This window comes from Dryobates pubescens, chromosome 15 (assembly GCF_014839835.1).
Source record: "Dryobates pubescens isolate bDryPub1 chromosome 15, bDryPub1.pri, whole genome shotgun sequence".
NCBI classification, from domain to species: domain Eukaryota; kingdom Metazoa; phylum Chordata; class Aves; order Piciformes; family Picidae; genus Dryobates; species Dryobates pubescens.
In genome coordinates, this window is record NC_071626.1 from 8,857,181 (window position 1) to 8,919,993 (window position 62,813).

Consider the following 62,813-nt stretch of genomic DNA (forward strand, 5'->3'; position numbering starts at 1 on the left):
ATGTTGTGCTAAAACAGGACACTGAGGAATATTCTGGTGAGACCCCACCTGGAGTACTGCATCCAATTCTGAAGCTCCTGTGACAGGAAGGGTCTGGAGGTGCTGGAACGTGTCCAGAGAAGGTCCATGAGGATGAGCAGAGGGCTGGAGCTCCTCTCCTGTGAGGGCAGGCTGTGGGAGTTGGGGCTATTCAGTCTGGAGAAGGCTCTGAGGAGACCTTCTTGTGGCCTTCCAGTATCTACAAGAAAGCTGGGGAGGGACTTTTCAGGGTGTCAGGGAGTGATAGGACTAGGGGGAATGGAGCAAAATTCGAAATGGGTAGATTCAGATTGGATGTTGGGAAGAAATTCTTCACTGTCAGGGTGGTGAGACCCTGGCACAGGTTGCCCAGGGAGGTGGTGGAAGCCTCATCCCTGGAGGTTTTTAAGGCCAGGCTGGATGTGGCTCTGAGCAACCTGATCTAGTGTGGGGTGTCCCTGCCCATGGCAGGGGGGGTTGGAACTAGATGATCCTTGAGGTGCCTTCCAACCCTAACAATTCTATGATTCTATGATTCCTGAGCTGCTGGTCAGTGCTGGGAGCTCAGGGCCAAGGAAGCACAGCCCCATGCCGGGGGCTCAGATGTTTTGGCGCTGGTGTGCCGGAGAGGAGAGCCGCAGGCTACGGCCTGATTGTGGCCATCGGCTCTGCGCTGCTGTAATACCTACACTGGTGCCCCTGTGGTGCCTTAGAAACCTCTCATTTCTCGAGTCTATTTCAATCCTACACACGACCTGCTGAGGCATATTCCCTGTCTGGGGTTGTTGTCTGTTAAAAGCGACTTCTGAGATGCTCTTGGCAGAGGCTCTTGGCAGAGGCTTGGCAGAGGTTTATTGGATGTACTTAATATGCAGGCTGTAAGTGGATGCCATGTTTAAACACGTTGCAGCAAACCAGATGTTGGTTTCAGCTCTTCCAAGAAACAGTGCTCAGGAGAAGTATGTTTGTGGAATACAGGCACGTTCTCCTGCAACACCCTTGAGACCGAAACTCAGCCTCGTGCCACTCGTCAGCAGCTGTAACAAAGCAGCCTGCAACGAAAATCCTGAGGAAAGAGGTTGCCTGGAATGGGCTTTGCCGGCAGGAATGGCAAAGCAGCTTGAAAACACCTTTCTCTTTGTGTGCAAAGTGGTACCTAGGATGTGGGATGTGATCTCAGTCCCTACACATGGCAGAAAGAGCCCCAGAACTGCTCAGGAGGCAAGGCTGGCAGGGAGCCTGGAGCACATCAGGCTCTCCTCACTGAGAGGTATCCTGCGTGGGCCACTGCTTCTGCTCTGGCAAATGCAATTGTCTGTAGCCAGCCCTCAAGACAATGTTGCAGGAACATCTCGTGTTTGGAGAGCCTCCAAAGCACATGGGACCACAAGGCATCAGCACAGCCAAGCTGAAGCCAAGGCAAGAGACCAATTTGGTGTTTCCTAGGGGCAGTGGGGCCCCACCAGGGGCTGGAGAAATGCAGATTGCCTTGGGCAGACAGGCTCCTGCCCTCCCTTGGGATCCTGTGGGTAGCAGAGATCATCACTCCCCAACAGGGACACATCCTCCTGGCCCCAAAGGCCATGCAGCCCGGGACTCCCCTCCACTTCTTGACTGGGGATGCCCTAAAACTCCCTCGGGGGTTTCAGCTTTGTGTGCCATCCCTCACTTGGTGCCCCTAACAGTTAGGGCATACTGAACCCTGTTAGGCAGCTGCTGCCTGCCACCCTACAGCCAGCTGGAACACCTCCCCTCTTTCCAGCAAGCTGTCTGTTATCCTCTGGGATCTTGGCTGTACTGTGAGTGTGTTTCAGCAGGGCCTGGCACCCTCCCTGCCCCGAGGCTTGTCCTATTTGGGGAGGGAAAGCTCAGGGTGCTCCTCTCCAATGCTATCGTGGTTTGCAGGCAGTGGGAAAGGCTGGGATGTGTCATCCCCCGCAAAGCTGTTGGTTCCCACCCCCTTGCAGAGGGGGCCTAGGCACTCTCTGAGGTCTGGGGACATGTGCACATCACTGCTGTGGTAAGACTGGGTCTCTCTTTTGGGAGCTTTTGGAAGTGGCCCTCTCCAAGGAAGCCCTTTGCAGAGCCATCTCCAGCAAGCACATTCCTCCATCAGCATGTTCCACACAAGAACTTGCTCTTCCTCTCCTCTGGCTTCTCTGACTTCCCCTGCTCCCCAGGATGCAGGACCCCACTGATGCCAAAGTTGGGCTTTTCCTGCCTGCAGTGCTGGGGCAGAGTTAGCTTTGGGTACTCAGCCCAGTAGAGGTGCCAACTGTCCACATGTCTTTGCAAAAGAAAGGGTCCACACTTGGGAGCAGGATCAGGCCCACAACAGCAGCTGATGTGGTACTGCAGTCCATTTTGTCAGGAGCACAGGCCCACACTCTCCCAGCACTGTCAGCACAGATCTACTCACTCTCTCTTCTGTCCTCTTCTCCAGGGTTGGATTCCTCAGCCTTTCCCAAACAAAGGAGCACCTCATTTTCCTGGATGAAAGCCAAAGACCAGCTCGCATCTCAGCAGAGCTGGGTGGCATGGGAGAAGGGAGGGAATGGTGGGGATGCCCTTAACACCCAAGTGAACAGCATGGCTCTGTCCTATGGGATTGTAGTGTTGCTCTTGTTATGATGGACATCAGGGCTGAGCACTGACAAGCTCCTGCCTGGCTGGTGGTGTAGATCTTGACATGCCACTGGCTGCTTGGCTTCATGCAAGGGCAGGAGGCTTTTCTGTGGGACACCTCTCAGGGTTTTCTGAAGCATTGCTGGCCCATGGGCTACTGGCTGAGAGACATTTCAGTAGGGAGTAGGGTTACAGATGGGCCAAGGGGTGGCTTATCCATAGTGTGAGCTTCTGTCTAGCCTCTTTGCAGCAGGAGCCAGGGGGAAGAGGGATGGATGTTCACTTGCAGCATCTGTGCGCCAGTGATTTGGTGACATGAAGCTTGCTCCTCTCTCCCAGCATAGAAGGTCCAGCCAGCCAGGTGTTTTTGGATGCATTCTGTACACCTTATAGATAGCCAGCATAGGGGGATGTTCATCACAGTGCAGGGCTGTGCTGTCTGTTCAGCCCACAGCAGGTTCACCAGCTACACTGCCCTAGCAAGAGGCTCAGCCCTTACACCCCAGGATGCTGATCCCTGAGGCTTCCCCAGAGCTGGGAAAGGCATTGATGCATTTCACTACTCTCTTGGCAAAGGCAAAGTGAATGATTGCAAAGGAGGGCAGCTCAGAAGGGGAGTCCAGAAGGTGCAAGGCACATCTCCATGGACATGATGAGACAGAAGCATCAAGAAGCAGAAGTGAGACCCCTGCAAAGCTGTGTTCTAAACAGAGGGTCATTTATCACTTCCCTTTGGCTTCAGCTCCCAATGACAGTTACTCAACAGAGTTATTCCATCTGCCTGGCTTCCTTTCCTGCTCCAAACCCTGGGCTGGTGATAAAGTTTTGAAGATCACACTGAAATCATTCATGTGGTGTCCCCTGGTCCCCTGGCCCTGGGCTGGTTGTTCACACCTCTTCATCCTCACTCTGGAGGTCCATGGCCTTAAGTAAGTTCTTCAGCCTAAGAATTCTGTTATGCAGGGTGGATTAGCTTCAAAAATCCTGGAAAATCTGAGAGGCACAGGACTCCAGGCCCATGGGCATTTGTTCCAGAAGCAGGTGACAGCTGGGATGTGTCATTTCCACTCCCATCAAAGCAAACAGGGAATACTCAGTAGGTTCTGCTGGCCTCTGCACTGGCTAAATTAGGCAGGTTCAAGCTGTAATAGCATGCATCTCCTCTCATCCAAAGGGAAGAGTAGTCCCTAGGTCAAGCCCATGGTAAGGAGGTAACCTTAGAAGGAAAGCAATGTCCCCACAGTGTCTGCTGCCATGTAAACTTGCCCTGATCAGGACAGCCCCTGTGCAGGACCAGCCCTAAGCCAAGCTCTGGGTGATGTGTGCCCCAGTCTGGCCAGGGTGAGCATCCTGGTCTTGTTTCACACACTGCTGCCCAAGAGCTCCTGGAAGGAGCAACTCAAGGGCCACTGCTGGGTGCAGATGTTGGGTTCAAGTGGCTTGAGCTTGGTGCTGGGCAGCCTCAAGAGAAGGCCACTTCTTTAGAGCTCAGTTTTGGCACCCTATGGGATGCCTGCAAGCCCAGGGACACATGGAGAGGTCCAGGAGGGGCTACTGCCAAGCTGCTGTATGTTCAGGATAAGAGCCACTGGGGACTGAATTTTCCCTGGGGAAGCAGGCATCAGCTGTAACTTTCCTGGAGAGAAACAAGCAGGGGGCAAAAGCCCCAGCCCTCCCCAAATGCACCCTTCTTAACAATAGTGCTGTCAGCAAGGACTTGTGCTGTGGCAGAGCTCCCTATGGCCCTCGGGGACATAGCTAACCCCTGATGAGAGGCAGGCAGAGAGGCCATTCTGGCAGGCAGTCCTGCTTTGGAAACAAAAGAATTTGTCTCTTTGAATGGTGGTCTGTTTATGTGGGGGAAAGGGAAGGGAAAAAGCAGAAAGAACAGGGCCTTGCCATCAGAGGTGCTTTGTTCAGCTGCCCTGGGGGTGAGAGCTCAGCTTTCATAGGCAGGGAAGGTTTTACCTGCTGAGCAAGTTGAGGAGGACCTGTGCCTATGAAGAAGGATGTGTGGTGGAGGAGGCAAAGCAGTGGCTGGGAGAAGACTTATTGAGGCTGGGGGACAGTCCTACAAGTGGACAAGACCACTTCACCAGCCAGGAAGGTTTGAGTCCAAGGAGGGTGACCAAAACCACAAGCATCCTGCCAAGAACTCTGAAGACACTCAGCCTTCCCTCTCTGATTTCCCCCTGATGATAAGAGATTACCCTACTTGGCAAAGGTGCCCACTCCACCTTCCCTCAGGGCTGGTCCCCACTCAAAATAGCCCAGACAGTCTCCTGGCTGGGATGCCACAGAGGAAAGAGGGCTTCTCCTGCCCCTTTCCACTTTCTCCTCCTTTTGCTGTGGTGGGAGGACTGCCTACCTCATCTCCCCACCATGCTCAACACTCCCAGCTGGTGGGTGAAGGTATTTCTGAACTTGCTCAACAGGTAAAACCTTCCCACCATGGGAAGTCTTTCCCTGGGTTTATGACTGCCTGCCTCTGAGCCAAAGATGTCTTTTTGGCAGCTCCAGGAGTGGGCCTGGTAGGGTGTGGAGCACTGTTTTCCTCCAGGATTTTATTATTACTTGCTTCATTTCTTACAGTGTCTCAGTTGGCCTTCCTTCAAACTCTCCATCACTTCATTGCTATCAACTCTTTTCCTTGCCCCAGCCCTGCATGGACCCCACACACAGCAGGGAAACCACAGGCAGTACCTGGCACCTCCCAGAAATCTCTGCCCAAAACATCCACTACTGAGCTTCACTGCACCCTCGGTGTAGACTGAGCCATGCAGCACACTTGTGACATGGTTGATGGGCTGGGGAGAAGATGGGGGAGTGCTCATGCAGGACCTCTGCTCTTGCTCTGCTCCCATTTCTTCCCACTCTCTGGCTGTGCTGGGAGCCTGTCTCTCGCTGGGCAATGAGCCTAAGCTCCTCACCCTGGCACTAGGCTGCCTGCCCACATACCCTGGGGTACCTATTCCTTGTCCCCCCTTCCTCAGGATTACTGCTTGCCTGCAGGGACACCTCAGGGTAAACTCCAGGCTGACCTCCCTGGGTCCAGGCAGGACACTCCAACATGCACCACTGAGGCCAGGGTGTCCATCCTTGCTGCTCAGACTCTCCAAGCACAGGCTGGAGATGAATCAGATGGAAAAGAGCAGAGAACTTAGGACTGATGTTCATCTTCAGATGCCTGGGGCAGCCCTCTGACAGGGAAGGATGCCCTGTGCTAGAGGGTTCCAGTCTCACCAGACACCAGACTTCATCTCTTCTTGCACTACACAATGTCCATCAGGCTGAGACTTCCTGCAAAAGACCTTCTCAAGTTCCCCAAACCACACAGGAAAGCTCTGTGAGCTTCCAACTGGCAGGACTAAGAGGATCTTTAGGTACTGCAAGCTGCTAAAGGATTCACAAAGGTGAAAGGAGACAGAGGACAGAAACCAGCAGCAGCTGCTCTTGCTTTGGGGCAACTGTCCTTTGGGAACAGTTAACCTGTTGTTCCTGAGTGCTGCAGGTATTGTGGCCTAAGCAAGTTCAGGATCTGTGCTGGGACTGGTTCACTCCATATAATGGAGTTGGAAAGGCTGGCTTCAAGGCTGTCAAACCCTTGGCCAGGAGGAGAGGCAGGCTAGGTCACTGCAGTTACTTGGTTAGGCTGGATGCATCTGCGTGGGGCTGTGAAATGCTGGAGAAGCAGCTGTCAGGTGTCTTCAGCCTTCTGCTCCCAAAGCTCTCCTGACCTCTTGGGCACAAAAAGGGATTTTGGATGAAAGCTGGAAGGTGCCTGTAAGGATGCTAGCTGGCACATCAAGGATATGGTTTGCAGAATGACTTGATCCCTCCAAAGAGGGATAATGCTGAGAAGCCATCACTCCCCAAGTTCTGGGACACAAGAATGGAGGATAAAGGGAAAGGTCATTTAGCCCTAGAGAAAAAAGTCAGTGGCAAATGGGGAGGAAACCTTGTCCCCAGAACCAAGGCTTCCTCCTTCAAACCTAATAAGCCCCTAGTTGAGCAAGAGTAGTCCCAGACTGTGAGTGCACAGTGATACCTGTATGGTGAAGCCCTGGGCACTGCGACAGCTGCAGCAGACCTATTGGAGGAAACCCAACACACATATCCATCCTTGGGGATCACAGGGTTGCTGCAGTTTGGATCAAAACCAGCTCAAAACCAGGGGACTCAGCCTTCTTGAAAGCAAGCAATGTAATTGAAGAACATGACTGACCAAAGCTGCCTGGTGGATACTCTCAAGGACTGGCCCTGGATGCTGACCTGTTCCCTGCTGAGTCACCACCTCCCTGTTGGAAAATCAGCACTCTGCTGGTGCAGAAAGGCTGAGCTGTGCCTGGCATGTGCCTGGGTCTGAGCTAGGTTAGGGCACAGGTGAGTTTAACCCTCTGAGTGAAACTGAGGTGCTGGCTCTGCATCCCCAGAGGCTCTGCTGTTTCCCAGAGGCGGAAGTGGGTGAGGATGCTCAGCAGTGCCACAAACCATCCGACCCTCTTGCAGGCAGGAGGGTGGCTGCTGGCTCAGAGCACTGCTCCCTGCAGGGAAATGGACACTTTCCTAGGAAGGCAGGCTCCTGGCAAGCACCATGCCAGCAGCACTCTCTGGGCAGCAGTGAGAGGTGCTGGAGATGGGGTGCCCCAGTTTGCTGGGCGTGTGCCCATCCTTTTCAGGGGAGACTCACAAATGGCTCAGAAAGGTTTGCATCCTCACTTTTTCTGGCTCAGCACAAGATCTACCCGAGGCAGAACAATACCCCTGTGTGTCTGCTGGGCCTCTCTCTGTCCTGAGCACACAGGGAAGGGCAGCTCAGCCCAGCAGAGCTCCAGCACTGTGCCAGGGCATAGGTAGGGAAGAATGAATCCTGTAGGAAGGCAGAATGCAGGCCATGAGTTACAGTGCACAGCTGTCCTTAGCTCAGGTTGTTTAAACTGGCTGGGGAGTGTTTGCAAAGATACACTTTGGTCCCTCCAAGAGGCTGAAAGATGAAATGCACTGCTCTGCTTTCTGACTTTCTTCTCTCAGGCAGCATTGCTCAGGCTCCTGGGTTGTGTGAGCACACTTTTGGGAACGCCTTGATCTCTTTCAGAGAATCACTCAGCACTTGAATGCCACAGCCTCGGCAGCACCAGCGGGGCTGATGTCAACACAGGCTTAGCTGTGCTGCACAAGAGCCAGCCAGAGCTGACCTAGATAGACACAGAGAGGAGGATGGGTGGGCAAGCAGTGCCTGTGAGAACAGGGATTCTGGGACCTCCCAAGGCATCTCCTACCCTGGGCAATGCATTATACTGAACTGCCTCCACCCAGCTAAGGAAAGGGATGCTCAGGGCATGCCAATACCCACTACTCCTTTTCAGTAGCCACAGCACCCTCCCCAGCTCTGGGCCTCCCCTGTCACACCTCTGGAGCAATTTTGAGGGGATGTTTTGCAGAGTGCTGGCACACTGGCCAATATTGTTGCACTTAGTGCATAAAGGAAGGGCTGTGGATGCTGTCTCTCTGGCCTCTAGCAGGGCCCTTGACACCGTTTCCCCTGGTATTCTCCTGCAGGAACTGGCTGCACATGGCTTGGGTGGGTGTAGTCTTCTCTGGGTGACAAACTGGCTAGACCCAAAGAGACATGGTGAAAGAGTGAAGTCCAGCTGGTGGCCAGTCACAAGTGGTATTCCCCAGGGCTCAGTGCTGGGACAAGTCCTGTTTAGCATTGTTGTCAGTGTCCTGGACAAGGGAATTGTGTGCCCCCTTAGTGAGTTTGTGGGCGACACCAAGCTGGGTGGGAGTGTTGAGCTGCTTGAAGGTAGGGAGGCTCTGCAAAGGGATCTGGCCAGGCTGGATCAGTGGGCTAAGAGCAACTGTATGAGCTTCAATAAAGCCAAATGCTGGTTCTGCACTTTGGCTACAACAACCCTTGTCAATGCTACAGGCCTGGGGAGGAGTGGTTGGAAAGCTGCTCCGCAGAGAGGGATCTGGGGGTGTTGATTGACAGACAGCTGAACACGAGCCATTAGTGTGCCTGAGTGGCCAAGAAAGCCAGCAGCATCCTGCCCTGTATCAGGAATGGTGTTAACCAGCAGGACTAGGGATGTGATCTTACCTGGTGAGCTGCATCTCAAATACTGTGTTCAGTTTTGGGCCACTCACTACAAGGACATTGAGGTGCTGGAGCATGTCCAAAGGAGGGCATCACAGCTGAAGAAGGATCTAGAGAACAAGTTTCATGAGGAGCAGCTGAGGCAACTAGGGTTGTTTAGTTTGGAGAAAAACCCAAGGGAGACCTACAACTAGCTGAAAGGAGGTGAGGGTCAGCATGTTCAACCAAGTAACAAGTGATAGAACAAGAGGAAATAGCCTCAAGTTGTGCCAAGTGAAGTTTAGGTTGGATATTAGGAAGAATTTCTTCACTGAAAGGATTATCAGGTGTTGGAATGGCTTGCCTAGGAAGGTGGTGGATTCCCCATCCCTGGAGGCATGTCAGAGTTGTGCAGATACAGTGCTTAGGGGTATAGCTTAGTCAAAGTCTTGTCAGTGTTAGGGCAATGATTTGACTTGGTGATCTTAAAGGTCTTTTCCAATGTAGGCAGTTCTGTGAGTCTGTGATTATCACAGCAACATCAGGTGCCTGGAGGAAGCCCTGCCTCTCCCTGGCACCTTGCAAAGGTGGCTTCCCAGGCTCCCACTGCTTGTAGCATCTCGGTGCCACACTAGCGCAGGTGCACCGAGTCCCTGGCCGCCTGCAAGCAGGGCAAGCGCTGACAGGCCCCAGCTCCCCAGCCTGCCTGTGCCCAGCTGATGTGTTTCAGCTCTGCCTGCTCTCTGCATTGCACCGGGGTGCCAAGCCCAGCTCCGCTGCCGACCGTGCCCGCAGGCCATTGACCACAGCCCTGGCTCTCTCAGGCTGGCCTGGCTGGGCATGCCATGCTGGTAACCCTGCTGGCACGGTGGCTGCTCTGGCTAAGCGTCTGTGGCCTCCTGCTGAAACATCATCCCCCAGGGGCCAACCAGCCAGGCACCAGCGAGGGAGCTGGGATGGAGCCCAGGTTGCCATTACAACATCAAGGCTGCATACGTGCAGCTTCCCAGCGTCCTGCGAACACAGCCCCAGGCCCTCTCCTTCCCCCTGCCTGGCCAGCCCTGGGTACCTGCAGAGGGGAAAGGGCACTGCCCTGCTGGGCTGTGAAATCTGGCTGCTTACCTAGGCTGGATCAATAGCTGCTTTCCAAGTGGGTCTGGAGACAGGTACCACACGTGGAGACTGGACTGCTGCGCTCCTCAAAAGGTGTTGCAGATGGCTTGTTGAGGACAGTCCTTTTCCTCATCCCACTGCTCCAGACTTCAGGTCTGATTCATAGAGATTTAGGCAGCTGAAACTGCTAGTAAAGGCTGGACAGATTAAGTCCTCCTTAGCTTTGACTGGGATAGGCAAAAAAAAAAAGTGCTAGAGGCCTGGAAAGCAGAAAATGTGATTCCTGTGGTGGTGCAGCTAATGGAGCAGTGAGTAAAGCAGCAAGCAGGGCGTCTGGTGTTCATCAGGGAACAACAAAGAGCTGTGTAAGACAACTATTGAAGGGAGGATGATGTGCAGAGTGGAAAACATACAGCATTGACACTATAGGGCTTAAGTGGAGGGCACAGTCCTGCTGAGAGCAACTGGAAGGGCGACAGAAGATGCCAAGCAACAACACGGCACAGCCTGGCACAGGAGGAGCTGATTAAGTGCACACAAAAGGGAGCTGTGACTTGGATGCAGTCTGTGGGGCTGTCAGCCACACTGTGTGCCATTTGCAGCCCAGGACACAGCCTTTGCTTGCCAGCAGCCAGGCTCTCCTGAGCAGAAACGCTGCCATGACCAAGTCACTGCTGACCGGGGCTGTGAGGGGAAGCAAGAATGAGCTCTGACAAGAAACAGCTCCAGAGCAGAGCTGAAGCTGTGGGGTGGGTGGCTGCATCCAGGGTGCCAGCAGTAGTTAGGGGCCCTGTGGTGCTGACTATGGCCAGCAAAAGAAGCTGGCACCTGAAGAAGAGCCAAAACTGTCTGTGAGTATAAATGTGGCTTTTCAGCCCTCGGGAAGGGGGCTTGTTCAACAACTCAGAGGAATGCAAGCTCTGAATGCATGAAGGGACAAGACTTCACACTCCCTTCCCAGCCAGCTGCCATTTATCAATCTGTATTTCTGTGAATCATAGAATTGTTAGGGTTGGAAGGGACTTCAAGGATCATCTAGTTCCAACCCCTCTGCCATGGGCAGGGACACCTCACACTAGATCATGTTGCTCATATAGTGAGCTCAGGTAAGCCAGGATGGTACCTCAGACCATCCCACCTAGCTCTCCAGCCTTCAGCTTTTTGCATGGCCTTCTCTCTTGTGGTGAAAGCATTTCTATCACTGAGCAATGTGAAAATAACAGCTTACTTTGGGTTTGCAGAGCTATGGAGTTAACTCAGGTGGACCCCCCTGCTACTGACAGACAGACAAGAGGCTCAGGCAACAGCAAAAGTGATGTCTGCTGGAAAGCAGATTCAGCTGCATGTCTTTCTACACACTTGCATATTTTCCCTCCTACCAAGCCTAATAACAAGGCCTCGAGGTATCTATCACCCAACTGTGTTAAAGGACAGGCTAACAACTGGTCTGGGTGGGTGGTGGCAGGGATTCACAACTCACACTCCATTTTTACAGGGATCTGACAGGCAGTGGAGCCCATGGTCGTTGCAATAGCAAGCAAGAAAAGAAAGAGAAAATTTGACATGAATATTATGAAATGAAAGAAATCTGGTGCCAAATCACCCCAGCTGGCATAATGGGAACACAGGGCAGGAGCCTCTTTCTTAATTCTGGATTTAATTTCAGTCTAGAGAACAAGCCCAGAGAATGAGAGAAAGAGAGCCCTAGAGAGATGACTTAGAGATGTCTAATTTACTTATTGCAGCTGGCACAGCACCCAAGTTCAAGAGACAAGGAGTACTTAAGGATGATCCTTTGCAGGTGCCTTACTCCTCTGCATTGCAGAACATGGCCAGAGCAGGAGAAGGAAATATGGGTAGTGAACAGCATGACTCCATGAGGCTGAGCTTGGAGGTTTGCTGCCAGAATAAGTTCTAAGGTACCTCATAGACTCCGTTTCCATTGTATCTCTTCCTAAGTCACTACAAGGATCAGATGGATTTCCTGGCTGTTGTTTGTGTCCCAGAGCTGGAGACCCTGTTCTGGAAAGCTTATGTCACACCTCCAAGTAGTAACAGTGGAGTTTGGTATTGCAAGCAGCACCAGGGGGGGTCTGCCTCAGATCCTGACTCTTAGAAGATAAGGCAGCCAAGAACCATGTTGCTGCTTGCAATGACCAGCCACCTCCATCCCTGCACTGACCTGAGGAACAAGTGTGCTCCAGTAAGAATGATCCTGTGCTGCTGCCATCAGGTCATCAGCAAGTGACAAGTGACCCTTAGGATGAGGAAGACCACTTCTGTAGAGAGTTACAGTATCACAGTACATTGGAGGCTGGAAGGGACCTCAAGAGATCATCGAGTCTAACCCCCCTGCCAAAGCAGGGTCACTTAGGGTAGCCTGCACAGCAATGCATCCAGGTGGGTTTGGAGAGTCTCCAGAGAAGGAGACTCCACAGCCTCTCCAGTGCTCTGTCACTCTCACTGTAAAGAAGTTTCTCCTCATGTTCTCTTGAGTGTCCTTACTGTCAGGCTGCCTGATCAGCTCACTGAGAAGAAAGCAGCTCAAACACCTGCACCAAGAGGAAGATTCCCAGCCACACTGGCTTAGGGGCATTCAGAGCTGCCTGTAGCCATCCAATGGTGTGGGACTGCTCAGTGACACAGGTCCTTTCACTCCTAAAATTGATGAGGGGCTGCAACTACTGAGGGTGTGGGTCAATAAAAGGCAGTGAGTGCTGGGAAACTCACCCTGAACACACTCTCTGCTGGAGGAGTATGACCACCTGTGAGACACGTCAGTCTCCAGGTTACCAAGGCAGTCACACAGTCCCCTGGTTGTAGTGGAGTGCTGAAGGCCCTTCTTCTGTGCCCTAAGCTGTGTGAGGGCACAAACAGGCACCAGCACTGCTCCACCTTGTTCCTAGGCTCTCCTCAAAGCTAGCTGAATCAACAGCCTCTCTGCATTGGGCCAGAGAAGAGCACCAAGCCAGGAGCATCTGTTTCACGAGGAAAGGGCACCTTGCCAGGGCCACAATCACTGTTGCCCTGGCAAGTGGGAAATCTCTAATCTACAGCCCGTGGAGACTCCGTTTCCTCTGGCATCCATCCTCTGCTACCAAACTTGTACACAGGCAGCTGTAGTACAACAGTGGAGTGCACTTGGAGGAACCAAAAACATATCTGAGTTGTTTCAGGTTACTTGAAACAGGTCAAGCAAGGATGCAACTCCTGCCCCAAGATTTTAACCAGGTACCACTTTCTGTGCAGCTTCCACAGGAGCCAGGCTAGAGATTCGGCAAGGGCTGGTGAGCAGAAAGGCTGGCACGGGGCTTTGGGCAACCTGATGGACAACAGTGCCCATGTAAAGGACAAGTTTCTCTCACTCAAAACAAGCAGAGAGAACATCTCAGTGCTCAGCAATATTCTCTTTACAGGATGGAAGCTGCTAGTTGCTGGAGCAGCACATCTAGCAGGCTGCATCACAGGGCAGAACAACCTGGATCGTTGCAGGCAGCTGCCCTGTGATCTGGGAATGTTTCTGGCATTATGCCTCCCTTCTCTCCATGCAGAAGGCTTACAGAGCTGACAGTGCTTTGCTGGGGGTGGGGGGGTACACTGAAGCTACAAAGACCAGCAGAACTCTTGACATTGATGGAGCTCTTAATGGCTTTTCACTGCTCTCAGCAGGTTTGGCTGCCTGGTGTCTCCCGGGGAACATATGGAGCACCGAAACACCTTGTCTGCCAGGAGCACTTCCTGCACACAGCTCCTAGGCAGGTAGGACCTGCCAACACCACAGCAGCAGCTCCTGCATGTGCATAGCCATGCAGGTCTCCCAGGCTGCCTGGCAGGTTTGCTAGGGTCAGTGTCCGTGGAGCAAATGAGGCAGCAATAAGGAACCAAAAAACCCCAGCAGATAACGGCACAGGGATGGCAAAGGGGTGTCTGAAAGCCAGTCTTATGGGGGGAGGAAGCAATGGCCTGCATAAGGAGTGAGGAGAGGGAAGAGTGTGCTGCAGAGGAGAGACTTCAACCCACACCGCTGCCGGAGGAGGAGCAAACGCTCGGTGCCTCCCCAGGGCAGGCAGTAACAGGCTGCTGCTGCTGCTGCTCACCTCCTCCTCATCCCTGTTCCAGCTGCGAGACAGGGTGGCGCCAGAGCTGCCCGCCTTGGCACGGGGAGACTCTCACAGCAGGTTGGGCAAGTATCGAGCGAGTTCCTCGGATCATGATCCTTCCTTGGCTCTCGAGGCACTTTCCCATGCAAAAATTCCTTCTCTGTCTTGCCAGTCCCAACACCTTCCAGATCCTCCCAGTTCTCATACCTTGTCATGTGGCTCAACACTAACAGCTTCCCAGCCAGGATGATCATTAGTTCCTCATATTAAAGGCATCTACTCACCGATTAATATCTTTATGCCTATTTGTTGTCTTCCCTATGTGTCAGACTCTTGACCAACTTGATAAATGCCTGTGATGAAATAGCTTGCTTGGTAGAGGAGGGGAGAGCAATAAGGCTTCAGTAAGGGTTTTGACACTGTCTCCCATTAGATCCTCCTACAAAAGCTAGTGGAGGTATGGGTTAGGTGAGGACACAGTGAGATGGATTGGAAACTGGCTGAACAGCTGCCTTCAGAGAGTGTTGATCAGTGGTACAGAGTCTAGCTGGAGGCTAGTAACTAGTGGTGTACCCCAGGAGTCCATACTGCTTCTGAGCCTGTTTAGCATCTTCCTTAATGATCTGGATGACGAGGCAAAGTGTATCCTCAGCAAGTCTGCTGATGACAGAAGCCTGGAAGGAGTGGCTAATGCACCAGAGGGTCATGCTGCCATCCAGAGGGACCTTGACAGGCTGGAGAAACAGGCTGGAGAAACAGGCTGGCAGGAACATTGTGAAGTTCAGTGAGAAGTACAAAGACCTGCACTTGGGATAGAATAGCCCCAGGCACTAGTAAATGGTGAGGACCACCCAGCTGAGAAGCAGCTCAGAAGAAAAGGAGCTGGGGTCCTGTTGCACACCGAGCTGAACACGGAGCAGCAATGTGTCCTTGCAGAAAAGGATGCTAACAGTATCCTGGGCTGCCTTAGGGCAACTATTACCAGCAGGTCAAAGGAAGTGATTCTTCACCTCTCCTCAGCAGTGGTGAGGCCACACCTGAAGTGCTGTCTAGTTTTGGGCTCCCCAGAACAAGTAAGACAGGGATGTACTGGAGAGCCCAGGAAAAGGTCACAAAGATGATGAAGGGACTGAAGCTTCTCTTCTACGAGGAAAGGCTAAGAGGGTTACAACTATTCAACATGGATAAGGCTCAGGGGGAACCTTGCAGATGTGTATAAATACCTGAATAGAGGGTGAAAACCAGATGGAGCCAGGATCTTCTCAGTGGTGCCCAGCGAAAGGACTAAAGGCAATGAGCACAAACTGAAACACAGAGACACAGGAGGCTCCCTCTGAATATCAGGCAACATTGTTTTTACTGTGAGAGTGACTGAGCACTGACCCAGCTGCCCAGAGTGGTTGTGGAGTCTCCTTGGAGACAGTCAAAAGCCACCAGGACATAGTTCTGGGTTGCTGGTGCAGGCAGCTCTGCTTGAGCAGGCGAGCATGGATCAGACAATCCCCAGAGGTTCCATCCAACCTTAACCATTTTGTGATGCTGTGAAAGGAAAGGATCCCAGGAAAATAGGAGCGTGACGAAGAACATTTCAAACTAGGGCACAACAGGTTGGCAAATTTCCAGAGCCCTAGAAGGTGGGCCAGTGAGAGCAGCCTAGCCAGAGGTTACAAACCAGTAGAAGAAAGCATAAGATAGCCATGGAGTAGTACACACAGGCTGCTTCCAGATTACTAGCCATCAAATCATGAGTGCTGGACACAAATAGAAGCAGTCTAGGTTGGTCCACTCTGGCTAGAGGGACAGTTTCTTAGGAAGCAGGCTCTCATTCTCACATCTCTGACCCTTTTCCACATTGTCCCAGGAGTCCAGAAAGATTTCTCTTTCACCCATCTGTGCCTAAGGATGGCTGGAATCTGAGAGGTGAGATGAACTTGCCCCTCCTCCAGCCAGGGGAGCACAGGCATCTCTAGCCCCATCCTGGGCCTTGCCCAGAGCAGGCAGTGCTCAGCAGGTTGCTGCTTGCATCATCTAGCCAGCAGTTGCCACAGTAACCACATTTATGGATGAAGGATGTGAGGCTCCTGGGGTAATGGAATGCCTGCCAGCTGCCTAAGTGCTGTCTCTATTGCACAGCAGAAAAGGATGCTGCAGTTTTCCAAAGGTGAGTAGTTAAATACTACACCAAGCCAAGTGCCCATCCACTCCCCCCTCCCGTGTGCTGCAGCAGCTCTGCTCTCCACAGCCAAGTGCTCCCTGGCAACTGCACTGCCTCCTTAAACACTCAATCCAAGAAGAAAAGCTGCTTTAGACAAGATGAAATCAGCCTCCTACCCAGGCAGGAGCTATCACTTTCTTCAGTAGCAAGTATGCTCTGCAGCCCCACCAGCTCCATACCAGAGAGATCCAAGGCCTGACCCCTGTGAGGATCACAAGCTCCTCAGTGTCAGTGGGCTTGGATGGAGAAATCACTACCTCTCAAGGACCCTTCCAGTCTAGTTTTCTAATAAGATCTGCTGACACTCACCTTCATTATGTGCAGGTGCAACAGCAGCAGAGGGAAGCCACACAAGACAAAGACCTGGCAGACTTGATGGACCCCTGCAGTGCTGCTCTCAGCCCCATTCAAAGCAAGAGCAGACTCAAGGCTAGAGGCAAAACTTACCCTCTGCTTCCATTGCTGGCAAGTGGAAGCATTTACAGGACACAGGCCACCCTGGTGGTGTCCCTGGCCACACGAAGAACCAAGGGAAGGCCAGGTAAAGCTTATTCCCCTTCTGCTCTGAGTCCACCTCTGCATCATAGCAAAGCCCTTAGGGAGCGGTGTGAGAGATCAAAAGAGCTGCATGGCTGTAAGAGACAGGGATCAGCTATCACCTCTACTGAGCTCTGTTTCCAGAAGCAGCCACATGAAAAAGAAAACCTACTCTGCAGGCTCACCATTTAGGACTGAAAGGACAAACTCCAAAGTCTCTTTGGAAGGCCCCCAAACACAGGCTGTAACTCTCCAGCTAGCTACTGCATTCCCTTCTGTTTCCTGGTGTGCCAGCCTTGGAGACGACAACCTCCAACCTCCTGACTGCTGGCTGGGGGAGCTGGAAGGGTCCAAGGAAATGAGGTAGGGAGCATGTGAAGTATTCACCCTCAAGGCAGGCTTGAAAAAGGAGGCATCCACTGGACATGCTGGTGCTGTGCACAGTTGCTGTGCACACACACAGCCGACTCAGGCTATGCAATTTGCAGCCATACTGAGCATTCCCAGCCGTGACCCCAAGTCACAACAGCACTCAGAGTTTCTGCCTGACACAAGAACTGAGAGCCCTGAGGAATGAACTGGGTTCTGGCTGTCCCCAGTTAGGCAGCTGGAGTTCACAAACACACTCTTGCTCTGCTTGATGATGAAGCGTTGGCCAGGCACTCATTAAGCAAGTACTAAAAGTCCTCTGGTTGTCTAATTAGAGACAGGACAGAGAAAAGGGAGAGACAGATGCATACAAAGGGGACTAATTAAGATGGCAGGCAGTCTTCAGAGAGCTTTTCAGATCTCTTTCTATTTTGGAGGGCTGCTTCCTAACCTTTTATTTTTCTTTTGACGGAGGAAAAAACCAAACCCACCAGACATTCAGCACCTGGAATTATCCCCAGGGCCAGAGAGCTGCTTCTAGTTCTGCCATATGGGCTGACACAGCACTAACACTGAGATGGGTTGTTGAGCTGAACAGCTGATCTCTCAAGCAGGAGCTGTGATGCAGAGTTTCCATCAACAGCTGTCAAAGGGGTCTGAGAGAGGGAAGAATTTGGCTCCTGTGTGAGGGGAAGGGAGGCAAAGTACATTCAAGCAGTTTCAAACTCTTCTTACTCAATCTGCTTTCTCCCTCCTGGCTAGGACCACAGCCAAACCCAGGGAGAGGATGGTAAGCATGGAAAGATACAGTCTGGTGAAGGTGACCTGCAGGTCACTTGTACAGTGACACCCACCTTCCCTTCACTCAAAACTTAGCATAGTTGAGAAGGGACACAGCAAAACCTTACCTGGGCAGTTCTCAGCCCTCTTGCAAGCCACATGCATGTGACAGATGGGGCACCTCACTTACGCCCTAGCAGAGCTGGACACTGCTGCACAGGGCCACACAGATCATTGGGGTCCACCTGACTAGCAGCAGGCAGACTTCAGGCACAACACAGGAAGTCATCATTCCCCAACATGGAACCACTCATTCTGTGAACTGCAAAGGTAGCTGGCAAAGATCACGCCACTCACTGCTCCAGTTCATGTGGCTGGACCCTGGACCCTATGCTCCACCAGCCACTTTCACCCTGGACTCCAGTAACAAGACAGCAGCAAACAGCAGCTGGAGAACCGTCCACAAGACATCTTCCACCCCTCTTCTGTCTGCCCAGCAGCACCCCCTTGAGTTAGAAAAAGCCTGGTCATAGAATCACAGAATCCGTCAGGGTTGGAAGGGACCACAAGGATCATCTAGTCCCAGCCCCCCTGCCATGGGCAGGGGCACTTCACACTAGATCAGGCTGGCCAGAGCCTCATCCAGCCTGGTCTTAAACACCTCCAGGGATGGGGCCTCAACCACCTCCCTGGACAACCCATTCCAGGGCTTCACCACTCTCACGGTGAAGAACTTCCTCCTCACATCCAGCCTGAATCTCCTCACCTCCAGCTTCATTCCATTCCCCCTAGTCACATCCTCATCTTTGAGGACTCAAAGATCCCTAGGCCACTTTCATTTTGGTGGGAGCACAAGAGAAGAAAGGAGGCCATTTCCAGCCTACGCTCACACTTTATTATATACAGAGACACGGTGAGTGTAAGAACATCAACATGGGACACGGACAGCAAGGGAGGCCCAAAGCCACTGCCTCCTGTCCCCTTGGTGCAACCAGTCAGCATAGTTTATACAAAGAATACAATATTTGAACCATAAATAATTTTGATCAATAAATTAAAAAAAAACCCCAAACATAGAAAGACAAAGCAGCAAGGAATGATTCTGAGGGCTGTGACACACCCACAGCAGTGACAATACCATCACCATCTCACCCACACACCAGCAGCTGCAGCTCAGGCCCCCACCAGCCCTTTGCTCTCACCGTACTATGGCAGAATCCAACTGAGGAGGGGGAATTGGGGAGAGTCATAGAGTTCACTGCTGCTGATCTGTTGTGGTCTGGGAGCCCTCTCTCCTTCACAAGCCCCTTTGGAAAGGGCATCTGAAACCAAGGTACAACTGCAAACCCATTATATGCAGTCACAGCTTGTCTGTTTGGCACAAAAGATACCCTCAAACCAGTCTCCTCCCTTTCTATAGGCCTTCAGATGGATACTGGCACAGTTATTAACTGAGTCAGGGCAGAGGGGTGGTGGGGGCAACATCTCTAAGGAAGAGGGGAGAGAAGAGATGAGGTAATGCTTTCTTACACTTGTGGGAGGCAGTGATGCTCTCATTCATCACTCCAGAGCTCTGGCACACTCCTTCCACATGCCCTGGCACTGATGGAGACTGGGTGGCTGACAGTGCCAGCCAGTTGCCTGGCAAGGAAAGAGTTACAAGAACTGCAGGGACGCAGCTCAGAAGTTGATTTATGTGAGTGAGGGGACAGCAGTAAAAGGCTGCCACTGGTTATCTAAGAGAAAAATAGTAAGCCAGCCAGTCCCTAATCCCTGCAGGGGGAAGAAGCCAGACAGACACACTGCTTGACCCCCCTATCAGCCTCAAGGCCTCCAGCTTTCCCCCAGTGATGCTGTCAGCTGGCATGAGGGAGAGGACTCTGTCCATCATGAGTAACTCTAAGCAGAAGGGAGACAACATGACCTGCCCCCTCCTGATAACCCACTCCACACTGCCCCCAAAGAAGGGCGTCGGAATGTGAAGAAATCAGGAACTGAGGGAACAGGGCAGCGAGAGAGAAATGGGAACAGATGGGAGATCTGGGATGGGGAACCTGACCCCTCTGCCCTCACATGTACAGACCACTACTCATCCAGGCCTGGTATCAAGTCTGCAATGCTGTCCACGTAATAATTGGGCACCAGATCCTTGGCGGCGGCGCTGTCACTGGCCATGTAGGCCTGCGCCTCTTCCAGGCGAGAGACACCTGTCAGGGTGAGGATGGTGGAGAGGCCGCAGTTCTTGCCGAAGAGGATGTCTGTCTCCAGTCGGTCTCCAATCATGAGGGTGCGAGAGGGGTCGACGCCGAAGCGCTCCACGATGCAATCAAACATGTACCTATTTGGTTTCCCCACCACCAGCGCCTTGCGGCCCGAAGCGGTTTCCACCGCAGCTGTGAGGCTGCCAGTCCCTGAAAGGGAGAAAGGAGAAAAAAATCGTAGCCGCGGGGCTATCCGGCTGCCGGCTGTGGCCCTGGGTCCCGCTACAGGATGAGGGGTGCTGGTAACACGGCTTCAGGATCTGGCAGAGGTAAGTAAGGTCAGCCCTGCCCGTCCTGCTCACGGAACCACCTGGTCCGGGGCTGGGACAGCGAACCCCAACCAAGGTCCGCCCCGCCGGCCTTGGCCCCCCGCACGCCCCCGGGGCAGGAAGAGAGGGAGGGGAGCGCGGGCTCACCGGGGGTGCGCTGGCCGTCGCTGAGAGGGTGCCAGGGGTCGGGATCGGTGGCCACCAGGAGGCACTGCGGGTCGCGCAGGTAGCCGCAGGCCTGCGCCAGCTTGGCGAAGGTAAACTGGTCGTCGTAGCCCACTAGCACGGCCCGCACGGGCTCGGCGGTGGCTGACTCGCCCTCGCCCGCCAGGCGCAGGCCGGCATCGCGCACCTCGCCGCGCAGCCCCTCGCCGCCCATCACGAAGACACGGCCATTCCCGCTGCCGTTCCCCCCGCCGCCGAGGAGGCGCTGACGGAGAAAGAGCGCGGAGCAGAGCGCGGAGCTGAAGACGTGCTCGGCACGGACGCCGTGGAAACCGAGGCGACTGAAGCGCCTCTCCAGCTCAGCCACGGAGCGGCGGCTGTTGTTGCTGACGAAGAGGGCGGCCTTGCCGCTGCGCCGCAGCCGCTCCAGCAGCTCGGGGGCGCCGGGGACAGCGCGCTCGCCCGCCCACAGGACGCCGTCGCAGTCGAAGAGCAGCCCCTGCGCCGGGCCCAGCACCTCCCGCAACCCTGCGCCGCTCAGCCGCCGGCAGCTCGCCATGCCGCTGCCGCCGCTGCAGCCGGCCGGCTGCCACGGCCCGGCCCGCTCCCCCGGCCCGCCAATCACCGCCCCCTGCCCGGCCACCTCCACCAATAGGAGGCGAGGAGCGCGCCGAGCGGCAGCAGCGCTGCCCTGTCGCTCTGGAGAGGAGGGCGCAGGGCCGAGCATCTCGTAAAGTGACAGCCGCATCGTCCTGTCAGTTGCTGAAGGAGGCGGTGGGGAGGTGGAACAGAGCCTGAGCGCGCTTAACGATTGGCTAAAGCCACCTTTCCCCCAGCCACCACCTCCCCCAAGTGAACGCGTGGCGGCACGGCGCCTCCTGTTGCCCGGTGAGGCCTGTGGGCAGCGGGGTCGCGGGTCGCCAGCGGCCCTCCCACCCTAGGGTTGCGCCGTGCTGCGCTGGCGTCCACGGGGAGCTCCCCTTCCCTCCTCCCGCCTGCATCCTGTGGGATCGGTGGACTCCAGAACCTCGGGCTGCCAAACGCGGCGTGCTCACAGCTGCCTGCGGCTGTGACACCAGCTCCCTACATTAATTAAGTTGCAAAATATATTTATTATTTATGTATGCCCGTGCCCCTGTGTTCCGGAGGGCACACATTTTAAGGCAAGATGAGGCAGAAGAGGCTGGGATTGCGGCTGTGAACCTGTAAACAGCCCCCTTGAGCCAAGCTGCATGTGCCACCCCACAGTCTGCAGACAGTGCCTCAGAGCTTCCCTGTGTCACCCCTGCCTCCCCTCTTGACCCCCACGGGAACCTGAAGACGTGGCTGACCCAAGGTCGGGGCAGTCTGGACAGGGACCTGTGTTCCTTAGGAGGGGCCAGGCCCTGGCAGAGGGCCAGGGTGGTGCAAGCACCAGAACAAGAGGACACAGCCTCAAGCTGCACCAGAGAAAGTTTAAGCTCGAGGTGAGGAGAAAGTTCTTCACAGAGAGTTGTTAGCTGTTGGAATGTGCTGCCCAGGGAGGTGGTGGAGTCACCATCCCTGGAGGTGTTCAAGAGGGGATTCGACGTGGCATTTGGTTCATGGTCTAGTAGTCATAAGGTCTTGGGAGACAGGTTGGACTTGATCTTTGAGGTCTTTTCCAACCTTGTTGATTCTATGATTCTAAGAAGGAAGGCTCTGGCTATGGGAGAGTGAGGGGAGGCAGGCAGAGCCAGAGGGAAGAGCTGGAGAGATGTGTTGTCCTTCATGCCACCCCAGCCTTTCCGCAGTGCCCGCTGGGTTCCAGAAGGGCCCTGGACGCCATCTTCCTGGCCCTGCAGTGCCCCCTGCCCTGCTCAGTTCTCCGTGGGCTGTGCTGCTGGTGGTGGTGTAGCGGGGGGGCTCCTTTCTCCTGCAGGCAGCGGCTGCCCCTCATCCGTGGCTCCCGGGGCACAGTCCACAGCAGCCACCCCATCGGCCTGGCTGGTGGGAGGCCTAGGGGACGCCGGGGCCTCTCGGCTGAGGCGAGGTGCAGGCTGGGGAGGGAGCGGCGGTGGGACAGAGGGGGCCCGGCTGGGCAAGCCGGCTGTCCGCCGTGGCCGGGCTTTGGGGCTGCCTGTCTGCTCAGGGGCTGCCGGGGCAGGAGCTGTGCTCCGGGGCTGGGCCACGGGTGGTGGCATCATGGGTCGGGCTGGAGCTGGCCGCTTGCCTGGAAAGAAAGCTGCGGTGGGCTGGGGTCTCCTCTGCCAGGGTCTCACCCCAGAGCAGAGGGGGGCTGCAGCCCCAGCCGTGGGTCAGGCAGGGGGCCAAAGGCAGACTGATCAACAATCTTCCTCTTGCCAGGCTCCCGTACTGCAGACTTGAGCAATCAATCCAAGCTTTTCCCACCCTCAACCTTTCACAAGGGGCTGTGAGTTTCTGACACCTCTTTAACAGGAGGTCTTCACCCCCACACTGGGGTAATGTCCACCTCCACCCCTGCAGTCCCACTTCACCTGAGGCTGGAATATGCAGTGAGAGGCTAGATCCTGCCTATGCTGCCTGGACCAGAGGCCTGTCCTCTCATCTTGGGGCAGGCTGGCATGTTCCTAGCACCCTCTATGTGGGAAATGGGGACTGCCATTGGGGTGGTGTCATCTCTCAAGCACTGTGCTGTCCAGGGCACCCTAACCTTTGTGGGTGCTGTCCTCAGTTTTCTGCAGAGCTGGTGGTCCTGTGGTTTCAGGAGATGGTCTGGCAACTGCTGGAGGTGCTGGCTGGGACTTGGTCTCAGGGTCCTTCAAGGTGCTATGTGTAGAAGGAGGGAAAATCAGGCTTCGGTTAGGCACAATGGTCCTGGCCATAAGGTACTTCATGTCTGCCTGGTAAGGGCACAGCCCATGGAGTGAGGTGGGATGGGGAAATGACATGGGGAGAGCTGGGACAGCCAAAGCCTCCAGCTCCCACCTGACTTACACCTCTCCATCCAGAAGAGTGGGGGTGCCAGCCGGTGGGGGCTCAGGGGACAGTTCTTCCACAAGTGTGGCCTCACCAAGTCCACTGTTTGCAGGTGGCATGAACATGCCTGAGACATTGAAGTCAACCTCTGGGTAGAGAGAAAGGAGATGACCCCACAAGGAAGTGTTGCCACCCAAAGCTTCCCCCAGTGACTCCACACTGGGCAACTGGAGCAGCCTCCCTGCTTCCCTCCTCCTGGGAATGGAAAAACGTCCTCTCCTCTTCTCTTCCTCCTTACTTACCCTGGGCTGAGACACCCCAAGCAAGGCCCTAGCCTTACCTCCAGGGAAGAGAGTGTCTGCGTTCTGGATGAGGGCTTCCACCACACTGACCACCTGGATGGAGGAGACTGAGGCCAAGTCCAGTTGCACAGCATCTCTGAAGGGAGAAGGGTGAGAAAGGCATCCAAAAAGGGTTCTCTGGGCATCAGCACTTTGGGTGTTCATTCCTGAGGGGGTAGGCCTTGTTCCTCATCCTGGAAATCCTGGTTTGGTGTTGGAGGCTCTCCACAAGTGCTCTGGGTCCCAGCCTCCTCCTCTGCTACTTTGCAGAGTGGCTAAGACGACATGTGCTTGGTGAGGGGGACTGAGGGGACAGGGGACAGGACCTGAGGATGGAAGAAGCTGCAACTGCTGTATATCAGCTTGAAGGCTGCTGGATCAGCTTTTCCCAAGGTGCTTGTACTGAGAGCACCCCAACTGGGGCTGTGTTGCTGCCTCCCACCCCTCTGAGCCAGGCCTTACCCTGTGCTCTGCTGTGACCACAGTAGGTTGGGGCCCAGCACGATGGCAATGTTGCTGGGGCTCATTTTGTTCACCTCCTGGTGTTCAGCCAGCTTGGCTAAGAACTTGATCAGATACCTGTGGGGTAAAGGGAGGGTGAGGGGGCGGTAAGTCCAGATTTGGGGAGGGAATGGTTGCCCCAGGTGACTGCTCCAGCCCTGTCCCTGCGAAGCACCTGAGGTTGTTGTAGCTCTCCCGGGGCAGGTGGCTGCAGGTGTCTCGCAGGCTTTGTACACGGTTCTCAACATCCTTTAAACTGCAAGAGAGAGGAAGGAGTGGAGAGCTCAGCCTGCTCCTTAAAGCAGAAGGGCACAGTGTGCAAGAGAGGAAGGCAAGGGCTGGCTGCCCTGTGTGGGCTGTAGCACTGAGGATGGAAATGCCTTGATGCTGCCTTTACCGGGCAGCTAAGGCAGGCATCCCCAGAGGACATCGTTGCACCCCAAAGACTCAGAGGGATTTAATGTGGTGAGACAAATGTAGCTTGTAGGTGGGCCTGGTGGTGAACACCACCTTGCCATGAGCAACCACCTTATTTCACTGTGACTGTGGAGCTCATTAGCACTGAACAGATCCCCTTTCCTCTTTTCCCCAGGCTTTTTGCCCTGATTCTTCCACAGCCCCTTCCGTCCTGAAAGCAAGAGGCCAAACTGGACTTGAGGGCTGGTAAGATGGGGCTCACACTGCTGATGCCGAATGTGTCTTCACAGGCTAAGCTCTTCTTGCCATCAGAAAGGCTGCAGCCTTTGCCCTTGCCCTGCCATGCCTTTTCTTGCTGTTCTCTCAGACTTTGGGCCCTGAGGATTTCTGCTAAGCATGGGACAGACCAGGTGCTGCATTCATACCACCTCACTTGGCAAACAAAGCCAAGCACCTCCGCTCTGAGTGCTGGGAGGGATGGAAAGGGGCTGTCTGGGGGCTTTCTGAGCCTTGCCAGCCTGTTACACCCAACACCCAAACTCACCTGGCCACTTTGACCCATTCGTTATAGAGCTCGAAGGTCATCAAAGGCTGTGGCAGCTCCCGCAGGTAGGATTTCAGTGCACCTGGGAAGGGGAGCAGCAAGGGTGATGGTGGTTGGGGAAGGCAGGGACTGCCTGACTGAGTCCCCCCACCCTGCCTCAGCAGCACCCACCAGCCACAGCGTGGGGGTCTGAGTAAAACTCCTCCAGAGCGTTGGAGCCACTGGCTAAGCTGCTCTTCAGCTTCCTCAGCACTGAGGCGCCTGCTGCCAGCCGGAAGAGTCCCTGGGGATGGGACAAAGAGGGAAGAGATGTGTGGGGCTGTGTTTTGGGGAGGAGGGAGGTGAGGGGAGCACTGCCTACCTCCTCCCTCATGCCAGAGGCCAGCAGCATCATGACACAGGCTTCAATGGGCAGTGCGATCTCCCGGCCCAAGCTCTTGAGGTGCGTCTCGAGAGGTACCCCATAGTACCCTGCCACCGAGGTGTCTGCACTGAAGGAGGGCTCTGGAACAGGGAGATGGGAAGGTGAATGTCAGGAGGGACTGTGGTCACCAGGGCCATTTGGCATCTGGCCACAGTGATATTTCACTCATAGTTGAGCCTGGCTGTGCAGAGGCAGAAGCAAGGCAGGCGGCATCCCCATCCCACTGGCCCGAGTGGGAGGCTATGGCATGTGCAGGGAAGGGAAACCTGCCTCTCCCAGCCTTATGGCCATGCTCACATTCCCTAGGCTCAAGCTGCAGCTCTCCCTGAGCTGCATGGAGAGCCAATGGGTACCTGTCTGGCTGTGGCTTTCCTTCAGTTCTGCCAGAGCAGAGTCCAGGTATGTCAGGGACTGCCGGTGGTACTGGGCTTGGATTTCCAGCAGCTGCCAGACAGGGCACAGGTGAACAATGCTGGTTAGCAGTTGTTTAGGCCCTCTTGAAGAGATTCCCACCCTCAGGACATTGAACCCACACATGGACAGAGTGAAGAGGGAGCTGCAAGTGGAATGCCCCCAGGATTCCTGGGACCATGTAGAGGGCAAATTGGAGAGGGGGCATCACAGGACAAGCTGCTCTGTTCAGAGTTGGTGCTAAAGGTGACATTAAAACACAGTGCACAGTGCCTGGGGCTGTGCCTTGCCCTGGGCAGAGGCCTTGGTGTCTGTGGGAACAAGGCTAAGCTTAGATGTACCCCAGGAGATATTTATGCTCAGGAGCATGTGAGAGGACTTACTTTGATGAAGTAGCTGGCATAGCTGTCCTCTTTGGTGGAGAAGTGGTAGAGGTCAGCCATGTACTCATCCTGGGAAGGGAGACACAGGGAAGAACAATCTTTCACCTCCTCCCTGGTACCCAGACATGTTCTCTGGGGGTGGTGAGGAGGCAGGCTGGGACTGAGAGAATTCCTTCTTGCCTGCAACACTTGCATTTGGGGCAGTGACCTGCCCTATGACCAGGTCCCAGCACAAGTGGCTCAGGGACAAGAGCTGCCTGAACCTCCAGCTCTGGTGAGCCCACAGACTGCCAGACAAGGCACAGAACTTTTCAGAGTAACAGGGCAGGGGTGTGGGAGCTGATGTGGAGGTCCCCTATCACTCAGTAGAGATGGCAACTTGGCAGGCTCCCAGACCAAGAGGATCCCATAAACTCCCTACCATATCCCCCTGAGCCTCCTCTCTGCACCAGCTTGTGCTCTGAATCTTTTACTCTTCTTCCCTGGCCTCAGGACATCTCCCTATTTTTGCCTCTCAAGGGACAGTTTTGCTGGCTGGCTGCATCTCTCTTGGCATGGGGTCACCTTAGATGGAGCCAGTGGAGAGCAGTAGGTCTCTAGCCCTGCAGCTGTGCTGTGGGGTAGAGTGAATGATGTTCTCACCTTGCACTGCTCCACCTTCCTCTTCACCTCCTCTTCCTCTTCCTTCAAGATCTCCAGTTTGTTGGCAGCAGAAGATGCCCCAGGGCCAGCACCAGTGCCAGTGCTGTTACTGGAGCTCTTGGCAGCTTGGTTCAGCCTTTGAGGTGTGAGAGAAAATGTACACAAATGGCCTTAGTGTCAGGGACAAGGAATAGGATGGGTGTGCAGAAGGGATATGTGGATCATGATGAGAACAGCAAGTCATGGTACTGCTCTGTGGTGGTTTTCCTAGGCCAGCACCTCTCAATTCCCTCACACAGACAAGGACACTGTCACATCAAGGAGTGTGACCTGGTCAAGTCAGGGAGCACTCAGCAAGGCTGACCCCAGGGTCTGCACAACTCTTCCCAAGCCCCATTCCTGAGATGTCCACTCCTCTCCTCCCCTCCCTACTCCAAGGGAGGAAATGAGCCATCAATGACCCAGAGGAACCCAGCATGATGCCATGGGCTACCCTGCAAGGGTTGGGGTGATCTTCCTGGCACTGGGTGGTGTCAGGGCACTTTGCTGCCTTTGGCAATGGCACTGCCTTTCTCTCCTGGGGCATGGAAACAGCAGCTCAATCCACAATAGCATGCACCCACAGAGAGGGGCTGGCTGGGCACTCCCAAAGACCTCTCACCTCTTCAGCTTCACCCCCAGCTCCTGGAAATAGATTCCCCAGGGCAGTCATCCTCTTCTCTCCCCAAGCCTGGCTGGGGGCTGTGCCCTGCATGCCCTGGCCCTGGTCTGCAGTATGCCCCATACCTGTTCTTGATTGTGTTCCAGTCAGAAATCAACTTCTGGAGTGTCTTCTTGTGCTTTAGGATGATGGGAAGTTCCTCCTGGCAGAGTGAGGGGGCAGAGTGAGTAGAAGAGGACTGGGGACAGGGAAGGTGGGATGGGAGAGCAGAACTGGAAGGGTGGCCAGGGCTACCTCACTGAGTTTGTTGAGTGGCTGCAGGACATCGTGCTCCAGGGTGATCTCAAACTCAGCCAGGATTTTGGCCAGTGAGCTCTGTATGCAGCAGCCCATCTCCAGGGCTTTCCTGTGTGGGGACAGAGATGAGGTGACTGCTGGTGGAGCCATGCCACCTTCTGAGCCAATACTGTACCCATACCAGCATGGGGCCCTGAGCCAGCCCGCATCCCCATCAGCCCGATGGGAGGCTGAAGTGATGGCTGTTCCCTCTCTCACTTAATGTCATTATTTGCTCTGAGGACAGGGGCTGACAGCTCAGCTTGGCTGAATGAGCCCCTAAGACAGGACAATGATGCCAGGGTCTGGCATCTTTTGGGGTCACCCCCAGCACTTTCTCTCTGCAGTGCTTACCCGAGGCTAGACTCTGTGTCCAGTTCCTTGAAGCTCTCAGCCATCGTCGTGGACAGAGCCATCAAGGGCAGCTTCTTCTGCACAGAGCCAAGGATTTGGGAAAGGAATGGTGAGCTGGCATGTGGCAGTTCCCTCCCCATAAAGCATGCCACCATGGCACAGGAGCAAGTGGCCAAACCATCCACATCTTCCCCAGGCCCACTTAGCCCTGTTGGCCCTGCAGCTTAAAGAAGGGCCTTTTGGATGTCCCTTCAGCTGAAGTCAGGATCCAGTCAGCTGAACAAGGCACCAAGGCTCAATAGTTAGCTAGAAAACTTCCAGCCTTCTCTCAGATCATCTCCTGTGGAGGACTGTGACACTGGTGGAGCCCTTCACTGAGCCCAGCCCTGCCATGGCTTCAAATGTGTGGAGCAGTTTGATCTCTGAGAATAATTAAGCCAAGGTGGGGCTTGTCAGGTTGTCATAGAGTGGAGACCACAGGATCATGGGAGGGTAAGGAAAGAGCAGGGAGATCCACTGTTTGCTTCCTAGATGAGGGCTGGTGAACACCAGCCAGGAAGAGGGTAGCAGGTTCAACCCAAGCAGGAAGTGGTGGCACCGTCAGGCCATGGTGCTCCTCACTGCAGGCCACCATGTGTGCCAGAGGTTCCCCGGGGCTCAGGAAGGGACATAGGCAGCAGGGCTGTGGAGGCTTTTCTGATGCAAACCCACCATCTGTCCCTGCAGGCTGGCAGGGCTGTCCTGCTCCACTCCACCCGAGCACCTGCTGCTGGACAACTGCTAGAGGTGGGACCTGAGCTGGATTTTGGGCCACCCTTTGGCAAAGCCTGCAAAGCAGGGGTCTTGGGTCCCGTTGCTTGCAGCTGAGGCAGGCACAGGCTGCAGCGGGAGGACTCTACTCACCACTCGCTTGTCTATCTCGGAGCCACACTGCCCCTGCAGGCAGGCTTGGAGCCTCTTGGACACGCTGTGAGCTGCTCTCTTGGCTGGCTCAATCCTCTGCTCGATCTGGGGGAAGAAAGGGGGGACTGGGGAAGCCCTTCTGCCAGCTGTGGGCACCCCAAGGCCATCTCTCCACCACACCCAGCTCCGAACGTGGATGACCTGCCCAGCATCCTCAGTCCAGAGAAAAGGGAGTACAGCTGCTGGTCAGGATTCATCCCTCTATGTGCAGCTGGGGAAGCCCTTTCCCACAGCAGGAGTCTGCCCTTCCCTTAACTCTGTGGTCCTGGAATCACCCTCCAGCAGGCAGGCAGGTCCCAGCCCCATGACTGGGACGTGCCAGCAGGGCAAATCGCAGGCAGGATCGGGGCAGGGTCCCACGCCCAGGCACAAGCAGGCACATGCCTGCAGCCCAGCCCGCCCCTCACCTGCAGCAAATCTTCTGGCAGGAGCTCAGTTGCTTCTTGGGCTCTGTGGAGGAAGGAGAAAGAGCTATCAGCAGATGGGGGTGACCTCTACACAGCCTCCATGAGAAAGCTGGTCCTTATGTATCCCACCTGCCCCGCTTTGGGCTCCTGGGGAGCAGGAGCTGGCTGTGGCCTGGACCACTGTACACAAAGCTACAGGCAGAATGAGCCCAGGGGGATGAGAGGAGCAGGAGCAGGGCAAGGCAGCCAACCTTGCTGGCTGGTGGACACCCCATCAGGCATGGCTTCCAGTTCAGAGCACCACAGTCAAAACATCCAGATGAGACCTAATTCTTGGAGACCTGGTGCCTAGCACTGCAGGGGTAGGGTGTTTGTTGGTGACACTTTCTAGCCCTGAATGTCCACCTCTCCCCTGAAAGCAAACCCAGGGCAGTGTTGGTGGAGCCTGGCACGGGCCTTTGCAGGCCAGGGGAGCCACCGGCTGTGGGGCCACTGACCCTGGAGCAAGAATATCTGAGACCAGCACCAACCCCTCCAGAAATGCCTGCTCAAAACCAGCTTTCTGACTGGTTCTGCAGTAGCAATTAGAAACTGAACTGGCAAAGGCAACTTCTGGTTTGCAGCAAACACTGCTCAAAACGAGATTCAAACCCCAGCAGCCGCCATCACCACCAGGCCTTCCTGATGCCTCCAATAGAGGAAACCTCGCTTCATGGCCCACTGCCATTGCCCTACAAACCCTATTTGCTTTCCCTCTGCTGCTGCTGCTACTTTTCTCCAGTTGATGTTTCTCTCTTTTCACCACCAGAGCTGATGTGGGACGGGGCTGTGGAGCCACAGGAAATGGGGGCGGCTCGGTTGAAGGCAAGCAAAACCACGTGAGGTCGTGGCCCGTGGAGGGCAGGCTCTGCAGCGGGTGGTGAACTTGCTCCTAGGCTGCATGAGCTGCTTGAGACCTCCTGCTAGCTTGGCATTAAGCAAAAAGGAGGCACATCCAACATGGAGATGAGACATTGTGAGGGCGCAGGGATGGGCAAGAAGGGCAAGAGGCTGCCTGGAAGCTTCCCTGCAGCCAGTCTGCTGGGCTGGCTGAAAGACCTCAGTGGCCCAGGGGACATGGTTGGTGTTGCTCAGCCTCCTGGTGTTGGGGAACCTGGGGAGGTGGCTGCAGGAAAGAGAGAGCAAGGGGGCTGGGAAGCCCTGTAATTTCAGTTCTGAGTTTTGCAAGGGCAAAGGTTTGGAAAGCCAAAGAGAAAAATAAGGAAGCGGTGGAGGTAGAACGGGGCAGAGAGATTTCTGTAAAGCTGTAAGTCCTCCATAGGTGTTCTGAGGATCCCTGACCCTCTCCTTGAAGGCATCTCAGGACACTCATGCTGCTGGGCTGGCTAGAGCTAGGCAGGGCATCTGGCTTATGTGGGGCAACCCAGGCTCAGTGCAGAGGGAAGATTCCAGCTCCTAACACCCTCCTGGTCACTGCAGAACCAAGAATTTGTGGCTGGCAGGTCCCTCCCCATTGCCCTCACACCCTGGGAAAGCCAGGCTTGGGAAAGATTTGTTTGTAGGTGGACACAGTATCTGTTGGCCCTGAGAGAGGTAGCCAGGCTTGGGGATCATGTCCTTGCTCCAGCGTAGCTCCAGCGCTGCCCTGCCAGCACCAGCGAGCCACAGCCCCTCGGCTCATGCTGAAGATGCTCTAAACTCAGCACCATTCCCCCTTCTCGCTGGCCACTGGCCCTGGGAGCTCAGCCCAGCCTCAGTGCAAGCCCCCCACGAACCACATCCCACACCCTCACAGCCTCCTGGCGCAGGTAGTGAAGTCCTTACCGGGCGGCGCTGTTGGGATGGGACAGCTGCTGCCGCATCCGATGGAACTGCCTCTTCATCATCTTCAGAGCCGGGAAGAGGCCACCAGGGCTGCTCCGCTTGGCTGTGCCCGCTCAGCACCCCTCGGTGACACTTGGCATCGGATGCTGGTGGTCCCTTGGCTCCCCCGAGCTGCTCTGCCCCTTGCTTTTCCCTCAGGGACCTCTCCCTCCTTCCTCTTTCCCTTGTTCTCCCTTTTTCTGTCACCCTGGCTGGTGCCCTCCCTCAGCCCTCCCCGGGGATGCCGTCTCTGCTTTCTCTTCCCCTCTCTTGGACTGCTTTCGCTTGTTCCCTCTCCTTTTCTGAGCTTCCTTCCTCCTGTTCTCCCCTCTGCCGCAGATCAGGTAAGAGCAGTTCAGGGCTCCTGCTCCGCTCTGTGTTCCTGTCACCACCCCACAAGTATAAATAACTTCAGCCCAGCCTTAAAGGGGAAATATTATTACAGCAAACACGTAACAAGGCAGGACAAGCACACGCCGCTGCCGAGCCCGAGCGAAGGGCCCACGCTCTGTCTCTCACTCCGTTTCAGCTAGGCTGTTATTTTCCCCTCCTTGCCTTGCCCACCACCAGCTGTGCTGTTGGGCAGCCTCGGTCTGATGTACATCCTGCTCTACCTGGTCACCCAGCCTCTGCCAACACCCCTTGACTCCCACTCCAGGGTCATGGGTGAGGCTCCATCTTCTTCCCCCTGCAACACGTCCCTCTTGTCACGACAAAAGCAGGACAGGCAGCACAGCCATCCCTGCGTCCTGCACCCCGCTTTGCCTTCCCTGCTGTCACTGAGGCTCTCCAGAGCCACTGCAAAGCTGTGTCCAAGGGCTGTTGCCCTGTGCCCTAGGGTGGGCCTCTTCCTCCCTGCTCCCTGGCAGAGCTCCTCTGAGTGGGGTGGTTGGGCCAAGCGCAGAGCAGCAGCGCCCGCACACGCTTGCACAGCAACCACAAACGCCTGGTTCCCAGGCTTGGCTGCTGCCTGCTCTCTGCAGAGCTGCACCAGGGCTCCTCTGTTTAAGTTTTGTCCCCCTTTCTAAAAACAATGTCCCCCACCCCACCACCACTTTTGCTCCTGGATGTGTGAGATTTCAACCTTTCCTTTATCTCTGGCTATCTGCGGCTGGGACTTTCCTCCGCCTGCACTAAGAATGGAGGTTGCCGTTGGTTGGGTTATATGGCTGGCCAAGGAACTAGCACCTGAGCCCAGACAGGAAGTGGTCAGCTTGTAGGCAAATGACACAAGCAGCAAAGGAAAAAAGAGGTGAAAGGGGCCACTCCCACTGTGGCCTGAAGCCTGATGAGCAGTAATTTGGGGGCTGCTGGTCTCTGATCCTTTTGGGGCATAGGGAGATGGTGGGAATGGAGCAGGAAGGGAGGGTGAGTCACCCGTGAGAATGAATCTGCAGTGAAAGTAAAACAAAGTGGTGCTGTCAGCTGTTTCCAAGCATGGACTGGGTGAGGGAGCGCCCCTCTCCCTGCCCAAAACATCAGGCTGCTCTAAACCTGTGGCAAAGCACATCTGATCCCACAGCCAGGAGCCCTGGGGGTGCTCCTAACAGGCATTGTGGTTGGTGAAAGCCAGCAAGGACTTTAAGAACCTGCTGCAGACACAGAAAATCACCTCCAGCCCCTCACTGACATCCAAGCTGTGGTCCCTTTCCTCCCATGCAGTTAGAGATCTGCTCTCAGCTTCGAGGTACTGCTTGCCAGAACAGACTCCCTTCATTGCAACTCAGCAATAAAACGGCCCCCTAGAGCCACTTCCGAGGCAGCCCCGGGGAAGAGGAGGAAGTGCCGTTAAAGTCGGTGAAGAAGCTGCAAACAGCCCTGCAGGGCACAAAACCAGCTCAGCCTTGCTCCCTGAAACACCGACCCCTGCCCAAAGACTCTCCCCGGGCAGGGAGGAAGTGGGCTGCAATCAGCTCACAGCCTGGAAGTGACTCTGCTCTCAAACAGGAATTGAGAGCAGCTGGGGGACTTCCACCATGCCCTCTCCTTGCTCATGGGAGAGGGGACATCTTCCTAGCAAGGCTTCAGCTGTCTGTGGGATGAGTTGCAGGATTGCAGGGGCAGGACTTGAGCTGCAAAGGGTGAGGGGAAAACGCTTCCCTTGGCTCTGAAGGCAGAGGATCAGGAAAGAACTCTTTATTTCCCATAAATACAGCAGGTTCTTCGCGCCGGGCGTCTCGGTCTAAAGGTTTTCTTCCATGTACAGAATTTTGCACTGAAAATATATACAAGTCTGTTCAAGAACCAAACAAGATCTGCAAAGAAAAAACCCCATACAAAACCCTGAAAAGAGAGCAGAAAGGGAAGTAAGACACAGCAGAACCCCACCATAAAGACCTTGCTTCCCCCTCTCCTCTACTGCTTGCTCCGAGACACCTCTCACTGACACCTTGCCTTCGCCGTCCGCAAGCCGAGAGTGCAAGGCACCCCACTCACCCCACATCATTCTCAAGCCTTCCTCTACATCTGGCAAGCTGGTGTGGGGTGCAGCTTGCCCATGCCTTTAAAATCAGGGCCTCTTAAAACTAGCTTGGGGCAGAAAGCAGCTCCCCTGGTTGCAAGTCCCAGAGATGGGGAATGCTAGGGACATGCTAGCTACAGTCTCCTCCACGCCTGCAGATCCTCACTCTTATGTCACAGTGATCAGGCAGCTGTGGGACAAGCCCCCTCCCCGCCGCAGGGAGCCGGCTTGCTCACAGGCTGCGGGCAAAGGTGCGCAAGGCACAGCTGTACCGCCCCCCGGTACCCACCCAGTGCAGTTGGGCTCCCCGTGCAGAGTTCAGTGGCGCCCCCTGGCGACGAGCTAGGCTCCACCCTCTCCACAACTCCCAGCCTGTCACCTACCCCCACCTGGAGGACACTGAAGAGCTTGGAGAGCCCACCTCCCCACCAAGCTCTCCAGCCCAGCCAGGAAAGAAGGAGACCATATGCTGCTTCTCTCCTGTCTGGGGAGATTCCCTCCAACCCCAGCACGTCCCTCTCAGAACTGACACACAGAGCAAAGTCCAGTGCCAGTTCCCAAAGCTTGCTGTGGTAGATAAAGCAAATGGGAAGCACGTGGGCTTTCTTGCTGTGGGGGTTGAGTGCCCAGGGGCTCCAGCTAAAGGGGACAGAAAAGCACAGAGCAAGACCTTCCCAGTCCCCAAGCTCCCACCCCAGGTCCCATCCCCCACCAACAGCTCTGCTGGCAGCTGGAAGGAGTGGGATAGGGAAAGATCTCCTCCTGATCCCCTCCCAAAGCAAGGGCAGCTGCCTCCTCTCTGTTGCTGGAAGGACACCCACTCTCTGTCCAGGCTTGTTCCACACCAGCTCCAATGCAGTCTTGCTAGATGGGGAACAACTAGGGCCCAGCTCCAATGAGATGGCAAGGGGAACAAGGGAGAGCACCACAGAACATGAAGCAGCTGAAAGGCTGGGAGGCATGAAGGGGACAGACAAGGAAAAAGTTCTTCCTTTGCTAGGCCTTACCCCAGGGCTGAGGCTGTTAAAGCTCTCCACCCTTGTTCCCCACTGCACCCAGGGGGAAAGCAGGGTTAGAAGAGAAACTGGACAGTCTGGGGAGGGAGCAACACCTTTGAAGAGCAGGGAAAGCAACTGTTCACCCACACAAAGCTTTACACTCCACTCCTGGTCTTGTGGGATGAACATCTCCTGGCATCTCTGCTCTCCTCCTTGATGCACGCTCCCTCCGGCCCTTGCCCGGCCATCTGGAGATTAGAGCGTGAGCAGCAGCCCCCCACCCGCCCTCCCCACCTCCTCAGGCTGCTCCAGCCCCACTGGGCTGGCTTCCCAAGGACTCTGCACTGTAGTGCCTGCAACGTGCAGCCCTAGAGATTTCCCCAGGACTCTGGTGGGGGGAACTGGTCCACATCCCCCATTTCATTATAGGTTTGCTCTCCCATGGTGAAGGTCAGCTTGTACCGTAGCCTCACTTTCTCCTGGAGACGGGGGAGAAAGGACAAGTAGTCAGAAGGCATGGGAGGTTAGAAGTCATGAAGCACAAACCATTCATGTCTCTAGGAAGCTGCAGAGGGGACAGGGTAACCTGTCTTGCCCACACAGCAAGACCAGCCCCAGACAGTACCATTACCTTCTGCGGGTTAGCGAGCAGAAGGACCTGCGTGATGGCACTAGGGTGGACAATGGGGTTGAACGCCGGCAGCTCCGTGCCTGAAGGAGGCTGTAGCTTCACCTTCATCACCTAGGGAAAGAGAAGAGCACCCCACATTCCTGAGGGAAACCTGGCAGCAAGAGGCCCTGCTCCCATATCCAGGGAGCTTCTGGTGTCTCGTCAGAGAGTAAACCATTGTGCTGGTTGCCACTCTTCTGAAGGCACCGCGACCCACGCCCAGCCCCACAGAGCTCTCTGCAGCTCCCCCCTCCCCCCACCCCGTGTTTCCTGCAAAGGGAGAACGACACTTTGGGCCAGGCTGGGGAGCTGAGCCCCAGCAGCTGCCTCACCTTGGGGACGGCAGACTGAAAGACGATGTTGCGGATGGGCTGCGGGGCCGTGCTGAGCATGGAGATCACCACCACCAGCACGTCCGGCCGCTCGGGCAGCGCGTCCTTAGCGAAGTGGAAGAGGACACGGAAGCCATGCTCATCGTACACTGTCACAGGAAGGATGCTGCCTGGGGGAAAGGCAGGGACAGGCAGCAGTCAGGCAGGAGCAAACTGGCCTTGCAGCAACCTTTCCCCATCCCCCAAACAGGCGGCAAAATCCAACAAGCAGCAAGATTCAGAATACAGAATTAACCAGGGTGGGAAAGACCTTCGAGATCATCGAGTCCAACTTATCACCCAACACCAGCTAATCAACTAAACCACAGCACCAAGTGCCTCATCCAGGCTCTTCTTAAACACCTCCAGTGATGGTGACTCCCAACACCTCCCTGGGCAGCACATCCCAACGGCCAATCACTCTTTCTGTGAAGAACTTCTTCCTAACATCCAGCTTAAACCTCCCCTGGCAGAGCTTGAGACTGTGTCCTCTTGTTCTGGTGTTGGTTGCCTGGGAGAAGAGACCAACCCCCACCTGGCTACAACCTCCCTTCAGGTAGTTGTAGACAGCAGTAAGGTCTCCCTCCAGCCGTCTCCTTTTCAGGCTAAGCAACCCCAGCTCCCTCAGCCTCTCCTCCCAGGGCTGTGCTCCAGACCCCTCCCCAGCTTTGTTGCCCTTCTCTGGACACCTTCCAGCAACTCAACATCTTTCTTAAACTGAGGGGCCCAGAACTGGACACAGGACTCAAAGTGTGGCTTAACCAATGCTGAGTACAGGACAGAATGACTTCCCTGCTCCTGCTGGCCACACTATGCCTGATGCAGGCCAGGATGCCATTGGCCTTCTTGGCCACCTGGGCACACTGCTGGCTCATGTTCTTCTTACTATCAGCCAGTACCCCCCAGGTCCTTTTCCACCTGGCTGCTCTCCAGCCACTCCAACCCCAGCCTGTAGTTTCCCTTCCACCTGCACATGGTTTGTTTCCCCCCAAGCCTGCCCCCCTCTTTCACTCTGGCTCACTGGGTTTGATTGACTCCAGAGGCACAGTGACATTGGCCAGCGAGATTTCCTGGGGCAGCGTGGTGGCAGGAGGCTGTGGTGGGACTGCAGGACTTCCTGCTGCTGTGGTGACAGCTTTGGGAAGTGTAGCAGGGGCAGGCGGCTCCGAGTTCAGCGTTGGGTTGGGGGAAATGCTCTGTAGCACAGGCAGAGTAGTGGGATTGTTGACTGTGGTGCCAGAGCTGCTCCTGTTCTGGAGATCCCTCAGGGTAAGCCGTGGGGGTGGCTGCTGCTTCTCCCTGTAGGCAGACAGAGAGCAAGGAGAGGAAGAGGGTGGTGAAATGTTATGTCCAGCACCCCTGGAACAGAAACACTGAGAGAGGTGAGGCACTGCACTACCCCTGCTTACCACCGCATTTGCTGAGACTCTGGAGGCAAAGACTGTTGCAGCAGAGTTTTGCCAAGGAGGTCCAGGTCATCCAAGCCACTGGTGGAAGGAGAAGGTTTTGGGGAGGATGTGCCAACATCTGTTTTGACTGGTGGTGTTGCTGTGATGGGGGCGATACTGAGATCGTTGCTGTCTGAGGACTGTAGAAAGAGTGCACAGGAGAGCCCCCTAAGCAGGGTCACATTCAGCACCAACCAGGTGCTTACCCCACCTATGCCATTTGTTGCTTTCACCCCCCTCCCCATCCTCTGCCCTGGCTCCCAGCACCTTACCTGGAAGCTGTTCCAGACACTGTTGTCACCAGCTTGGGCAGGATGTGGTGCTGGGTCATTCAGGCCTGCCAGGGGTAAAAAACATGAAGCTTAAGTGTCAAGAGGGTAAGAGCATTAAGTGGTGCCTGAGTATGACCAAGAACCAGGGCAGAACCACCAATGTGATCTCCTGACCTCATCCTTGAATGCAGGAGAGCTGGAAGGGTGACAGGTTTTTTCTGCCCAGGGATTCTCATTTGCAGTCTGCAGCTGGCAGAGAAGGGAATACCAGGCTGCCAAGCCTGGCTGCCAGCTTCACCCTGCTGTACTCAAAGCAGCTCTCTTAGCAAATGGATACTTTGTTGGAAAAGCAGGACTCTAGAGCCTGCTAGGATTGGCACCTCACAAGCTTTCCAGGTGAAGAGTTCTACAAGTCCCATGCATCTGTTGTCAGCTCATGACTTCAACTGCAAGGAGTAAACATGAGGAGCTGGGGGGGATCCACCCTTGTGATCCCATCTGGGGATGGCCATTGCATCACTCTTGATTTACCTGCCAGGTCAGTTTTCCCAGAGCAAATCAGAGGGCACATCCCTGCAGGCTCTCTCTGACTAGACTTGGAAACACCACAGGACTCAAACTCAGAATCCTAGCAGGGTCTTTCCCTCCTATCTCACACTAAGTGAAGGACACCTCGTGGTCTTTCCTTATTCACCTTTCCCTCATTCATCTTCCTGCCATAAGGAGAACCATCCATGCACTGTTGTGAGTCAAGGAGAGTATGAAGAGGTTTTGCTCTGGATTTCTCACCTAAAGACATCAGTTCATCATCCAGCAAGGAGACAGAACCAGCTTGGTCAGGCATGGGGACTGCTGAGCCCCCTGAAAGGGTGGGCAAGGCTGGGTAAGAAGGGCCTGCTGCTGGAAGATCCAGGCCTGAGAGATCCAGAAGTGCTGAGGTGCTTTCTGCAAAGAAGGAACAAGCTGAGACAGAAACCTTACCCAGTCCTTATCCAGTGTGCTGATACCAGTTCCCATCCTTCCTCACACCTGTAGGAAGGAATTCCTCTGCTCTCCCTTCCAGTTCCCTCTCTTCATGCATCAGTTATCTCCACAAACTGTTCCCTTACCTCACCAGCCCCACTCCAACCTCCTGCAGATGTCACCTTTTCGCTTCTCTCCATTTTCTCTTACATTGCAGGAGAGCAGCAACAGGGTCCCTCTGCTGGACCTCCCTGTCCCCATTTCCCAAGCCCCCTCACCTCGAAGGGGACCAGCCACCGTCTCCCCATTGATCTCTTCTCCCCGGACAAGCTGCTTGTAGAGATTGATCACCTGGGTCAGATTGTCATTGGCTTGCAGGATCTCCGCTGAAAGGCCACAGTTGGGAAGTTTGAAGACCATGAGGAAACAAAGAAAGTGACTTTCATACCCCAGCTCTACTCTGTGAAAGCAAGGGGCCCAAGGAACCAACAACAGCCCCCTGCACACAGCACCTTGGCAGCTGTTGTGGCAGACTGCACCAGGGCACAGACACCTCCACAGCAGTCCCAGCAGGACAGGCTCAAGCCTCACTCCTGCAGGGCAGTGGAGGATGCCTGCCACACTGCAACTGCTGCCACCTGCCCTCAGTGCCAATCACAGACTGACCCACGGTAAGCAGGCACCCCAAGCAGAGCAGCGGCTGCTGACAGGTGCCATGCTGTGGGCAGGCCAAGGGCAGGCTCTAAGAAGGTGATTGAGAAGGGGACAGGATGAGAAGGGTCAGCTGTGCCTACCCAGAGCTTCATCATTGTCTTCTGTGTCACTGGCGAGCCGGAAGAGCATGGGCCTCATGCGCTCGCAGCGCTGATAGAGCTCCTGGGGAAGAGGAGAAAGGGGTGCTGAGGCCGGCAGCAGGATGCTCAGCTGGGGGCACAAACAGGCTTAGGAGGGTCACTCATCCCTGCTAAACTGAGAGGGTGCTGGGATGGCCTTTCCTCACCTTCATTAGGTCCTCATTGCTTTCTGTTGTCTCCCCCTTGCTGTAGCTTGTCACCATCTCTGTCAGCAGCCTCACGTTGTTGTTCACCTCCTCAATGGCATTAACCCTCTTGGAGATCTTCTCCATGCGCTTCTGGTCCTGGAGGGGAAGCACATGGGGAAGGATGTCCTTGCTCTTGTCTGCAACTTGGAGAGGAGGAAGGCTAGGCCAGCCAACACACAGCTCCTTGGACTAAGGCACAACAACACTGCCCTCAAAACAGTTCCCACTCCAGGGGAAAAGCAAACAGATCATCCCTGGGTTAGTGCCTGCCAAACAGGGATGGAACTGCTACAGATCTAGTGCTACAGCAGGGCTTGGGCCACAGAAAGTGCCCAGAGCCATCCCTCCAAGTAGGCAAGGGATGGCAGAAATCACACAAGGACTCTCTAGCAGTTGTTGATGCCACAAAATTTTGAGCAGAAGCTCAGGATGTCTGTGAGAAGCCAGCCAGCCACTGCTCCCATGGTGTCAATCACTGTCACCCAGACTACCATCCCTCAGCTCCCCCTTTCCCCAGCCACACCTCCTGAACCATCTCCTTGATGAGCTTGTTGGCAGCCCGGAGGTCCTCAGGGTGGGAACTTTTCAGGAGACGAGACAGTATCTGCAAAAGAGAAGGAACCTCTGAGCCCAGGCTGAGAGGGGGCAGCTGGACTCACCTGCAACACTAGAGCCAGTAGGGCTGTCCCTGCCCCCAGCCTCTTCTGGTAGAGACAGTGGACAGTGCCAGCTGTTTGAAAGCCCAGCCATGAGAGCTTGTGGGCTGTCAAGAGACCAGGGAGAGAAGTACAACTGGTTCTCCTTTGCCCACTGTGGTTCTGGTTATGCAAGATTGGTCTTTCCCTGAAGATCCCCTCCATTTAAAACCTGCTTCTGACTGCCCCTTACACACCATGGAGACCCTGAAGCACAGCAGCACTAGTACTGAGAAGGAGAGAAGGCCTGGTTTATGCTCGGTGAACAAGCCCACCGGCCACCCTTATTTGCACACCATGATCCATGGAGGCAGAACACATCCCCTGCAGCAAACTGGCATCACACCTCTGCTGCACAGCTACAGCCAGGGGAGCCAAATACCTGCTTCAGTGCCTCAGCACTGGTAACACAGAGGTTTGTCTGGGTGGTGAAACAGTTCTGATAGGAAGGCAATACAGGATGGGTCCATGAGGGTGTGAGTAGTTGGGCAGTAAGATTGCAGTGCTGGGGGTGGGGAAGAGATAACACCATCAGCATCTGGGACAGGGATTTAAATCTCATGGCCAGATAACTCAGAAGCCTGGAGCCTCTGAGCAAATCCCTCAGAACCTGCTGGGCTAAGTCAGTGCTTCACCCTTTTCACTATCTTGCAGCTAAGCACTCCAAAGGTCAAACAGACCCACATGCCCCACCTCTGGCTGCTTCATTTGTCATGGTTTTGAAGTGGGCCCTCAGCATTCCTGTGATGAGTTTTCTGAAGGACAGCATGTGGAGCAGAGGCCTTGCTCCTTTCTGGATGTGCAGCTCAGGGGGACAGATTATGGAGCAGGAAGACATTGCCTGCTGTCCCTCTCCTTGCACAGAGAGCCCTTACCTTGGATTTCTCTTCGTCATCAAAGATGATGTTCTTGGGCCGAGGGGGAGGCGGGGGTAAAGGAGCATCATCAGGTAGTTTTGGGTCACACTTCACAATCCCTGCAGTGGACAGCAATGGAGAGGTCAGGACTCACTCACCTGGGAAAGACACTGCCCCTTAGGTCATCCCTAATGGTCCACCAAGCCCAGCTGGTACCAAGGGTGTGTGGATTTGCTCCACCTACCCACGACCCTGGATTGTGATTTCACGGAAGAGCTGCCCTCTACTCCTCACAACCATCCTCTCTTAGGAACACCCAGCATCAACTGCCAAAGCACTCTCAGCCCTTCAGCCCCAGACCTTTCCAGTGCCCTATCTCCTGCACAGAAAGCAGATGTCCTCTCCAACCCAGCAAACAACTCAGCTACCAGCTCCCTCTGACCAGCTAGGAGCCCCAAGGCACTGCTCCTGGTGCTGAGCCAGATGGCCCAGGAAGGGGAAAGTCTGTTTCAGATTCTGTCCAATTGAAAAATAAGTGAGAGCAAACCATCCATCCACCCTCCTCTTTCAGAACACTGCCTCTCACCTTGTTTCTTCAGCATCTGGTAGGCTTCTGAGATCTTCACCTCGTGAGGCAGCCCTAATGTCCAGCTGTACATCAGCTCCAGGATCTTTGACTTCACTTTTTCTGGTGTCCGGCTGCCAAGATACTAGAGGAAGAGAGAAGGGGTGGCTTGGACTTGATCTGAGACCTTGCAGGTCTTGCATGTTCCTCTCCTCCCCTCCCCCAGGAGAAGTCAGACTGTTCCCAATGGCAGAAGGAGAAGGAAAGAGGAAGCAAGCAGGAAAGCTCACGAGGCCTTGCAACATGTCCTATGCTGTCCTTGGTTTCCACCACAGGAAACACAGGAGGTGGGAGAAGTGCTGCACCAGCAGCCCCTCAGCAACACACAGGGACAGGTGGGAAGGCTCAGGCAGGTTTCTGCTGGCTTGTGAAGGACAGGGTACTGCTAATAGAAGCTGCTCAGAAATGAGGGGACAGTAGGGATGGGAGGAGGAGGACTGTGGGTAACAGTCCCTGGGGCAGGGCTGAGCCCTCTCTCCCAAGGGCACTCTCCAGCACAAGTGCCTGGCACTCTTTAGAGCTAGGTGAGGCCCATATGACCAGCATCCAGTGGTGAGATGTCTCCTCTTGCCAAGCAATCATCCTTCACCCTTCTCCTGTGGGTCTGCTGAGAGTAGTGGTGGTAGCAAGAGAGCATGTGCCACCAGAGGCTTAAGACACAGAAAATTCTCTAGGGCACCTAGAAAGAGGAGTTTAGGATGCTACTGTCTCTGGCTGTTCATCACCACAGATCACAAGCTGTGACTGCCAGATGAAGGTTTTCCTTAGTCATAGACAGTCTGTGTTCTCTTAACTCTGTACTTGCTGGTCTTAGCTGCCTTCACTGAACAGGAGGGCATGCACAAGTTGTTCTGCAGGAACAGCAGCATCAGCAGAGCAGAAGGTAATGACCTAGTGCTTCAGATGGGCTTGCCAGAGTGCCACTGACCAGGCCTGGGCTTGTCCTCTTCAGAGTGTCTCAACAAGGCTGGGACACCCCAGAGAGAGACAGTCACGATGTCAGAGCTGAGGGAAGTTCCTGAGCACATGTAGCACAGACAGAGCCCAAGAAAGATGCAGGGAAGGTGACTCCAGGCACGCACACAGTCTCACAGGAGCTGCTTGCATCATGTCTAGCTGTCCCTCAGCTTCCTGCATCGAGAATCAGCCTGGAGCAGAGGGGTGAAAGCTCACCTTGCCACTAAACAACTCAGCAGGGAGCAAGCACTAAATCTCCTACTAGCACTGTCCTGTTTCCCATATCCCAATGAGTCTCTGATCTTTTTGCTCAGCCACCACTTCTACCCAAAGCCCTGCTGCCACCAGGCTCCAGTCCAGAGACCCACCTTGGGTGACACCACTTTGATGAGCTCATTAAGGAAGCGAAACTTGCCCACTTCATCATGGAAGCGTTTGCCACAGCTCTTCATGCAGGACTCCAGCACCTGGGGACAGAGCATGGGGTCAGCAGCAGCTTCAAGAGCCAGCCCCCTCCTGTTCCTCCCTCACCAGGCACAGAGCCAGTGCCTATCCTCAGAGCAGCGTGGAGAGACATCTCCTTTCTCTCCCAGGTGGCTGAGCACACTTCCAAAGGGAAGCAAGATTTTCCTCTTTGGGGTCAGCCTTTGCAGAGGTGGCTCAACAGCCCATGGAAGGGGATCCCCTAGGAGGGTTCACAAATACTGGGGTTTCACGTGGTGTGATCCAAAACACAATTAAGAACCACAAAATCCCTCAGGTTTGAAAAAACTTTTAAGATTATTGAGCCCAACCATTAACCCAGTAGTGCCCAGCTCACCACAAAAAAAAGCCCTGAAAACCTTCCTATCAACTGAGTATGATCCTTTACAGAAACAAGACCTTTCCTACCAGTCACCTCTCATGTGACTGGACCTTGTCCTCTCACAGACCTTCAGTCCCTCTCCCACCCAAGGGCCCAGGTGCCCCAGGCAGTGGGAATTCAAAGCTTCCCATGCTCCTCCAGTCCAACTGGAGCAACTTCACACCCTGGTCCTCCATCTAGCTCTACCAGCCCACAGATGCCCTTACCGTGAGGGCCTGGATAGCTTCCCATTCCTGTGGAGACTGGATCTTGTGGGCAAGTAGTCGGGTAGCAAGTGGAGGGCTGGAAGGAGTGAGAGGAGGCAAAACAACCCAGCTGGTTATTGATGAAGAGCCTGGTACCTGTGTTTCTATCTAGGAAGCCAGGGTTGAATAGTGTGGTGCAAGTTTAATGCACTGATAAGGCACCAAGACACCTCAAAACCCTGGAGGAATTTTCTCTTAGTGGATCAGGAGCCCCCACTCACCCTGACTTGGGGTCACTTTGTGCCTATCCATCTCCTGGGACAGCCCCCCTGGATTTTACCAGGTGGGGAATCATAACCCAGGCCTATGATCCAGAGCAGCCTGAGGAAAGGATGAAGTACTTACCCCTCTAATTCCTTATTGAGCTGCTCACAGAAAGCATTGATGCCATCCCAGTCCAGGTCCTTGTTCAGGGGGTTTGTCGCTTTGTCTGCGTGAGAAGGGGACAATGAGGACAACCTCCCAGGCTCCCACCCTGCAGAGGTGAGGGTCGGGGCAGCTCCATCCTCCTCCCTGTCTAACGCCATCAGGTGTATTCGCGGAGGTTGGCACGGAAGGAAAACCGGACTCGCACCCACTCGTGCCACCCCGCACAAGCCCTGTGCACAAACTCCGGCACCGTCTCCCTGCCTTCAGCACACGCTGACCCGCCGTCGCTGCACGGACGTCCGCCGACACGCTCCCCGCCCCAAGCTCAGCTGCAGGGTCTCGCTTGCAAGCCCCCGGCGCTTCCACAGCCGCAGCCACGACCGCCTTCCCCCTCACGTGTGCCCCCAACCACCCTATTTCCGCGAAGCAGCCCCCTCCCCGCGCCCGCCCTGACACTTCGCTACGTGTGACCCCTCAGACTCTTCTCGCATTCCCCTTCAACACCCACCCTTCCTTCACGCCCCAGTGCCCCCCTAAATAGCTGCACCCCCCACCTCCCGCCCCACTCGCCCAGCAGCCGTGGCGGCTGAGCCTCTCCGGCAGCGCGACCGGGCCGGGCCAGGCCGTGTCAGAGAGGGGGGAAGGTTGGCCTGGGCCGCACTCACTGATGCGCGCCTCCAGCGTCTCGGGCTCCATGGCGGAGGGTCCCGGGCCCCTCCCGTCCCCCCTCTTGCCGGCTCCTCAGCGAGGCAGCGCCGCTCCGCCGCCGCCCAGCCGCCCGGCCCGGGGCCGCCGAGCCATGGAGAGCGCACCGAACCGTCTAGACTGCCGCTCCGGCGGCTTCACCATAGAGAGCCGGAAGTCGACGGCGCACAGCACCGCCCCGCTGCCAGCGCGCCCCCTGCCGAAGCGCACCCCCCAGCCATCATAGAGCTCACCGCGCCGCGGACAGAAAGGCGCGGGGCGGGGAAGGAAGCGGAAGGCCTCCAGGAGAAGGACATGGAGAGCGAGGAGGCGCAGGGCAGAACAGAGCGCCGGAAATCAGGCACCCCATGGAAACAAGCCGGCCCGGCCCTTCCCGGAAGCACTCTCGTACTGGCAGGTGATGCCACTTCCGGCACGGGATCCGGGCACTTCCGCCACGCCGGGCGGCAGCGTCCTTTAAAAGGACACGAGCCCGGCAGCTCCGGCGCATGCGCGCTGCGCGCCCGCCGGAGCCTGAGGGCGGCGGGGACGACCCGAGTCCCCTTGTGGTGGCCGGGCCCCGGGGGCTGTCCTCAGGCCCTCGCAGCAAAGCAAGCGGTGCCTCCGGGGGAACGGCTGCTTTAGGAGACATTACAAACGGTAGTCAGCCAGCTCCCATGCCCCGCTCGGAATGATCTTTAAATAGCTGCCCCGTCTGTGCTGGTGAGGCCTGGCCCGGCTGTCTCCTGCCTGGCCGAGCAGCTGAGGGGGCGGGAGGTTGGTGAAACCCTGGAAATAAAGAGCTCCAGTCAGTTTGCCCTCATTCTCCTTGCAGCCTTGGTAACCCAGGCCAGCCCTAATTGTGCCACTTAATGGCGCTTGTTTGCTCTCTGCTCCAGTGGTCTTGGAAGGAACAGTGTGTCTGTGTCCCCCTGGTGATTTATGGCTTTCCTTGTTTTGTTGCGGGTTTTTGCCTTCTTTGTAAGTAATGGTGGTGAAAAGTGCCAACTCGATGACCTTCGGGGAGCATGGGCCTCCACCAGTTCGAGGAGTCCCTGGCGTGGTGGGTCGGTGCTGGTGCTTAAAGCTGCCTGCTGGAGCCTCCCGTGATAAGAGGGGAGTGTGATGCAACCTATTCAGCCTTGAAGCGTCTAATCCTGGAGACAGACATCTGAGTCATAGTTGTCCTGTGCTGCGTTACTCATTTACAGTGCTAATTCTGCAGACGGCCGGCGAGGGAGCTGCCTTCGTGTCCCACACCTAATGGCTTTTCCTTATGGGTAGCTATTGTTTTGGGGGGGATTTTTTTGCCATCAAAAAGTACCTTTTGGCACCTGAGTGTAGTTCTTTATTTAAACTGTTACTGCCTTGCATCACAAAGCCCTTTTTTTAAGTGCCTTTCATAGAAAATTGCCACATCCTTCCCTCTGCTGTGTTCAGGCACGTTTTACCTGGGTTATTTTAATCTTATGAGTCAACCCTGCCTGTCACTGCTACCCCTCTGATTTTTTTTTCCTGAGGATCTTTAAATCATATTTAAGACATTCAGGCCCAGGTGCTGCTTTTCTAGGTTGTGTACAGTCCGTGTAGAAGGCTTGCATCTCTTCCCTCCGTTCCATGAAGTGATTCCTCTGAAGGAGTGGCTTTGCAGTTGGGGGTTTTGTGGCCCCCTTTTGCTCAGGTTTCGATCTGTGAGTCTCAAGGTCGTTTATTTTCCTGTCTTTGGCAACACCCAGTGGTTACCAAGTCCTATGATGAATGGAAGGGCTGCACCTTTTTTCAGCTGCTTGCAAACAATGGCAAGTGAACTCATGCATAACACTTGTGTCAGCAGCTGCCTTTCAAACCTGCTTTTATTTCTCATAGAGTTAGGAGTCTTTTTTTCCCCCCACCTTGGGTTGTATCTGCTTTCCATGTAACAAGGATGCTAAGTGCAGCAGAAAAGAGATCTGGGTCTGAATTTTGCTCCCTGTAACAGTGGCTTGATGAGATGTGAAGAAAAACCTTTCTCTTGTCCCTTGATTTATTTTTACTGACAGCTGGAATCACAAACTAGGTTTGGTTGGAATGAAATGCTCCATGTTGTAATTAACTCTGCTCAAGAACGAAAGTACTGAGACTATAATTAGCTCGTAGCCAGTTGCAGAGGAAAGTGATTAGGCACAAGCTGAAAGCTTGGGTAGTTGATGTGGGAGGAAAGGAAATTTGTGCTGGCAGAGGGGAGCAGGATCCCGGGTTTGGCTGTCCTGTAGAGGGCAGCAGCAGGCAGGAGAGCTCCTGCCTGATAACCTGGGCTCTGCAAATGCTCTTGATGCCTTTACAGTCGAGGTGAATCGCAAACCAGATCAAGTTCTCACTCGGTTGGGAAGGGAAGGTTGTCTTGCAGGAGTGGTTGGGTCTTCTGGGAGAGGTAGTTCCATCCAGCAGGTCATCTTCAGCCAGCCAGAACCACCCTGTTACCCTTGTTCTCTCCCAGTGTTTGGTTTCTTTGCTTTGTTTATGTAAACCCTGCAATGTTTTTCAGATGTGCTTGTGCCTGGCAGCAGAGCTTTTGTGTGAGTCCTGCTGGGTCGTCGGCTCTGGCCTGTGACGTCAGGTTCCCTTTCCCCTGTCATATTCCTCTTTCCTTGGCAAAGCATTCTGCTGGAGACCTTTCACTTTCCTGAAGCTGTGGTCTTTTGTTCATTTGTTTTCCTGCTCTGGCTGACTGCAGCAGCCAGTTCCTGGTGTTCTGGCTTCATTTTACCTCTGCTATTCTCTCTTGGAAGAGGGCTGACAGCACCTCTCCTGACGTCACCTCGGACCACGCATCTCTTGCACAATCCTCTGGCTTTGCAGCCCTGCCATTCCCTGACCTTGGCTAATCTGCTTCCTTTTGCAATACTTCTAAGCACCTTTCCCAGTGGAGGGTTGCAATTACAGAGGCAAGTATAGAGTTGCATGCTTCTCTGAAGGGAGAGCAGGTTTGAGCTCCTTTCATCTAATAGGAAATGTCTCCTTCCCTTTCAATGCAGCACTTTCTTGTGGTGTGCAGTTATCCACCAGGATTGCTCCCTTCCATTTCTTTCAGCGTTTCCCTCTTCACAGTAGGAAGACCTGTCCCTACTGATCAAAGGCATCCTTCTGCAGCTACAGGAGCAGAATGAGGAAACAAGATGCTGCATAAGGGATCAGATCTCTGCAATTAAGCATGTCTCAGAGCAAGACTGAAGGCAGCAGACAGCTATGCTTGCTGCCTCAGTTTCCCTGGTTGCTAGCGTGGGGGTAGTTGTACTTGCATCTTCTGGGGAGTTGCCTTGACCTCTGTAGACCAAGTTTCTTTTCCACATTGGTTCTGTCATTGGCTCAGTGAGAGAAGCAAATACCAGAGTTAGGGATGAGCTGTGCAGCTTGCTGCTTCCATCTGTTAGAGCCCTCCCTCCAGACTAGGTAACTCAAGGATTGTCTTGTTCCCCCAGCTGAGCAGGCAGTGATACCCTCCTGGCCAGTGTAGGAAGTGGCAGTGCCCCCAGGGAAAAGTTCCCCTGGAGTTGGTGTTGATGATAGTGTCTTCCCAAGAGAGTCTGAGACAGTGAGAGGATGCTCTGTGAACACAGGAAGGCTCTTGCTGCTGAGGAACAGTACCTGCAGCAGGCAAAGATGAAACAAAACTGCTAGGACAGAAGCCCTAGTCACAGCTGTGGCTTAGGGGCTGATAGGATATGCATCTGGGTGAGCCAAAACCAGATCAGGGAGAGGAGGACCTGTCAGGTTAGAGAGAGCAGCTTAAATTTATGGGGCTGCAGTGAGCATCAAAGGCCCTGAGCCCGCAAGGGGGAGCCTGGATGAAGTCATTCACAGCACCGCTGACGAGATCAGCTCCAGACTGGAGCAGATCCACTGCCGATACAGGGCACTCGGGATTCAGGTGTTGAGAGAGGCACTTGACAAGGGAAGCAGATCCACCCCTGCTTGCTCTGCCCTGCTGTGTTACCGCTAGCAAATGGAAGGAGCATCATTAGAAAGTGGAAGTATGGGCAAAACCGGTTTAAGAGCCTGGATTTTGCTGAGCTACAGCCTGGCTCTAAAGAACAGCAGGAGGGAGAAGAAGGAGAAAAATCCTATTGCAAAGGCATTTTTCACGGGCATCCAAGCATGATCTGAGCAGAGATCAGTGACATGAAACTAGGCCTCCTGGAGCAAATCGGGGAGGCCAGCTGCGGCAGGTCCCCCCCGCCCGAGTGATGAATGCATCCCTGCATTGCGGCGCTGCTGAAGCCTTTCCTGGGGGCGCTGAGCGTAGCAGCAGCCCCTGGAGCTCCGGGCGCGGCGGTGCGCAGCCTGCCTGTGGCGGCGCGGCACGGGGAGGAGGCAGCCCCGCCGCCAGGTGCCCCAGCGCTGAGCGCACAGCTCTGGGCTCTGCAGATGAAGCAGGTTTGGCAACTGCTGAGCTTGAATAGATGGGCTTTGGCCCAGGCTTGAAGGTCCCCCGCTGCCAGTGGTCCTACTTTGAATGCAGCTGCCTCACGTTCCCTAGGAAACTTCAGCCGCTGGCTGAAAATGGCAGGAGGAGGCAGCTCGGCTGCTCAGCCTCTGTCGCTTGGCTCCTCAGACATCTTCAGCCTGGCTTTTGGCAGCGGTGAAGAGCAGCAGGGCGGAGTGAACCCAGTGCTGGGGCACAGCAGACGTGGGCTCGGGAATAAAAAGAAAACTGTGACCCAGGAGGAGGGGGAGGGAGAGGGAGACTCAAAGTCTGCGTATGCAGATTTCCCGAGGGTGGACCTGGCCTTTTGTCGGTTCCACTCTGGTCCCTCCAGCTTCTTTTGCCTTTGTAGGCACAACAGGAGCAGGGCCAGGCCCGAGTGCTGCCTCAGGATGATGGGTCACGTTGCATGGTTGTTAGCATCCTCCCTGGTGTGGTTTTGGGCTGTGCCAGCTAGCAGTGCCCAGCCGTGGCTGGGAGACAGGGTGGACTCGGGACTGAGTGTTTAACCCTCAGCGTGGGAGCTGTGACCTGCTCCTTAGTTTCTTGACCGAGTGAAACTCCTACGCTGTGTAAGCCCAGGTCCCTCTGAAGGCAGGCATTTGAAGTGCAGGCTGCTGCTGCCTGCATGTTTATCCCCTAATTTTCCATTTTTTTCCTCTCCCAAGACGGGAAATGTCACACAGCAGGTTGTAGGTGAGGGTGTGGGATGGGAGTGTGTGCACCAGACTGAAACTGGGAAACTCTCTGCCTGCTGGCTGAACAGACTTGTGACTCAGTGTCCTGCACTCCATGCTGTGGATCATTGGCTGTGTTTGACCTCCTGCCTTGTGAGGTGGGAGAGATGCTATGAGGAAATGTTGCCCGAGTGCATGAGGCCATGGTGGTGTGAGGGCCAGCTCCTGGATGCAGTGGATCAGACAGGCCTGGGCCCACAGACACATTATGTTTGCTGCCCTGGTTCTCCTGCTTCAAGCAGGCAGAGTGAGGAGCCCATCATGCTGCTTACAGGGCGTGCAGTTCTACAGGGCCTTCCCATGCTCACACACCTTTGTCCTGTTTCCACCACCACCCCAAACCCACCTGGGGAGCAGGACAGGGGCAGAGCTCGTGTGTTCCCAGTTTATTGTGCTGTGGATAGATGAGTCCCCTGGTCAGGAGAAGGATTAGACACATCTTCAGGCCTCTGCCCAGAAGGGCTGTGTTCACTGGCATGCTGCTGTTCCACTCAGCCCAGTGGGCATCTCAAAGGCAGCGTCCACATTCTGGGTCTCCCCACAACCATGTTGCACCTTTGCTGACTCAGATCTGAGGTCCAAGTCCTCCTCCTTTCTCCACCTCCCTCTTTGCACAAAGTAGCTTTGCATTTTGAGTGGCTCTCCTCCTCATAGGAGTGCTCTGGCTGAATTTTGGGAGGAGGATTCATGCTGGGAGTCAGTGAGACTGAAAGCAGTAATGTGGCAGCATGACCTAAGAGTGGACTTGGAGACCTCTGCTCTCCAGCTGTCCACCAGCTGCATGGCTGTCCCTACAGCCAGCCAGTCACTTGCTGGTATCTAGAGCAAGCACTGGGCACTTCTCAGCTCGTCCTGGGAAGCTGTGCCTTTGCTGGAGCTGTTCAGGAAAGATTCCCACCCCTTTCCTGATGAGACCGAGTGAGTAATAAAGATGTACTTCAGAGACAGGGTTGTAAGGAGTGCTAGGTGCATGTTTAGGACCAGAGAGCAGGTCTCCACTGGCTTTTTCCTGCTGTTGTGCAGCAGACATTGATGCGTGTCCCATCTTGACAGGAGAGATAAGCTATCTGTGAGCGGCTGGGAACTCGCCTGGCAGCTGCAGCCAGCGGTCCTCCTTGCATTGTTCTTATCAGATCTTCTGCTTTGGCAAGTTTGTTTGTTCCACAGTGGATGGACACGTGCTGGGGGCTGTTCAGCCTGGGATGTGATAAGATTTGTCTGGTGAGAGTTGTGTTCAAAGCAGTTAGTTTGTAAAACCCTTTCCCCCCTTTTCCCCTCTTGGGAGCAAGTGTTCTTCATCCAGGAAGCTGACTGCAATCAAAGTTGGGAGTCTGCTTTGCTGCTGTGGGGCTCTCAGGAAGGGGGAATCTTGTAAAAAAAGAAACCTGGGGACAGCCAAAGAGACAGCAAGGTTCTGGCCTGAGTGTGTTGCCAGTAGTGAAGAAAATAAGGACAGCAAGAAAAGGCACAAGCTGGATGGAAGGAGAGCCATAGAGAACGAACAGCCTTGCATGACTGCTGGGAATGCAAAATAAGTATCTGCTGTGCTCTGCTGAGGGCTTCTGTACTACTGGCTATGAGGGATGGGTCAGAAGCAGGAGCAGAGGCTCCCAGGAGCAGGTCCAGAGAAGGGTCAGGATGCTTATATGGACTGGTAGATTAAAATAGGATGCCCTCAAATGCAAGGCATGTTCCTTAGTGCCTAGTATAGTGCTGGAGAGGGAGATGAGGTGTCCCAGCAGAGCAAAGCAGCTGCTGACTTGCTTGCTCCCTGTGGTACCATGCAGAAATGAAACATCTCTGGGCAGTGCCAATACCAAGCCGACTCAGGTGCTTCCTTCAAAAGCTTCCTCACCTGATGGCGACTCTAAGCAAGGCTGTGACTGTAGCTCCTCACTGGGAAGCAGGGAAAAAGTAGTTTAGCACTCCTTATGCCAAGGAGAGTTGGGACCTCCTCTGCGCTTTGATTGTCCTTGGAGCTCCTGCAGCAGGTCAGGCTCAGCTCTTTTCACTGTGGATTGCTCTGGAGGGTCCCCTGGAAGAGGGGAGGAGAGGAACAGGGAAAGTTGTGTGGGCCTGGGCTTTTCTTAAGTCTCTTCAAGATGCCTGCAGCTCTCTCTTTAGATGCCCATTTCCAGCAGTCAGTCATTTGGGGATTTGGATCCCCCCTTTTTTTGGCAGCTTTTCTTCCCCATTTCCATCTGCTTTGGTTTTCACCGTTTCATTTTGCAGGGCCATCAAAGGGAGTTTGTTCAAGCTGCTTTTGGAGCAACAGATGGTTTTGACTTGACAACCCCTTCCTTGGCAGCCCTCAACCGTGGCCTTGGATCCAGGGTGGGTCACCCCTTCGTCCCCTCTCCAAGCTGCTGGGCGGTAAGGCGGCTTGCTGCTTCCCTGTGGCACGGGGGGACGTTTGGCTTCAGTGACCTCAGCATGGGAGAGGAGGCCTTTTCTTTTTTGCTTCCACTTCTTTCCAGCCCATGAGCTGTTAATTCTTGTGGCTTTTCAAAACTTGCTATTTCTCCCCTAGCATTTCTTTCCCTCTCTTTTTCTTCTTTCCAGTGGATGAGCCACCCTTGGCATGGAGCCTCGTGCGTGTGACTCAGATGGATCCTGCTTGTCTGAAGGATTTCTGCGAGTCCTCAGAGTTGTCCAACCCGCCCGGGCTCAGCGCTGGAGCCCGTGAGAAACACTCAAAGCCAGGCAGGCAGTGCCAGCAGCTGCCTTCTCCCTGTGCAGGATGGACCACCGCTCGTGGGGGCTTGAGGGTCGCTCTCTGCGTGCCCTTGCTGCCCTGTGGGACTGAACCCGAGGCGGCTGCAGGGAGCTGGATGGAGGGAGGTCCCCACGGAGCTCTTGTGTATGGCGCAAGGCTGCCTTTCTCTCTCGCTTCCTCGAGTTCCAGCCAGCTGGCCTCATGCTGTCTTTGTTGTGGGAAATGGTCCCCTTGAAGTCAGGGGAGCTGGGCTCGGGGCATCTCGGAAGTCCCCTGGCTTCCACTGTTGCAAGGCATCTGTTCCTTTTGAATGCCTCTGCGTTTCAGACTTAATTGGAGCCACTCAAGGGCTGGCTTTTCTTTTCAGAGGCACTGAATGCCTTAGTATCTTCTGTTGGTACATGGTGTGGTGAGAGATCAGCATCTCTGAGCTGCATTAACCAAGGGAGCCCAGCTTCCTTTTAGCTTCTAAGGCAAATGTGCAAAGCTGGACTTTTGATTTATGTATCTATTTATTTCTTTTTATATCTATGCATAGGGGCTTTAAGATGAGAATCAAAACCAGAAGAGAGGTTATTTTTGGATGCACACTTGAGTGTCTGTGCCTCAGGTTTGCCATGTGCAAAATGAGGGGCAATCAATGGTAAAGTACAGCTGTTGGAGATTGTGATCTTTTGGTGCAAGTAGAGCATAAGACCTCATGAAACTGATTCCTTGTGGAAAGCTCTGTAGAAGATTCTTTTCCCATTAAGCTAATAGTATCTTGAATGTGTCCAGAGAAGGGCAACAAGGCTGGGGAGAGGCCTCGAGCACAGGGCCTATGAGGAGAGGCTGAGGGAGCTGGGGTTGTTTAGCCTGGAGAAGAGGAGGCTCAGGGGAGACCTTATTGCTCTCTACAACTACCTGAAGGGAGGTTGTAGCCAGGAGGGGGTTGGTCTCTTCTCCCAGGCAATCAGCACCAGAACAAGAGGACACAGTCTCAAGCTGCTCCAGGAGAGGTTTAGGCTGGAGTGAGGAGAAAGTTCTTCACTGAGAGAGTTGTTAGCTGTTGGAATGTGCTACCCAGGGAGGTGGTGGAGTCACTGTCCCTGGAGGGGCTCAAGAGGGGATTGGATGTGGCACTTGGTGCCATGGTCTAGTAGTCATGAGGTGTTTGGTGTCAGGTTGGACTTGGTGATCTTTGAGGTCTTTTCCAGCCTTATTGATTCTATGATTCTATCTTATCTAGCAAGTCTGGGTAAAGCTGGGAGATCTGAAAAGTCCAAGGGGGGGGAAGCCACAAGCCTTCTATGCATCTTCACTTTGACAGTAGGGAAGCTTTCAACACAAGGGCATTTTTATCTCCAGGCATGTTTTTCAAAGTCTTTTCCACAGCCCACATTCCTGGCATGCCCCCATGAGGGAAAGAATTAGAGAAATGAAGGCTGGAAACGGGACTGGGTGGCATGCAACCAGTCCTCTGGCCTCCCTTTGCTGGCTCAGTTCCTTCTCCTGCCCCTTGGGCAAGCTGAAGACCCCTAAGACATGACCACCTGGCTGCTTGAGTTGATGAAATGCCTCTAGTGCCTGGTGAGCCAGCTCCCATGCATCTGAGCTGCCTTCCACCCCTCTCTCTGCACTACTCATGGCACACAGAAGTACTGCTGCAGACAGTGTCAGGGATCTGGGGCCTGAGGGGTGGCAGAGAATAGAATAGAATTAACCAGGTTGGAAAAGACCTTTGAGATCATAAGAGTCCAACCCTATCATCCAACACTATCTAATCAACTAAACCATGGCACCAAGCACCCCATCCAGTCTCTTCCTAAACACCTCCAGTGATGGTGACTCCCAACACCTCCCTGGGCAGCACATCCCAACAGCCAATCACTCTTTCTGTGAAGAACTTCTTCCTAACATCCAGCTTAAACCTCCCATGGCAGAGCTTGAGACTGTGTCCTCTTGTTCTGGTGCTGGTTGCCTGGAGAAGAGACCAACCCCCTCCTGGCTACAACCTCCCTTCAGGTATCTGTAGAGAGCAATAAGGTCTCCTCTGAGCCTCCTCTTCTCCAGGCTAAGCAACCCCAGCTCCCTCAGTCTCTCCTCACAGGGCTTGTGCTCCAAACCCCTCCCCAGCTTTGTTGCTCTTCACCTCCAGTCCTTTATCCCTTCCCATTTTAATTGATTTGAACGTGGAGGCTTCAGTGCCTTCCCTAGAAGAGCCATCCTGCCCTGGTTTACCTCTTAGGTAGATTACTGCTCATGGGCACCACTTTCCTTTTGCCTTGGCAGCTTTTGCATCTCCTGGACAATCCCCTTCTGTACACACCCTCCAGATGCACAGACCTGCTTATCCACTCTCCTGCTTACCTCAGTGTTTGAGGTAAGTACTTTTTGTTCCCTCAGTCCTCCTCCATTAGGAAGCTGGCTGGCTTTCAGAACTTAGGGATCACTTGGGTGAAGGTTGCAGCACTACCTGCTGAGAGGCAAACCAATGCCTCTCAAACAAAGGGCAAACTGATTCTTTCAAACCCAGCTGGGAACTTTTGTGACTGGCAGCAGGAGGACTGAGCAGCTCTGTCAGGACAGGATGGAAATCTCTCCTCGGTCCATCCTGAGCCCCGGCCTCTGAAAATCCACAGCTCAGCTGCTTGAAATCCACCCCACAGCCCTCTAAGGCAGGGAGCATTCCCACTTTGGCTTCATTAAGGGGGAAACCGAGTCAGAAAGATGGCAGCTGCTGGGAGGAAGCCCAAGCAGGGCCCAGATAAGGCTGGGGAGCATGGTTTAAATCAGGTCACCGCTCAATATTTATTGTGTGGAGGTTTTCTTTTTTTCTTTACTCCCGCACTGAAATCCTTCCCCAGAGGCTATTCAAGGAAATAAATAGCCAGTGGAAAGGGACAATAGCTTGCTGTGGAGTACAAATTATATGAAGCAGTAGGAAATAATAGCAGAGTGAGCAGCTGCTGCTCTGAGAAAGAATGCACGGTCGCTCTCTCCGTCTCCCTTTGCCTTGAGCAGGCAGCGATGCCTCGTCCACAGCACCCGCTCCCTCGTGCCTGGAGTGCAAAATGGGACAGGCACCTTTTCTCCCCACAGTGTTCTCCTCCAGTGCCAAACTGAGACCACAGCCTTTTGTGAGGGTGGAAGGGAATCTCTTGCCTCATCTCACAAGGCTTGGGCTGAGACATTCCCACAGCCAGCATGGCTGCCACCCATTCCCTTTGCTCCCTTGTCCCTTCTGGACTGGGTATCATGATTGGAGAAGACCCACATCACTCCTGTGAGAGACTGTTCTTCGCTCATGACCTCTAGAGAGGGTGCATTGGCTGCCCTGTACCTCCAAGCCCTCTGAAGCACTTCCTCAAAGCATGGTTGGGAGAGATGGTGGGGACTGTTGTGGTGTGCCAGTGTGGGTTCTGGGGGCTTCTCCCTGCTACAAAAGGCCCTGAGAAACCTCTCTCATCTAGGGTGGTTGGGCTACCTTGGCTGTGAAGTGAGGAAGCCTGTGGTTTTCCTCAGGGTTTCACACCTAGCTGGCTTGTCTCCTGCCCAAATAGGAAAACAAAATAAATACTGCTGCCAGCAATGATGCTGCCAAGGATCTTGGCAGCCTGCTGGGGAGGGTGGCATTCTCTGCTCTCAACAGCTATTTAGGTGCCCTGTGGTGGCCCTAGGCTACGGTGCATGAGATTCTGCTGCCCAGAGCACCTTGAGGGTCCTGAGATCTCCCCGGGACCAGCAAGAAGGCTAGAAAGGACTGTAAACCCCAAAATCTACCTTATGGGACCTCTGCAAGTGGAGCTGATGTATTTCATAAGGTGAAAGCTGCTACTCTGCTGGCTGAAAGCCAATATTGCTGCCTTGGTCTTTTCCCTCCTTAAGTAAGATTTTGTTTTGTTTCCTCCATGCAAAATTGCAGGCCTGCCTGCTCCCTGCTGGAAGCTTGCCTTGCCCTCAGGTTGGGCATGACCCCCACCCTCATGCCAGTGACTGCTTGTCGGGTTTCTGCTGTCCCAAGGCACAGTCTTGGAATGTAGCAAAGCCTCCTCTGGTGTGAACGTAGGCAACCCACAACAGTACAGGCCAGCTGCCCTCCAGCCAGGATGGACATCTACACAGGACTCTGGAGAGGCACTCTCAAGCAGGTACCCTACTAAGGGATCATGCCTCTGAGGGTCAAACATTTGTGGATCCCTTGCTGGTGGCTGCCAGCTTCCACAGCTATTGCTTATGTGTTCTTCTCCCCACAGACCCTCCACCTCCTTTGCAGGTGCCCCTCAGCCGGATTTCCTCTTTCTTTGGGGTTGATGTTCCCATCCTATCGCTGTTTCCCCAGGCTTGCTGCTTTGCAGCGTCCGCAGGGAAGCATCAACCTTCCCCTTTCACCTTCCTTTCACCATCCCTATCACCACCTCTGACTACACTGGAGAATTTCAGCTCTTCTGGGGGTCCCTAAGGTCTCAGCCCCTTCCTGCATGGACAGCACATACCCTGCATGAGAGAGGCCATCTGCACAGGACTGGTTTCTGGCCATGTGGAGGCTCAGCTCTGCAGACAAAGGAAGTCGCCAGCGCTGGCAGAGTTGCTGCCTGGTTTCCCACTATTGTTCCCAGTGGCAAATGAAAGGGGGGTGAACGCCCCTGCTGAGCACTGCAGGAGGGGGGTTAGCTTTATCCTGATAAGATCTCAGGGCCCCTCTCCAAGCCGTGAGGAGCCTCGTGCTGCTTTCCTGCCTGCCTCTTCTCACATCCCTGGCGCTTGCGGCCCCGCACATAGCTCTCTGCATGCGGGCACGTCCCAGCCCTCGGGCAGTGCTGCCCAGCGGGGAGCCTGGGAATTGGTTAAATCTCATGAAGTCCCTAATGAGGAGTGCACATAGGGAAGCTCTTTCTTCAGATCAAAGTCTCCTGGATTAGTCTCTGTGAGGCCTTGCAGAGGCGAGGATCCTGTTAATGTATAAGCCACACGGAAGTCTAGAGGTGCAAAACCCACTGTGAGAAGCATTTCTGAGCTAAACTACTGGTGCCTCCCTGCCTGGTTACTCTGCCCTCTGAAGAAGATGGCTGTAAGGGCTTTGGCTTCTGCTTCTGTCCTCTGTTACTCAAGGTGCCCAGCTAAGCAAGGCTGAGCAAGGGGACTGGCAAGCTACAGTCACCTCTGTGCTTGCTGCTTGCATTTTTTGGGCTGCCAGTGATGCTGCCCACCAAACCCTGTGTTGTGGCCCTCTGCTTTATCCTTCTTTGTATCTCTGCTGTCATACTCTCCACTCTTGCTGCTGAGGACAAACCTGTTTTAATCTGCCCTCTGTCTCTGATGTCTTTTCTCACCTGCTGGCTTCACCCATCCCATTCCTCTTTCACTGAGAAGCCCATAAAAGACCTCCAGCATGGAGAGATTTTGGCTGTGAGAGGAAAACCAGCTGAGAGCAGTAGATGTTCTCCCAGCTGGGGCACCTTCTCCCAGCAATACCCTCTCACTTGTGGTGGCAGGGGAGGAATGGCTGAAGGAGTCCCACAGACTGTTTTTCCCTCTGTCCTAGAAAAACTTTGAAATGTTGAACCTGCATATGAAGACTGGGGACACCCTGAAACTCACGGGCAAGATATCTGATGATGAAGAAGGGTAAGTACAAAGAAACCACCTTGAGATGCCACAACTGAGGGTGGGCTGCAAAGGGAGGTGGCTTTCCAAGATCAGCAGGCACAGAAAGCCTGAGCATAGCTCAGTGTTAGGGAAGCCCCCAGGCCACCCCTGTGGAGCTCCTCCGGTTCCTGAACAGAAAGAGAAAACAGGAAGCACTGAGCACCTGCAGTGCTAATGGAGGAATTGGGTGCAGAGCTGTGTGTTGGATCTCAAGTCTGCTAAGACCCTGCCCTGCCTGTGGAGCTGACCTCCCTCCTGTTCACCCACAGCTTCAGCATCAATCTTGGCTACAGCTCCTCAGACTTGGCATTGCACTTCAATCCCCGCTTCAACCAGTCTGTCATCGTCTGCAACTCCATGTGCTCCAACAAGTGGCAGACAGAGTATCGTGATCACCACCTCTCTTTCTCTGAGGGCTCCACTCTCAAGGTGAGGGGTCTGTGCCAGCATGGAATTGTGTGTAAGGCAGCGGGGGGCAAGGGGAAGCCCCTGGTTAGCAGATTCTTGTACCCTGGTCCTTCCAGTCCCATCCAATGTCTCCTACTCCCTCCCGAGAGGCCCACATCCTCTGGGGTTTTGGTCCTGATTGCCATTTCCACTCCATCTTCAAAACCCCAATGCTTCCTCTGGGAGCTTTGTGCAAATCCTGTCTGCCTCAGGCTCTCTCAGGTCTCCCCCTCTGGAGATACTCAAGGCTCTCTGGGATGCATTCCTGTGTGATCTGGTGTAGGTGATCCTGCTCTGGCAGGGGGTTGGACTGGATGATCTTTTGAGGTCCCTTCCTGCCCCTGAAATTCTGTGATTCAAAGTGCTTCCTGCCCCTACACCTGCTCAGCAGCTGAGTGGATGAGAGGCACATATGAAGGTAAAAGGGATCTCTGAGAGCCAGGATCTTGCTGCTCTCTACTTCTCTCCCTGATTTCCTCCTATGCAAAGACAAGCTTTAAGGCAACCCAGCATTTGGAGCCATGTCCAAGAACCTCTTCCTCAGCTTGTCTGTCCTCACCACTCCTGAATCAGTGCTGCCAGTCTGTCCTTCCTCTCCTGTCCTAGTTGCTCTCTCACCCCAACAGATGTCCTGAGATGTTTACAGGGCAGAAGCAGTTCTGTTGCTGTGGAGAGGAAGGTTGTTTCCTCAGTCATAGCTGGCTTTTGGGGAAGGAGTGGCAAGGTGAGGAATGATCTCTTAAATCTGCAATGTCAAGTGATGCATCCTCATCCTCTCTGCTTGTGTGTGTCTGTCAATGAAGTTCCTTTTTTCAGGTCCTGGTGAGCTGCTGAGGACACTGGGGTGCCAGGTTTATTCTGCCCTGCTCAGAGCAGATATAAGCTGTGTGACATACAAAGACACACTTGAGTTCAGCTGCTTTAACAATCTGAGTAGCTGAAAGCCCTAGGAGAGATCCTGTCACTAGATCATAGTCTAGAGACCAGCTTAGACTCTTGATATCAACTGCTCATTTCCTGCATCACCCTCAACTCAACCCCCTGCACCTTGCTTAAAGGCTGTAGGGGCCAGGTCTGACCCTCACATCCTGATGTCCTTCTTGTCCCCAATTCTTGCTCTTCCTCTCTTCTCTTCTCCCAGCTTGCCATTGAAATGAAGGCAGACAAATTCGAAGTGAAACTACCAGATGGGCATACTGTGGAGTTCCCCAACCGGCACTGCTACAACAAGGTCACATACATGAGCATCAACGGAGGCTTCAGGCTCACCTCCTTCAAGCTGGATTGATAGCCACCACTTTCTAGCTCTAATAAAAACCCAGTCAGTGAGAGACTTCTTGCTCTAGTTGCTTTGGCTTCTGTGAGCTCTCTGGCTCTGTGGTTGTGTGTGAGACACCAACAAAACCCACAGGTTCTCCACTGCCAGGACAGGAGTCCTTTGTGGATGGAAATAGTTCCTAAATGACACCAGGATCTTTCCAGGTCAGACCAGGATGTGGGGTTGAAGGGATAGTAGGTAGGGCAAAGCAATATCCAGGTGGGGTTCAGGAGAAGGAAGACACTATGTGATTGCTCAGGGAGTGGTTGTGTAATCCTTTCACAATGCACAATGTCTTCCTGTACTGAGTTTTTGGGAGGGAGGGAGGGAGGAAAGGGAAGAAAGGCATGGACCCCAGCAGTGTGGCATCTGATGCCACAGAAGTGTTTAATTAGATGTTAGGTTTGGTAATCTCAGGATATGGGTTTGGTGGGTTCCTCTTGGCTGCTCTCCCAGCCAGCAGGCAGGAGGAATTGGTGCCTTGCTCTCCCATGGGAGTGGTATCACCCGAAGGGGTGGCATGAGGAAGGCAGCACAGGTGTGCCCCTGAGCCAGCATTCCTGCCAGGGATAAGGAGTTGTCTCCTCTGACATTCCACCTTATCTCACCTCACTTATCTGCTGGTACATTCCAGCTGGGTTACCCATTACTCTGACATTTCCACACCAATCCCCACTCAGTGAAAGTGAGGTAGGGGAAGGCAGGGGGGAGGGAGGATGGGATTTGGGCTGGTTTAGGTGGCTCAGCACCTCCCAGTCTGTGTCCCTTGCATGGGACTACAGGCAATTAGTGCTGATTATCAAGTGCTGCTGCTCTCATTAAAAAGTGTCTCATCAGGCTTGAGTGAGACCAGTGTGTGACAGCAAACATTGAGGCACCTTAAGGTGCATAGGAGGAAAGCAGAGTAGAGCAGCATCTTATGGAGAGCCCAGTTCAAGGCATGGTGGCAGTGCCTCTGCCTTCCCTCTCTGTTTCCTCACTGTCCAGCCTGTGGGACTTGTGCAGGTTGGCACTGTGGGGCTTTGCACAGGCAGAAGGTGTGTGATGGGCTGGAAGGGCTTTAGCCAAGCCAGCTTTGGGAAGGGTACCCTGCTTCGGGCTGCAAATGAATTGTTGCCAGGCTGAAGGGGAAGCTTTGCAGTCTCCTGCATGCTGTGCAGGGCCTGGAGGATAGGAGGTTGCTTTGGGTGTTAGCCACAGCGACTGGCAAAGTACTGGGATCTAGGGATCCCAGAGGTGATGGACAGTCCTGCTGAGAATGGAGCAGCAGCAGACATAGCAAGGAAGAGGATAAGGTCGGTGCAGCTGAAGGTGGGGAACCAGAGGAGGAGTTATTATCAAAACTTTTTTAATAAGGACAATAATAAGTGCCTGGGATACAGAGTGAAGGCAGGAAGGATATTCCACGGATATGGCTCTTTGGTCTGGAGCTTCTGTTACGGTCTGGGAAGCGGAGGGCAGGGGGAACTTGTCCTGAGAGCTGATCCTGCTGGGTGTCAGTGGCCAGAAGCTGCTGCCTGTCCCAGCTTGCTGCTGCTGGACAGCATGAGAGAGCTGCCCGAGGAGGCAGGGGGAGAGGGGTTTGCCCTTGAGTAGCACTCCCATGCACAACACACGTGCAAACCAGAGCCTCTTCGTTCTGCCCTGAGGAGCTCCCTGCCAGAAGCAGCCGGGCAGCGGCTGAGCTGTGTGGGAGCAGAGCCCTGCAGCCATGTCCTGGCACTGCACCCCCTTGTCACACCCCCTCGTGTCCCAGAGAACAAGGGGGGGTCCTGTGAAGGTCCCTTCAGTGACCTCAGCCCCCGAGCATCTCTGCTCCGCCCTGTGGCACAAAGGCTCTTCTGTGAGGGCCGCCCTGCACGCGGGGCAGCGTGGGGGGCAGCGTGGGGGGCAGCTCGTTCCAGGGTGGCCCATGGCTGCTCGGTGAGGGGGGGATTAGCTGTCCCTCAACGGTACCCCCGGGAAGGGGTGCACTGTGTGGGGAATAGGGTGAGGGGGTGGGATGGAGCAAAGGTGTCACAGCCTGAATAGCTGCAGGGTCCCCTTTTCCTGAGGCAGGGGGAAAGGAAGGGAGTTTTAGGACCTGAGGTGCAGAATTTGGTGACCTAACAACTTTACCTTTGCCTCTAGCTAGCCAAGAGTTTGCTGCTGTCCCTGCTGTGAGGGGTTGGTGCTGGAGGTTGGAAAAGGAGCCATCCTAGGTGATGCTCAGCAGTAGGAAGCAAGTGAAAAGGCCCCTGCAATTATCTCTGGGGGCTCTCACCTTCTGCACACTGAGTTCATGGC

The 62,813-nt window shown here is 54.6% G+C and overlaps 5 protein-coding genes across 5 annotated transcripts in view; 1 reads left to right on the forward strand and 4 right to left on the reverse strand.

Annotated features, from left to right (window-relative positions):
• Positions 1 to 18,715: 18,715 nt before the first annotated feature.
• Positions 18,716 to 21,136, reverse strand: PDXP (pyridoxal phosphatase). The gene is made up of 2 exons (XM_054168026.1): positions 20,514 to 21,136; positions 18,716 to 20,247 (listed from the first exon to the last, which is right to left on the reverse strand). Exons 1-2 carry the CDS (start codon positions 21,088 to 21,090, stop codon positions 19,922 to 19,924), a joined length of 903 nt encoding a protein of 300 aa, XP_054024001.1. The 5' UTR covers positions 21,091 to 21,136; the 3' UTR covers positions 18,716 to 19,921.
• Positions 21,137 to 22,369: 1,233 nt separating this feature from the next.
• On the reverse strand, positions 22,370 to 31,720 carry SH3BP1 (SH3 domain binding protein 1). Its single transcript, XM_009902583.2, has 18 exons — positions 31,659 to 31,720; positions 29,835 to 29,877; positions 29,368 to 29,472; positions 28,465 to 28,541; positions 28,069 to 28,180; positions 27,900 to 27,976; positions 27,114 to 27,249; positions 26,472 to 26,540; positions 26,031 to 26,121; positions 25,615 to 25,757; positions 25,425 to 25,536; positions 25,254 to 25,335; positions 24,468 to 24,548; positions 24,254 to 24,370; positions 23,791 to 23,888; positions 23,469 to 23,598; positions 23,185 to 23,300; positions 22,370 to 22,722 (listed from the first exon to the last, which is right to left on the reverse strand). The coding sequence occupies exons 1-18, from the start codon at positions 31,718 to 31,720 to the stop codon at positions 22,370 to 22,372; spliced, it is 2,004 nt and encodes a 667-aa protein (XP_009900885.2).
• Positions 31,721 to 35,448: 3,728 nt separating this feature from the next.
• On the reverse strand, positions 35,449 to 45,398 carry GGA1 (golgi associated, gamma adaptin ear containing, ARF binding protein 1). Its single transcript, XM_054168022.1, has 17 exons — positions 45,201 to 45,398; positions 44,512 to 44,596; positions 44,128 to 44,203; positions 43,425 to 43,523; positions 42,061 to 42,184; positions 41,493 to 41,593; positions 40,446 to 40,526; positions 39,881 to 40,018; positions 39,675 to 39,756; positions 39,159 to 39,266; positions 38,707 to 38,862; positions 37,918 to 37,982; positions 37,607 to 37,785; positions 37,219 to 37,496; positions 36,159 to 36,328; positions 35,788 to 35,898; positions 35,449 to 35,635 (listed from the first exon to the last, which is right to left on the reverse strand). The coding sequence occupies exons 1-17, from the start codon at positions 45,229 to 45,231 to the stop codon at positions 35,525 to 35,527; spliced, it is 1,995 nt and encodes a 664-aa protein (XP_054023997.1). The 5' UTR covers positions 45,232 to 45,398; the 3' UTR covers positions 35,449 to 35,524.
• An 11,686-nt stretch (positions 45,399 to 57,084) lies between these two features.
• On the forward strand, positions 57,085 to 60,608 carry LGALS2 (galectin 2). The gene is made up of 5 exons (XM_009902584.2): positions 57,085 to 57,105; positions 57,157 to 57,264; positions 58,659 to 58,741; positions 59,032 to 59,191; positions 60,351 to 60,608. The coding sequence occupies exons 1-5, from the start codon at positions 57,085 to 57,087 to the stop codon at positions 60,495 to 60,497; spliced, it is 519 nt and encodes a 172-aa protein (XP_009900886.2). The 3' UTR covers positions 60,498 to 60,608.
• Positions 60,609 to 62,512: 1,904 nt separating this feature from the next.
• CDC42EP1 (CDC42 effector protein 1) overlaps positions 62,513 to 62,813 on the reverse strand; it is a 3,162-nt gene continuing 2,861 nt past the window's right edge. The window contains exon 2 of the mRNA XM_054167820.1: positions 62,513 to 62,813. This exon is cut by the window's right edge and continues 1,357 nt beyond it. The gene's annotated coding sequence lies outside the window, so the exon portion shown is untranslated.

Bases quoted from the DNA above. Each gene is read 5' to 3' on its own strand.
- GGA1 (XM_054168022.1), bottom strand. From the start codon at position 45,231: ATGGAGCCCGAGACGCTGGAGGCGCGCATCA. The intron at 41,594-42,060 runs GTGAGAGGCAGT...TGTCCACTGCAG, and splicing joins CCAGATGCTGAAGAAACAAG to GGATTGTGAAGTGTGACCCA. The intron at 35,636-35,787 runs GTAATGGTACTG...CCCCGTCTCCAG, and splicing joins TGCTCGCTAACCCGCAGAAG to GAGAAAGTGAGGCTACGGTA.
- LGALS2 (XM_009902584.2), top strand. From the start codon at position 57,085: ATGACCCCCACCCTCATGCCA. The intron at 57,265-58,658 runs GTACCCTACTAA...CCTCTGTCCTAG, and splicing joins GGAGAGGCACTCTCAAGCAG to AAAAACTTTGAAATGTTGAA. The intron at 59,192-60,350 runs GTGAGGGGTCTG...CTCTTCTCCCAG, and splicing joins CTGAGGGCTCCACTCTCAAG to CTTGCCATTGAAATGAAGGC.
- PDXP (XM_054168026.1), bottom strand. From the start codon at position 21,090: ATGGCGAGCTGCCGGCGGCTGAGCGGCGCAGGGTTGCGGGAGGTGCTG. The intron at 20,248-20,513 runs GTGAGCCCGCGC...TCTCCCTTTCAG, and splicing joins CGACGGCCAGCGCACCCCCG to GGACTGGCAGCCTCACAGCT.
- SH3BP1 (XM_009902583.2), bottom strand. From the start codon at position 31,720: ATGATGAAGAGGCAGTTCCATCGGATGCGGCAGCAGCTGTCCCATCCC. The intron at 27,977-28,068 runs GTAGCCCTGGCC...TCACTCTGCCAG, and splicing joins CACTCAACAAACTCAGTGAG to GAGGAACTTCCCATCATCCT. The intron at 23,599-23,790 runs GTAAGGCTAGGG...CTCTCTACCCAG, and splicing joins AGACACTCTCTTCCCTGGAG to AGGTTGACTTCAATGTCTCA.